The sequence below is a fragment of the Schistocerca piceifrons genome, chromosome 7 (assembly GCF_021461385.2).
Source record: "Schistocerca piceifrons isolate TAMUIC-IGC-003096 chromosome 7, iqSchPice1.1, whole genome shotgun sequence".
NCBI classification, from domain to species: Eukaryota; Metazoa; Arthropoda; class Insecta; order Orthoptera; family Acrididae; genus Schistocerca; species Schistocerca piceifrons.
The window spans coordinates 465,512,717-465,584,805 of NC_060144.1; the positions used below are offsets into that span (position 1 = coordinate 465,512,717).

The window sequence follows — 72,089 nt, forward strand, 5'->3', positions numbered from 1 at the left end:
CTGGAGCCACTCTGTAGCAATCCTGGACGTGTGGGGTGTCGCATTCTCCGACTGGAATTGCCCAAATCCATAAGAATGCACAATGGACATGAATGGATGCTGGTGATCGGACAGGATGCTTACGTACAGTCGTATCTATACGTAGCAGGGGTCCCATATCAATCCAACTGCACACGCCCCACACTATAACAGAGCCTCCACCAGCTTGAAAACTCCCCTGTTGAGATGCAGGGTCCATGGATTCATGAGGTTGTCTCCATACCCGTACACGTCCATCCGCTCGATACAATTTGAAACGAAACTCGACCGACCAGGCAACATGTTTCCAGACATGAACAGTCCCATGTCGGTGTTGAAGGGCCCATGCGAGGCGTAAAGCTCTGTGTCGTGCAGTCATCAAGGGTACACGAGTGGGCCTTCGGCTCCGAAAGCCCATATTTATGATGCTTCGTTGAATGGTTCGCACGCTGGCACTAGTTGATCGCCCAGCACTGAAATCTGCAACAATTTGCTTAAGGGTTGGACTTCTGTCACGTTGAACAATTATCTTCAGTAGTCGTTCGTCCCGTTCTTGTAGTACCTTTTCCCAGCCGCTGCGATGTCGGAGATTTGATGTTTCACCGGATTCCTGTCATTCACGGTACACTCTTGAAATCGTCGTACGGGAAAATCCCCACTTCATCGCTACCTCCGAGATCCAGTGGCCTATCGCTCGTGCGCGGACTAACACCACGTTCAAAATCACATAAATCTTGATAACCTGCCATTGTAGCAGCAGTAACCAATCTAACAACTGCGCCAGACAGTTGTTGTCTTATATAATCATTGCCGACCGCAGCGCCGTATTCTGTCTGTTTACATATCTCTGTATTTGAATACGCATGCCTATACCAGTTTCTTTGGCACTTCAGTGTAGGTCACTACTCTGAAACACTTACTAGGAAACATCATGTGTTTCTAGGTACACTGTCCTCCAGGTACAACATTCTCCATACTTACTGCATATTTAAATACAGTAAGCTATATGAGACACGATCACAAATGTCAACTAAATGTTCTCAATGTCTTTATTGTTCTACTCATTGCGTTGTATTACAACAGCCTTAAGTAATTCAATGTTCCTGGCTACTATTAAGTACCTCATCTGAAGCTGTCCATCTCTGTAAAGTGCATTCACGAATCCATGTTGTTTCCATCTCAAAATTTATACCATAACAGCTGATTGGCAAGAGTAGCGCACGCTTTTCAGTTGTCAGTACTGAAAGAGAAGTATTAAAACACTCGTTTTCTCACATCCTCCCTTCCCGCAGTGGTCACGCAACTTACCCAGCTGCCCCTGAGGTAAGCGGTCACCTTTACTTAGCTCACGGCCGGATACACCGACGTCAGTTAAAATTTTGCACAACTTTAAATACACTGTCACTGTAAGTATTTTTGTTTGTTTCCGGGCAGGGAAAGTACACTCTTCAGGAGGTCTTAACATTAGCAGATATTTTTCAAGCTGTTAGTATCCAGATGGATATTATTATACGAGGGTTGAATGAAAAGTAATGCCTCCACTTTCGTGAATTGGGGTTGAATGGGAATATTTTAATAAATCAAACGCAGAAATAATCCTTAGAATGTGATCTTTAAGTACCAATATTCGATTTTCAACATAATAACCAGTCAATTGGATACACTTCTGCTAACGATGAACAGGTTTTCTGAAGCCGTCATGGAAGAAGTCGACACTCTGTTTCCGCAACCACAGTCTCACAGTTCTCTCAACGCCGTAATGGTGTACCCATGTTTTGTCTCCTGGCACAATTGAATGGAGAAAGGCGTGACCTTCATTCTCGTAACGCGAGAGGAGTTCCTGGCAAATTTCAAGTCTGTGTGCTTTCATTTCAGGAGTCAGCATCCTGAGTACCCATCGTGCACAGATCTTCCGATAGCCTAGCAAAGCTATAATGTGACCCACACGTTCTAGTGAAATGCCGACTGTGTTGCAGTTTCTCTCTGAGTGATACGACGATCGTCCTGAATCAATCTGTCATTTTGCTTGTGAAACTTGGCGGTTGCTGTCACAGAACGTCCAACTCTTTGTTTGTCACGCAGGTCAGATGTTCCTGCCTCAACCTCTTTAAAATTAATCGCCCAACGACGCATAGTATTCACATCCACACAATCACCATAAACTGCTTTCATTCTCTGATGAATCTTCTTTGGGTGACACCTTCTGTTGTCAAGAAATCAATGACTGCATGTTGCTTAAATCGCATTGACCGGCCGTCTGCGCAGGGTACCATACTTTACACTGTAACAGAAGAACCTTTCGATGCTAAGGCTTCCCGCCAACTGGAGCTGTAGAGAAGGGGCTACGGAACAAGTCAGTATCTGCTGCATACCAATGCTGCCAACTGTTGAAGAGTTACGAAGGTGGAGGCATTACTTTTCAGTCAACCCTCTCACAATGCGCTGATAACAGCGGGCCGCACCAGTGGTTGACAGGGGCCGCTTTGTGACGACCACTGGCCTAGAGTAACACTGAGGTACTTCTAGGAATATAGTGCTTTGTAGCACTCACTTACAGCGTTCAAAGCAACAGTCGGCGTGGAAATTGTGCTACGTGATTGTAGGAGATTGCGACGTGCGGTTCTTTTTTGTAGAGGGGATCATTGACAGCAAAAATTAATTTAGCTGAAGTTACTGTAACGTAAATTAGAGTTTATACTACTGGTGTCATGAGTAGTTTCGGAATGATAGCAATGGGGCAATATCTAGTTTTGATATACAATTTATTAAATTTTAAGCATATTTTTGCTTGTTATTTAGAACTATTATTTGTTTTAGGCATTCAGAGTTCATGGAAGTTTCGATATGTGGGATTGTGTCAAGGAAAAACAGCAATTTGCTTTCAAATACACTGACGGAAGAAAAAATCGCAGAACCAGCAAGGAGTTGTGCGACATAAACGAAAGTTGGTAGTCGTGTTTCTACATCTGAAAGGTGACTGCTTATTCAAATTTCACACCAGTTTCGTAAGAGTGGCGCTAGTAGCGCCAGCATCGCGATGCAAAGATTTGCTTTAAATACATGCTGTAACAGTCGTGAGGGTTGGTTACTTTTGAGATCGGATGTTGTGAGTTGATGTTAGTCAAGAACGCCTTTAAGGCGAGAAAGACGCCATTACCAGTACCTCACTGAATTTGAACGAATTCGTGTAACAGGGTTACGAGAAGCTGGATGTCCCTTCCGCGATACTGCAGAAAGACTTGACGGGAATGTTTAGTGTTGTGAATTGGCCGGAGCCAATTCACGGAGTTTAGAGGAAGCCGAAAGGCACGCGTTTAAGCTCACGCAGGCTGGCGTGAGGTCTGGAAAATGACAAAGAATTATAGTAGCCAAAAATACTACATAGCTTCTGGAATACTTAACTTTAATCCATAATTGGAGAACATCGCTCTTGTTGATACATTAATAACAATCTCAATATAAACTGGTAATGGCGCCTTGCTAGGTCGTAGCAAATGACGTAGCTGAAGGCTATGCTAACTATCGTCTTGGCAAATGAGAGCGTATTTGTCAGTGTAGCATCGCTAGCAAACTCGTCTGTACAACTGGGGCGAGTGCTAGGAAGTCTCTTTAGACCTGCCGTGCGATAGCGCTCGGTCTGCAATCACTGACAGTGGCGACACGCGGGTCCGACGTATACTAACGGACCGCGGCCGATTTAAAGGCTACCACCTAGCAAGTGTGGTGTCTGGCGGTGACACCACATTTAGTGTATCTGGGATTGTAAAACAGTTAAGATTCTTAGACGCCAGAAAGACATCAGGCCCAGACGGTATCCCCGTAAGATTATATCTTGACTACGCTACAAATATAGCACCATTCTTATCCATCATCTATCAGAGATCATTGCAACAGCGGAAAGATCCACGGGACTCGAAGAAGGTCCAGGTCATAGCAATCTATAAAAAGGGTAAAAAACGGATTCACATAATTACCGGCCAATTTCACTGACATCGATTTGTTGTAGAATCATGGAACATATTTTGTGTTCAGATATAATGACCTTTCTAGACTCAGAGAAGCTCATCTGAAGAAACAAGCACGGTTTTAGGAAACAGCGGTCATGTGAGACACAACTGGCCCTCTTTGTGCATGATATACACACAGGCTCTAGATACTGGCTCCCAGGTTGATGCCATATTTCTCGACTTTCGAAAGGCGTTAGACTCAGTTCCGCACTGTCGCTTGCTCAGAAAAAGCGGGCGCTTACCGTCTATCCGATGACATATGCGGTTGGATAGAAAGTTCTCTAACAGAGAGCAGTATGTCTTCCTGAATGGGGTGACTTCAACAGAAACAAGCGTAACTTCAGGTGTGCTCCAGGGCAGCGTAATTGGTCTAGGGCTTTTTGCGATTTACATAAACGATCTGGTTGATGGTATTGACAGCGCCATTAGAGTATTTGCCGATGATGCTGTAGTCTATAGGAAAGTAGTATCACACGAATGTTATGAACAAATCAATGAGGATTTGCAGAAAATAATTGTGTGGTGTAATGACTGGCAGTTATATCTCAACATTAGTAAGTGTTCAAAAAAGTTCAAATGTGTGTTAAATCTTATGGGACTTAACTGCTAAGCTTACACACTACTTAATCTAAATTATCCTAGGGACAAACAGACACACTCCTGCCCGAGGGGAGACTCGAACCTCCGCCGGGACCAGCCGCACAGTCCATGACTGCAGCGCCCTAGACCGCTCGGCTAATCCCACGCAGCATTAGTTAAGCGTAACCTACTCCCTATAACAAGGCGAAAATCCCCATTAATGTACGGGTACAAAATAAATGTCCAGTGGTAACATCCGTCAAGTATCTGGGTGTGACTATTCGAAATGATCTCAAATGGAATGATCAGATTACACAAGTAACGGGCAAGGCGAACTCTAGATTGCGGTTTATTGGTGGAATCCTGAAGCTATGCAGTCCTTCAACAAAGAAATTGCTTATAATACGTTAGTTTGTCCTGTCTTAGACTACTGTTCGTCTGTATGGGACCCTTACCAGTGGGGTCTCATTCCAGAGATTGAAAAGGTGCAAAGAAGAGCGGCAATGTTCGTGACTGGTACATTTAGCCATCGCGAGAGCGTTACAAATCTCATAGAAAGTTTGAAGTGGGATACACATGCAGACAGACGACTCGCTAAACGGAAGGGGCTGCTCACTAAATTCCGAAATCCGATCTTCGCCGAGGATGTTGAGCATATATTATTACCACCAACCTTCAAATCGCGCTATGATCACCTTTCAAAGATAAGTGAAATTAGAGCTCGTACCCTCCGCCACACACCGTTTGGTGGCTAGCGGAGTATATATGTAGATGCAGAATATAGCTGTCAGCGGTGGTCACCAAATGTGCAGTCGCAGGAAGGCTGTGGGCTCCGGACGGCCACGTGGCACAACATAGAGGGAAGACCATTGTGTTCAGCCTATGGTTATGTCACATCGTATTGCATCTGCAGCAGCAGTCTGAGGAGCAGCTAGCACCACAACGACACAACAAACTGTTTGCAAATCATTTACTTCAAAGACAGCTCCGAATCAGGCGCGCTGTTACGTGCATTCCATTGACTCCAAACCACAGCCATTTGTGACTTCAATGGTGTCCAGCGAGAACTCGTTGGAGGCCAGGGTGGATCTCTGTTGTGTTTTCTGATGAAAGCTTGTTCTGCTTCGGTGCCAGTGATGGCTATGTGTTGGTTACAAGGACGCCGGTTGAGGGCCTGCAAGCAACCTGTCTGCTGCCTAGACATACGGGATCTACACCTGGGATTATGATCTGGAATGCGATTTCGTATCCCAAGCACCCTGGCTGCAAATTTGTTCGTCAGTCTGGTGATTCGACCTGTTGTGATGACATCTATGAACAGCATTCCAGGGAGTGTTTTCCAACTGGGTAGCGTTCGTCCACACGCCGCTATTGTAATTCAAACTACTCTACAGAGTCTCAACTCGTTGCCTTGGCCTGCTCAATCACCAGATTTATCTCCAATCGAGAAGATATGGGACGTTATCGGACGACAACACCAGCGTCATCCACAAACAGCATTAACCTCCCTGTATTGACCGACCATGTACAACAGGCAAGGAACTCCATCCCACACATTGACGTCCGGCACCCGTATAATACAATGCATGCACTTTTGCATGCTTGCGTTATCATGTGTTACCTAGACAGATGTATTCCCGAAATTTCATTGCTCTACATTAGTTATTTTTTGGTGTTGCGATTTTTCCTGTAAGTTTATAACAATGAAATGATGGGTGGCTGAAAGCTGTGTGTACTAGTGGTTCCAAAGTGGAGCCACCACCTCCTCAAAACAATTGATTGTTTACTTTTTGGCAATTTCCTCTTGTATTTGTTGCTTACTGTGACAGTAAAGGTTAACTGTATGAAAAATTCCGAAATAATGTTCCACAGTGAAACCACCCTCTTAAAACAATTTAGTGTTAACGTTTTGCCGGTTTCTTCTTATCTTATTTGCGTACTGTGATAATAAAGGTTAATTGTGTGTGTGTGTGTGTGTGTGTGTGTGTGTGTGTGAAACCTTTATGGGGCTTAACTGCTAAGGTCATCAGTCCCTAAGCTTACACGTTACTTAACCTAAATTATCCTAAGGACAAACACACACACCGATGCCCGATGGAGGACTCGAACCTCCGTCGGGACCAGCCGCACAGTCCATGACTGCAGCGCCTGAGACTGCTCGGCTAATCCCGCGCGGCTAAAGGTTAATTTTATGAAGAATTTTAAAATGTATTTCTTTCATATTGTTGGGACACAAAGAGTCAAAGGAATATTAGGGTTCAACGTCTCGTCGGTATCAAGGTCACTGGAGACAGAGTACCAGCTCGGATTACGAAAGAATGGTGAAGGAAATCGGTCTTGCCCTTTTCAAAGGAACCAGCCCAGCATTTTTCTGGAGCGATTTAGAGAAATCACAGGTAACCTAAATATGGATGGCAGAATCGGGATTCGAACCATAGTCCTCTCTAACACGTGTGCAGAGTGCTAACCACCTCGCTCGAATAATATTTAGAAGGCATATTGTACCTATTGTATCTTGTTTTCTTTCTAAGTGACATATAATATCGAAAATAACTTTTCTTTTTAAATGAATGTGACTTTTTCACTGATGTAACAGTTTTCATTGCATAAATGTTTGTGTATTTCCATACTGATTTAAGCATAGTGTAGGCTTTTTCCACGTCCAGGTTATGCAAAATGTGAATACCGTTTCGCTCTTGGATATTTTGTCTCTCTTGTGGGGGAACACTGGTAAGTAATACACCACGTTCTCCTGGAACCTTTACAGTGAGTCTCGAAAACAAAGTAAACAAGAAAATAAAAATTAAGAAGACACGAAATCCATCAGTGTAATGGGAGTGAGCGTGGTGGCTCTAGCAGACGACGGCACAATCTCCTATATCCGCGCATGCGCGGTCTGCAGCATCCACAAGATTTTAGAACCTCACACCCAGCACGGTCAGTTCATCATTGACGTCAGTGCCCCACTCGCAACATGGTTGGCCGTATTAATGGACGAACGACTGTTTCTACAACTGATTGTTCTTTCGTTTAGTCGGTTGTTTCGGTTCGGTGAAACAACCGAGCCGGCCGAAGTGGCCGCGCGGTTCTGGCGCTGCAGTCTGGAACCGCGAGACCGCTACGGTCGCAGGTTCGAATCCTGCCTCGGGCATGGATGTGTGTGCTGTCCTTAGGTTAGTTAGGTTTAACTAGTTCTAAGTTCTAGGGGACTAATGACCTCAGCAGTTGAGTCCCATAGTGCTCAGAGCCATTTGAACCATTAGCCAAACAACCGAATTAAATTAGTCTCTGCTGCCACGGCAGCTATATGAATCTTTTCGCCCAGTCCCTGAACTTGAGTGATTTCATTTACAAACTTTTCCAACCTTTTCGGTCATGCGTGAACCATGACTAGGGTTGCCAACCCTTTTAGAGATTAGTAACGTATCCTATTTCAAGGAGACATGAATAAAAGTATATTTCTAAAAATGCAGTTTTTCGAAATTCATCTATTTTTTTACGTAAATACGAATTTATCGCACGTCTGGCGTTGAATGTAGATTTATTGCTGGTTTTAAAAACTAAATAACTTTTGCGACATTGCCACTTTATCTTTAAATAAATGAACAGTTAGTTTTTAATTTAAATTCATTGAAGCTCTGTTTCTCTCTTTCTGCTGGTTTGTAACCATCACCAATAATTCTACAAGGTGCAGTTTAATCAAACGAGGCAGACAGAAAGTAGTAAGTAATCCGTTTATTATTTCAAAAGTAATCGCATTTATCTCACTGTGAGACAAGATGGGCAGTGCCTTCATGGAAAAATATTTGCGGGCTCCTATGAAACTATAATTGTACCCCGGCGTGCACTTCTTCGTCCAAAGCAACTCGACGACCACAAATGTCTTTCTTCAGGACTCCAGAAATATGGAAAGCTATGGTGAGATATTGGGACTGTATGGGAGATGTGTAAGGCGCAAATGTTACGAAGGTTGTTTCCTCTACGCTGCAGAAATTTCACGAGGAAGCCCTCATACACACCCTCCATATAGACCCGATCTCTCACCATAAGATTGGCGACCTGAAGGAAGACATTCGTGGCTACCGATTTGATTCGGACGAAGAGATGCACTCCTGGGTGCAATCACGGTTTCATAGGCACCCGCATATGTTTTTCCACGAAGGCATTGGCCGTCTTGTCTCGTGTCAAGTTCAGTTACAGCCATTATTTTCCTAATAATAAACAGTTGACTTACTTTTCACCATCTATCTCGATTTAGTTTGAGTGTCCCTTATATTTAGCTAAACACTGCTGTGTCGTGAATAGAAAGCATAAAAAATGGCTCTGAGCATTATGGGACTTAACATTTGAGGTCATCAGTCCCCTAGAACTTAGAACTACTTAAACCTAACTAACCTAAGGACATCACGCACATCCATGCCCGAGGCAGGATTCGAACCTGCGGCCGTAGCGGTCGCGCGGTCCCAGACTGAAGCGCCTAGAACCGCTCGGCCACACCGGCCGGCGAAAGCATAAAAGGTACATGATTTTTAGTTGTTTGGCGACTTAATAATTTCTTTTTAAGCATATGCTGTTAGTAATCGAAAAATATTTTGAGTTATATTATTCGTTAATTATAATTGAATTTAATTTTAATATAGTTTCATAATGTGAATCATCCTTACACATCCTGTACATCTCACTGAATTTACGTCGAGGATCAATTTTTCTCTACTCATATGCTGTCTTCCATTCCCATGTAATTGAGCGATTCGGAATTCTACCCGGAGTTAATTCACTATTTAGAAAACGCCTATTCATAAACATGAACGAAAAACTGAACTTAAAGATATTTATCGGCATTCAACAAAAATCAGATATCGTTTCGGCAATAATAGTGACTATAGGCGTTAACCGGGTACAGTCAACAATAATGATTTAACAGCGGCAAAAGGATAGAATGTTATTATGTTATTTATCAGGCAATCAGCCTATTGAAATTAATATTGGGAGTATCAGACGGCATAAGATGTATATTAACTTAAAGAAATTCGCATGTTGCATGAAGTCGGGGTTCAGGTGATATTTTCACGGAGTTTGGCTAGGGCGGACGAGCGGCATTGCTCAAAGGCAGGGCAGATGGGTGCGGAAGTTTACAACCGACCATTACGAGTCGGCATGCGAAAGCGTCCCACTGGGGGAGACGCGCCGCTGGTGCGGGCAGGCACCCACTGCATGGACAACAGAGGCAGGCCTTCGAGGGACAGTGCCTCGTTGGCGCTGGGCGTTACGCCGACACCACTATGTCGAGATGAGCTGGCGCCTAAGGGAGCCTTCCCACGAGTCTTAACGTTTTCTGGGGCGGTTAAGCTAGTGCAATGACCTTTTCCCGGGCGAGGGCGAACAGAGAGACACGATTGGTGGGTTCAATTTTGAACGGAGTTTCAGTTTGTTCCAGAACATTCTAGGCGCAGTAAGGCGCGGAATGTTTTGATAGGCTGGAAGAAGCCAGGAAATAATAGTGGGAGCGAACTGTGCTGGTCTAGAGCCACGGGATTGGCCAGCTCGAAAAATAGCGTGGAGGTGCTTATTTTTGCGGAGGGAAGCTTTTGGAACTGTTATGAAGGGTCTTAGCTCCTGTAGCGAGCGGACGTCGTGCTATCGGCTCTGCAGTAGGAGAGTAAATTCTTTTCAGTGTGCTGTGCAGGACTTTGAATAAGTCTGCCAGCTGCAAATGAAACTAGTATTCAGTTAGGGGAACTGTCGTGTTTTACTGTTAGAGATAGGCTGATTCCGCCAATTACGGTTGGGAATACTGTCTCACAGAAAGCAGACAGGAGCAGAGCAATTTCCTTGAGCCACACTTTATTAAAGACGTTACTGGATTCCGCCTTTGGGCTGGTGAGTCCCGTCTTAACGAGTGTGAGACGATTGGAAAGGAAGCAGAATTAGCCTCTGAATAGGAGTTTACGAACAGGAAGCCTGTTCGCGAAAATAAATTCATTTTTGTTACAATTGAGGCTTCTCCACGACGCAGACGCCATCGGCAGCTTACTGACCTGTCCACGACGCTGCATTTTGTAACGTGTTGCTCAGCTTCGGCATTTAATCCGATATTACGCACGCCTGTGATTACCAGAGCTCAGTTTTCCAGCCACGCTCTTATTGAGAATTTGGTAATTGTAGCAGGTTTGTCTGACGTATTTTATGCCGTCTGACAAGGGGAGAGAGTAGAAAATAATAAGTACAGATGCGTTATCCGACCTTAAGAGTTAGTTTTGGAATTTAAGGGCAATTGCCATTACTAGCTTGATTTTATCAATTATAAATGTATGTCATTGTTCATTTCGATGTTATGTAGATTATTGTTCAATAAATGTGTTCAATGCTGTCCTTGTTTGTTTAGTAGTGATCAGTTCCCTGAACACTATTTAATTATCTAATATTAATCAAAATTATTAAAGGGGCAGTTTTAATTAACAGGTTGAGTTTCATGACAGGCCCTCAGCCAGAGCCAACCACCCGACCCAGTAGGGCAAGAGACAAGTAAAAGCATTCTTGTTAAAACCACCCGACATTTGGCGGACCCGCCTAGCATGCCTCATCATCATTTATTGAAATAAACCCCTTCCAAAATGATGTGGTGCGGACGTCTGCTGGGGACGTGGTGCTGTTTCACGCCTCACTCATATTACAAGTGAAACAATTCACACAGAGGTGGCGTGGCGGAGACGCGTCGCTTCGTGGTCAGCGCCACATCCGTTTGTCCCAAGTGGCGCACCGAGGCGACACTGGCATACACGTTGACATGGCGTGCTGCTGTTCTCATTTATTTGTCGTCATCTGATGTGCCTTAAAAAACAGGTGTATGTAGATAAAGCAAAGCAACATCCATCTCTGTAGTCAGTTTGTCAGTGAAACATTTACTTTGCTCATAAAAAATTAAAAGCCATTGTTTTAGGCTTCGCCCGTCTTCTCTGCTATGTAGTATTTCTTGTTCGATTTTGAGAAAACTATTCGGCAAAAAATTAATTTTTCCGCATCTTATAGTCTGACATCACAGCTTGATAGTGAACTGGTTTCAGTTTCGTTATTACCCATAGCTATTGTGATACTTAGCAAATATATAAAGCACCAGGCATATTTCGAAAAGTTTGCGGTGAAGAATCGAGTTGCTGGTCAGTATACGTTGGTGTGTTTTAGGCCACAGCTTATATGTAAGAAATATAGCCAAGATATGGACATTTTTTGACAGTGGAAGGAGGTCGATAGTTCTTTCCAGAACCGAGTAAATAAATGATATATACTGAAGTGATAAAAGTCATGGGATAGCGATATGCACATATAAAGGTGATGGTAGTATCGTGTACACAAGGTATAAAAGGGCTGTGCTTTGGCAAAACTGTCATTTGTACGCAGGTGATTCATGAGAAAAGTTGTCCCTTGTGATTATGGCAGTATGATGCGAATTAACAGGCTCTGAGCGCGGAGTGGTAGCTGGAGCGAGACACATGTGACACTCAGTTTCGAAAATAGTTAATGAATTCAATATTACGAGGTGCACAGTGTCAAGAGGGTGCCGATAATAATTCCAGCATTACCTCTCGCCACGGACACCGCAGTGACCGACAGACTTCACTTAACGACCGAGAGCAGCGGCGTCTGCGCAGAGATGTCAGTGCTTACATACAAGCAACACTACGTGAAATAACCGCCGAAACCAATGGTACACGTATGACGAACGTATCCGTTAGGACAGTGAAGGAAATCTGGAGCTAATGGGCTATGGCAAGAGACGACCGATGCGAGTGCCTTTGCTAGCAGCACGACACCTCCTGCAGCGTCTTCCTGTACTCGTGACCATATCGGTTGGACGCTAAACAACTCGAAAACAGTGGCCTGGTCAGATGAGTCTCGATTTCGATTGGTAAGAGCTGATTGTAGGGTTCAATTGTGGCCCAGACCCCACGAAGCCATGTACCCAACTTACCAACAAGACGCAGTGCAAGTTGGTGATGGATGCTTAATGGTATGGGCTGTGTTTACATGGAATGTACTATGTCCTCTCACCCAAGTGTACCGATCATTGACAGGAAATGGTTATGTCTGGCTACTTGGAAACCTCCTGCAGGCATTCGAGGACTTCACGTTCCCAAAAAACAATGACATTTTTATAGATGACAATGTTCCATGTCGCTGGGGCACAACTGTGTGCGATAGGTTTGAAGAACATTCTGGACATTTCGAGCAAATTATTTGGCCACGTAGATAACTTGCATGAATCGCATATAACATTTATGAGACATTATCGAGAGGTCAGTTCGTGCACGAAATCCTGAACTGGCAACACTTTCGTAATTATGGACAGCTATAGAGGCAGCATGGAAATTTGGAAATTTGCTCTAAGGTCCCATGGGACCAAACTGCTGAGCCCATCGGTCCCTAGGCTTACACACTACGTACCCCAACTTAAACTAGCTTACGCTGACAACACACACACCCATGCCTGAGGGAGGACTCAGACTGTGTGGTTACCCGGTGGGGCAGGCAGCATGGCTCAATATTTCTGCAGAGGACTTCCGAAGGCTTGTTGAGTCCATGTTACGTCGGGTTTCTGTACTACTCCGGCAAAAGGATGTTCGACACGACATTAGGAAGTACCCCAGACTTTTGACACCTCATGATGTTTTGACGTTTGGCTGCGACGAGCTACGACGCGCCACACTCGACATTATGGCTCTGAGCACTATGGGACTCAACTTATGAGGTCATTAGTCCCCTAGAACTTAGAACTAGTGAAACCTAACTAACCTAAGGACATCACAAACATCCATTCCCGAGGCAGGATTCGAACCTGCGGCCGTAGCGGTCTTGCGGTTCCAGACTGCAGCGCCTTCGACATTATGGCCGCGCCCTGTGAGTATTTGTAACTTCGTCTCTCTTTCATGTGCGGTTTGTGAAGACAGTTACAATCACATTTTATGTTAACATTAAAACTAGAGACAGACAATCGCAAATCCAAGAGTATCTGTACACCTGGCTGAAAATGACGTACAAGTTCGTGGTGCCCTCCATCGGTAGTGCTGGAATTCAATATGGTGTTGGCCCATCCTTAGCCTTGATGGCAGCTTCCACTCTCGCAGGCATACGTTCAATCAGGTGCTGGAAGGTCTCTTGGGGAATGGCAGCCCATTCTTCACGGAGGGTTGCACTGAGAAGAGGTATCGATGTCGGTCGGTGAGGCCTGGTCGCGTGACCGCTATGGTCGCAGGTTCGAATCCTGCCTCGGGCATGGATGTGTGTGATGTCCTTAGGTTAGTTAGGTTTAAGTAGTTCTATGTTCTAGGGGACTGATCACCACAGATGTTAAGTCCCATAGTGCTCAGAGCCATTTGAACTATTTTGAGGCCTGGCACGAAGTCGGCGTTCCAAAACATCCCAAAGGTGTTCTATAGGATTCAGGTCAGGACCGTGTGCAGGCCACTCCATTAAAGTCGTGTAACAACCCCTCCACAGACCGTGCATTATGAACAGGTGCTCCATCGTGTTGAAAGATGCTATCGCCATCCCCGAATTGCTCTTCAACATTGGGAAGCAAGAAGGTACTTAAAACATCAGTGTAGGCCTGTGCTGTGATAGTGCCACGCGAAACAACAAGGGGTGCAGGATCTCTCCATGAAAAACACGACCACACCATAACACCACCACCTCCGAATTTTACTGTTGGCACTACACACGTTGGCAGATGACGTTCACAGGGCATTCGCCACACCCACGTCGTGCCATTGGATCACCACGTTGTGTACCGTGATTCGTCACTCCACACAACGTTATTCCACTCTTCAATCGTCCAATGTTTACGCTCCTTCCACCAAGCGAAGCGTCGTTTGGCATTTACCGGCGTGATGTGTGGCTTAAATCAGCATGACGGATGCGAGACAAGGCGATATATTACAGAATCGCATCAACCCTAGTCTGGGTGGTGAACACTCGCTAGAAGGTACGGCTTTTATGCCGTATGGCACTCCACCTCATACTGCTACACGTTTGGAAGACCTGCGCACATCGTTTGGTGTGGATCAGGTGCTGAGGCGCCACTGCCGTCATTCTTGGCCTCCTAGGTTCCCAGACCTCAATCCGTATGATTGAAGTCGCAAGTTAACCGCTCTTATCCGACCTCATTAGGGATGCTAAAAGACAACATTCGACGGCAGTTTCTCATCATTACCTATTGATACGCTGTACAGCGTGGTTCAGGTCATCGTCCATCGACTACAGATCTTGTTTTTGAATGACTGCCGATATATTCAACACCTGTAATGGGGAATATCGTTTTTGCCAAAATCTGTTGTTATGCTAATGGAAAAACTGGTAGAAGCCGACCTCGGGGAAGATCAGTTTGGATTCCGTAGAAATGTTGGAACACGTGAGGCAATACTGACCCTACGACTTATCTTAGAGAATAGATTAAGGAAAGGCAAGCCTACGTTTCTAGCATTTGTAGACTTAGAGAAAGCTTTTGACAATGTTGATTGGAATACTCTCTTTCAAATTCTGAAGGTGGCAGGGGTGAAATACAGGGAGCGAAAGGCTATTTACAATTTGTACAGAAATCAAACGGCAGTTATAAGAGTCGAGGGGCACGAAAGGGAAGCAGTGGTTGGGAAGGGAATAAGACAGGGTTGTAACCTATCTCCCACGTTATTTAATCTGTATATTGAGCAAGCAGTAAAGGAAGGAAAAGAAAAATTCGGAGTAGGAATTAAAATCCATAGAGAAGAAATTAAAACTTTGAGGTTCGCCGATGACATTGTAATTGTGTCAGAGACAGCAATGGACCTGGAAGAGCAGCTGAACGGAATGGACAGTGTCTTGAAAGGAGGATATAAGATAAACATCGACAAAAGCAAACCGAGGATAATGGAATGCAGACTAATTAAATCGGATGATACTGAGGGAATTAGATTAGGAAATGAGACACTTAAAGTAGTAAATGAGTTTTGCTATTTGGGGAGCAAAATAACTGACGATGGTCGAAGTAGAGAGGATATAAAATGTAGACTGGCAATGGCAAGGAAAGTGTTTCTGAAGAAGAGAAATTTGTTAACATCGAGTATAGATTTAAGTGTCAGGAAGTCGTTTCTGCAAGTATTTGTATGGAGTGTAGCCATGTATGGAAGTGAAACATGGACAATAAATAGTTTGGACAAGAAGGGAATAGAAGCTTTTGAAATTTGGTGCCACAGAAGAATGCTGACGATTAGATGGGTAGACCACGTAACTAATGAGGAGGTACTGAATAGAATTGGTGAGATGAGAAATTTGTGGCACAACTTGATTAGAAGAAGGGATCGGTTGGTAGGACATATTCTGAGGCATCAAGGGATCACCAGTTTAGTATTGGAAAGCAGCGTGGAGGGTAAAAATCGTAGGGAGACCAAGAGATGAATACACTAAACAGATTCAGAAGGATGTAGGTTGCAGTAGGTACTGGGAGATGAAGAAGCTTGCACAGGATAGGGTAGCATGGAGAGCTGCATCAAACCAGGCTCAGGACTGAAGACCACAACAACAACAACATGCTGATTATGGCTTTTGTATAATCTGAAGCGCCATTGTTTGGTCAGTTTGAGCACTTCTTTGGTTTCAGTAAAACTCTATGTTATTTCAGGCATGTGTGTCAAGTTTTATCTCTCTAGGTACGTTATTCAATGAAACATTGACTTTTCACATGTTAAAGGAGTTTCGGGTCACTCTGTGTATTGTATGTATTAATTTTAGTCTACAATAGTGAAATATTGATGGATGATTTTGGAAAAGTATCTTAATATTTTGAACATCTCTCACAAAATCGGGCTGCGCGGAGTGGTCGCGCGGTTTAGGACGCCATGCACGGGTTGCGCGGCCCGGACGTCCCTCGGGCATAGGTGTGTGTGTTGTTCTTAGCATAGGATAGTTTAAGTAGTGTGTAAGTCTAGGGACCGATGACCTCAGCCTTTTGGTCCCTTAGGAATTCATACACATTTGAACATTTTGAACAAAATCGGCAATATTGAGGCCTACGTTCAAATGAAAATCTTATGAAAAATGTTCAAGTTTCGTTGCTTTTCTCTGGATGTTGTCCTTCAGTGTGTCAAACGTAATATGTAAACACTTTTGAGCCATTCTGTGCAAATGCTGAAAACTTTCGGGATACATTTGCAATTCTTTCATTACGTCAGTTGCACCAAATTTCTTCCCTTTTCTCAAATGTAACAGATTTATCCAATATGTTCATCGATGCTCAATGTTTATGAGTTACAAAAAATAAAGTGCATCAATATCTTCGTCTGATGAAGGCAACATATGCTGATGCTCTGTATGTCCATATTTTTAGCGATGGGTGCGGGATTCGGCTGTTCGATAGCAAATGTCAAATTAAACACCTTTCAGCCGTCAATTTTCAACCTTATTTTAATAGGCAACCAGTTTCACTGTTTCACTACGCTATATTCAGGCCCCTGACAGACTTGTAGGTATAACCTACCTCGTTTGTGATCAAAACAGGGGTCAGCAGTAGTGATATTAGTAGATACCTGTTGACATGTCGGCAGGTGATGGCTGAAGTGGCTACTGTAACAAGTATCTACTAATACGAGTATTGCTGGCTGCTGTTTTGATCACAACTGGGGTAGGTTATTCCTACACATCTGTAGGGATGTAGCGGGAACCATGTAAAACTCGAGAGTTTGCTCTTTTCAACAGTACATTGTTCACGTACATATCACAAATAACTTAATAGTTACCATTTTTTATAAATCGGATGATTCTTTTTTATACACGCTGTTTATCGCAAAGATCCCACGTACCGCAGTAGAAAAAAACGCCGCTTCACCAATTACAAAAAGGTATACTGTAATTGCACGTATACTTCATGAGCTATAGAACACGCCAACTTGAACAATTTTGTTTTGAAAAAAACAAGCGTTTAACGTTTCAACTGGTGTTTTTTAATACTGAAATTGAAGAAAGCTTTAATCTGTAGTACCAGCACCATTCAGGTGGCCTTTTCTCGCCAGCATTGAAACACTTTCATTTCGCGGAAATTATATCGATTAACTGGCTTCCGCTTACCAATCGATGAGTTTCTTTGTACGATTGGGAATGAAATGTAGGTAAGATATCTAAATTGTATTTAAAACTGAGAGCAGAACGATATCTCAATTCGTTCTCGAGTTGTTCGGTTTTATATCCGAAGGAATGGCGTGCGCGACGCTCCCATTCCTTGGACATCGCGAATCACATGGTCATAACAACCGTCATATCTCGCAAACGACTCAAGATATCGAAACGAGGGTTTCGCGAATGGTAGCACGGAATGAGGCACGTATGTTGAATGATAACTACTCGATTTTTTTTATTTGCCTTGTTACGGAAGTGAGTCGTCCGCAGCAGTGAGATGTCGGCAGCTGAGTACGCATAAAGACGTCCGTAGCACTGCAGGAAAACCAAACTCCATCCAGAACGGTCACGGACGTGAGAAATCTCACAACAGTCCAAAGGAAGACATTACGCTACAGTAGAGCCGAGTATTCCGCGAAAAAACTGGTTGTCCCAAATCATGCTATCTAGACGTCAGACCACTACTATAATGCGCAACTGGCTGGATTCACAGTTGTTACCCTTCGCACTTTTATGGAACGAAAGCCCGGCCATCTCCATATGGCGGAGTCCATCCAACTGAGACTGCAGACCTCAACCATGTGATACTAGGGTGTTCACGCTATGACAGACATGGCCGCAAGTTTCTTAAGGCCTTGATCAGAGCAGTAATTCCCCAACCTACATCTGCTACGGACTTGTTCCTACAGCTGACCACAACGGTCTATACCAGTGTTGCCCAGTTTCTGCAAGAAGCGGGTATCCAGTTATAAGGCAGACACATAGGTTCCAGCGTAAGAAGTTGTGGCATATGGACTGTGTTGAGCGTGAGAATCTACAGAGTGCACCACGAAGTTTGCCCGGGATTAATGTAATTTCCTATGCCTATGCTGTATATGTGGTATTGTATACCAAATATGTAGTTACTCGCTTCTGTGAATAAATGGTTAATGCCAAAGGCCAATAATACATGAAAACCAACACAGAGCGCTTATACTAGGGCTATTGATAAAATATCGATATACCGATATTTTTTCCAGACAGCATCGTTATTTACCTGCGATAAGTTTACCCCGATACATCGATATCAAAATGGCAAAGTCGAGTATCGATACTTTTATTTTATATTATATTCTTTCATAATTTTCGGTAAATATATGAAGTTGTATATGAAGTTGTTCTTTTGAAATTGTACTAGAACATAATTTTACTTTCACTGTGTGAAGGAGTCTTACTACTTTTTGAGCCTTCATCCCGTCCAATCTTTCACTTCGACTGTGTGAAGCAAATACATGTGGCACAAAAGAAGAAGTCCGATTGCGCTGGGGGTTGGCAGTGTGAATGGAATAACAAGATTTCCAATGTGAAGAAATAGCACACTAGTGACGCTAGAAAACAATTTTTAACGCAATGAGAGTGCAATTTCTTCACATCAGCATTGTACAAAAACAGATACTGAAAATGATGAAAAAAATCTAAATGACAAGATTCATCTTTGCAGTGTCCGGAGACGGGTGACGGGAAATGCTGACGTAAGCAGAGCTCGGCGCTACCAACAGAAATTCCATCTTTTAGCTTCACCACGCAATTTTGACACAACGACTGCTACTTCACTGGCGTTTGAAAAAAATAATGAAGTCGACATGAAGTGTTCCGGAAAAATCGGATGTTTGACGAAATCGAACGACGGACCCATCGGACACCTTACATACGGTTACTATTGTTAATGAAGTGGTTATCGCCAAGTCTCAACGTGCATCGATTCCATTTCAGCTCTTGTTCTAAGGGGGATAGGCAGGCTGCTAGCCTGTTGATGTACAAAATATCTAATAATACAGTAAAACTTCGTTAACACGAATCCGAAGGGACCGAAAAATCAGGAGTTCGTGTTAAAAAAATTTGTGATAAGTGAAAAACACAGATTTTAATAAGTGTACATGTACAGCAGTACACTAGTGCGTGATACACTACACTATCAATCACGTTATTGTAGACTTATAACACTATAAAGCGATTGTAAAATTCAAGTACTCACAAATTATGTACGTTACTTTCTTGGAAAAAAATCGGTCATGGTTCACTGACTTTCATGGGAACGATAATATTTTGTAATTTCACAACCAATTGGGATGATAGCGTCCGTAAACCCAGCAGTGACGTCGGATCTTGAAGCGAACCGTTCTAAACAGTCCAAGGCTGTAAACATCTCCTGACGGGTAGGTGGAATGATATCTGTATTCTCTTCCTCTTCACGTTCTTCTGATGGCCCTTCTTGAACCTCGTTCACAGCTTTTGGCACATCCGATTCCACAGAAGCACATACGGCAACATCGTCATCTACACTAATGAATTCTTCGAAACTAATCCCAGGGTTCGCAACGTCCTGCAGATCTGTCCATTCATCAGGTGAAGTGGCATCTTCTAACTCGTGGGACATCTTCAGTTTTGCTATGTCTCCAAGCTCTGTTAAAGCACTTCCCCATATGATGTGGCGATACTGAGTTCCAAGCTGCTGCGATGGCTTTTATTGTGTCAAGGAGATTCCAGTTTGGCGTTGCACTATGCTTTCAGCAGCACGAATTGCAGTCGCTTACGATACGCTGTCTTTATGAGAGAGATTATGCCTTGGTCCAAAGACTGAAGGCGGCTTGTGGCGTTGGGTGGAAAAAACTGAACCTTTATGTTTGGTAGGTTCAGATCATGAACGTTATGCGCAGTACATCTGTCCAATGTAAGAAGAACATGTCTATTTTGAGCAACCATTCGGCTGTTGAAACGAAGAAGCCACTTGCGAAATGATGTGCCATCGATCCAAGCTTTCTTGTGGAGAGTAGATGCAAGTTAAAGTGTCCATACTTATGTTTTTAAAACAATGTGGTTTTCTCGGATTTACCGATAACCCAGGGACGAAACTTCTCACTGCCGTCAGCATTACAGCACAGTACAAAAGTCACACATTGTTTGCTTCGTGCTCCACTGTGACACTTATCACCTTTTATCCCCAGGGTGTGATTCGGAAAAAGATTGTAGAAAAATAGAGTTTCATCCATGTTAAACACATCACACGAGGCATACTTTTCCCCCACTCGTTTGAATTCATTCAACCAGCTGTTCGCACTTTCTTCATCAACTTAATTTGCTTCACCACAAATTTGTACAGACGAAATTGAATGTCTCTTTTGGAACCGATACAACCAACCAGCAGAACAACGGAAGTCTTCGATACCCATATGTTTAGCAATATCATTTGCATTTGCTTGAATCACAGGGCCATTTAAAGGTATGTTAGATGCACGCGTATGATTGAACCACTCTAGCAGTAACGTCTCGATGTCTTCGTACTTGGCGGTACGAAGTTGTTTAGATTTGTTTCCAGAACCTGATGCCGCAGCATAAACAATTTTTTCTCGACTCTTACTAATAGTAGATAAAGTAGATTTAGGTATTCCAAACTGCTCTGCAATTGCTGTTTTATTGGTACCACGGTCCACTTCATCTAGAATCTTAATCTTTAACTGTACATTTAGAGCTGTCTGTTTCCTCTTTGCCATTTTCGCACGCTACGATACCGGTTGTAACCGTAGTTTTTATTCATTATTCCAACTCGATACGGCTACGACTTACGGAACACCTGTCAAATCTGGCACTGAGTACATTCCTAAATGCTGCTGCACACATTATTAAATGTCTTACAATGTACAGCATACGCTGATTGTTGAGGTGATAATCGCGGCTACCGGTCTACAATACGTTAAAAACGAGTAAACAATAAGTATAATTAGCTTTGTAGCTACATTTTCTACATTCATTCCGAAAAAAAATTACGCTTTAGAATACTCGAGGTTTGTGTTACAGTGAAATTTAATTACGCCAGGAACTTAAACAAAGTTCGTAATTCGCCTTAACCGAAATTCGTGTTAACCGATAAAACATACCATAAGAACTAATGTATTCCTGGCAAGAGGAATATTTTTTTTCGCGTTAACCGCGAGTTTGTCTTATGCGAGTTCGCACTAACGAGGTTTTACTGTAAATCAATACGTTAACACACATCTCTAAAAGTGGCAATATATTTTGAACGTGCAGCCGATATTTTTATAGGCAGGTACGTATACGTTATACCCATCAATATATCGATACCTATTTTCGATCTATCGAGGTGCGGTAGTGTATTTTAAAATATCGATATATTGGATTCCCGAAATTTTTAAAAATATCAACAGTCGTAGCTTATACACAACTCCAGCAGTTGGGGAACGGTGTATCAGGAGGTATATTAGGCCAAACACTAGTCTTGACTAATCTTTACTACTGTGATGTAGTTCAACACGGCACAAATAGTGAAAATTCGAGATGCCTCGAGCTAGTGATGAATGCTTGCATTAGATACGTGTGCAATATACGGTTGTATGATCATATCAGTCTTTCATACTCCCAGCTAGGTTGGATACGCCCACATAAGGTACGCGATCTCCACACGATGTGCTTACTTCATCGATTTCTTAGTCACTGGTGCCCCAAGTACGTATCTTCTCAATTTAACACCTATCATCATTCAACACCCGTAATAGCAGATCGGTTACGTACCTTTACATGAAACAAAATCTTTCTCCGTGTCATTCTCCATCTCAGCCACACGACTATGGAACGCGCTCCCCTGTGATGTTCGTCTTATCCAGAACCACTCAACATTCAAGAGGGAACTCAAAACTTTAGGAGCGGTATAGCCACCAATGTTGTGCCCCTCTCATCTCTTTCTTTCTCCTCTCCATCATAGCTTCGAATTTTTCCTTTCTATTTCTCTGCCTATAACCTAGCTTCCTCTTGTATATCTCTTTCACCCCTTTCTATCGTCTAATGTCTCTGCTCGATGTGAATAACTCACAAGCTGCAAGAACAAAACGAGAAAATTACCAAATAGCAATAGGACTGACATTCATAAAAGAAAAATATGTTTAGTTTCATATACATAGTCATTACTATTATTATTATTCTTGATTGTTGTAGTGATTTTTTTGATTGCTATATCCTTGTATTACTGTTATAATATCTATTTTTTCTTTAACATTAATACTGTATAACGTGGTATGTCCATAACGATCTGTACAAACTGAAATTCGTTCAATCTGACTATGCCTGGTTAGGTGTAAGAGAGGGCCTGAAGGATCTTGCCAGGTAAAATAAACGCATAAAAAATATAGACTGCTACAGCAGCGAAAGGTTTGAGACGACCCCTACAGCACGAAGCCTCCTCTACTCGCCGGTGACATCGCGACTACGCCGCCGCCAGCCACAGCCGGCGCAGCCGCAGCCGCGCGCTCCTCGCCCCACGGCGGCCGCGTCCCGTGTGCGGCTCGCGGCGCGCCCGCCGCCGCCGCCGCTGCCGCCGCGTATTGATTGCGCCTGCGCGGCCAGGGCCCGCCTCGCTCGCGCCGCGCCGCCCGCCGCCTGGTCCGGCGTGCCGGCGCAGGTAGGCGGCCGGCCGGCGCTCCGGCAGTAGCCGCCCGGCGCTACCCGCGCGCGCGCCGCCTCCTCCTCTTCCCATGTCGGCGTCCCGCCGCCGCTGCCGCCCCCAGCGCCGCTGCCGCCCCCGGCGCCGCAGCCACCCCCAGCACCGACCCGCCCCCGGCCACTTTTAGCGCTGGCGTGCAGCGGCGCGACGCCCGCCGCGGCGGCCTCGGCGCCGCCCCCCGCCGCCTCCTCCGCCGCCGCCGCCCCCGCCGCCCCGGCTTCCAGGTGAGTACCCTCGAGGCGGCGCGCTCTCTTTCTCAGCCGGCGGGCCGCGCGCCTCCCCCTCTGTGACCCGGCGCTATATATACCCGTCGCTTAATTAGCAGTGTTGCGCGGCCGCGCCGGTCACCGCTGACACGACAGTCGCCGGCCCCGCGACCCTGGCCTGCCCTACTGTAGCGCCGGCTGCCGGCCGATACCGCGTGCTGACCCGCTGACACGCACGTGCGTTCCGTCCCCGGTTCGGCGGGGCGCCGAATGCCGATGGCGTCGCGACCCGAGACCGCCCACCATTCATTCTGCCACACGAGGGAAGCGAGCGTTCACCACAGCGTGTATCCCAGCCTGGCTTTAATTACCCCCTCAGGTGTAAAATAAAATTTATTGAGGAATAGAAACCCAAAATATTTGATTGTGTATGTCATGAAACTGAATTATTTTGCCGGCAGTTGTAGCCGAGCGGTTCTAGGCGCTTCAGTCCGGAACCGCGCTGCTGCTACGGTCGCAGGTTCGAATCCTGCCTCGGGCATGGATGTGTGTGATTTTCTTAGGTTAGTTAGGTTTCGTTCAAATGGTTCAAATGGCTCTGAGCACTATGGGACTTAACATCTGTGGTCATCAGTCCCCTAGAACTTAGAACTACTTAAACCTAACTAACCTAAGGACATCACACACATCCATGCCCGAGGCAGGATTCGAACCTGCGACCGTAGCAGCAGCGCGGTTCCTGACTGAGCGCCTAGAACCGCTAGACCACCGCGGCCGGCATTTAGGTTTAAGTAGTTCTAAGTTGTAGGGGACTGATGACCTCAGATGTTAAGTCCGATAGTGCACAGAGCCATTTGAACCATTTTTTGAAATATTTTTTGGAGAATGTTTGTAAAACGCTACTTGTGAATATTCGTCATTCCAGTTGCTGCTATTCCATTTACTGTGTTTGCACAAAAAAAAAAAAAAAAGGCTCTGAGCACTATGGGACTTAACATCTGAGGTCATCAATCGCCTAGGACCTAGAACTACTTAAACCTAACTAACCTAAGAACATCACACACATCCATTACCGAGGCAGGATTCGAACCTGCGACCGTAGCGGTCGCGCGGTTCCAGACTGAAGCGCCTAGAACCGCTCCGCCACTCCGGCTGGCACTGTGTTTCCAGTTCAAATTATTGGATGTAATGTCTTGCTTGTTACGGGAAATACTGGTTTCTGGGATCCACACCGCAGTCTCTAACAACGGAACCCTTATAAGATGGCTTTGTTATCCGTCCGTTTATCTACCTGTCTGTCCGACTGTTAAAACCCCGTTTTCTCAGGAACATATAGACGTCGTTGTTGTTGTTGTTGTGGTCTTCAGCCCAGAGACTGGTTTGATGCAGCTCTCCATGCTACTCCAACCTGTGCAAGCTTCTTTATCTCCCAGTACTTACTGCTACCTACATCCTTCTGAATCTGTTTACTGTATTCATCTCTTGGTCTCCCTCAACAATTTTTACCCTCCGTGCTGCCGCCTGAATTACTAAATTGCTGATCCCTTGATGACTCAGAATGTGTCCTACCAAGCGATCCCTTCTTCTAGGCGCTGCAGTCTGGAATCGTGTGAACGCTACGGTCGCAGGTTCGAATCCTGCCTCGGGCATGGATGTGTGTGATGTCCTTAAGTTAGTTAGGTTTAAGTAGTTCTAAGTTCTAGGGGACTGATGACCACAGATGTTAAGTCCCATAGTGCTCAGAGCCATTTGAACCATTTGAACCTTCTTCTAGTCAACTTGTGCCACAAACTCCTCTTCTCCCCAATTCTATTCAGTACCTCCTCATCAGTTATGTGATCTACCCATCTAATCTTCAGCATCCTTCTGTAGCACCACATTTCGAAAACTTCTATTCTCTTCTTGTCTAAACTATTTATCATCCACGTTTCACTTCCATACATGGCTACACTCCATACAAATACTTTCAGAAAAGACTTCCTGACGCTTAAATCTATACTCGATGTTAACAAATTTCTCTTCTTCAGAAACGCTTTCCTTGCCATTGCCAGTTTACATTTTATATCCTCTCTACTTCGACCATCATCAGTTATTTTGCACCCAAAATAGCAAAACTCATTTATTACGTATCGAGTTGAAACTTATGCCACCTACTAAGGTCTACAGTCCCCTGCTGGTCTAAAAAAGAGTAGCTTCTAAGTCACTCCAATCAAAAGATACGACCATTTATGTCGCAAGTTTTGATAATCGCAAAGTAGCTCATTAAAAACTACAGTGTATTTTCCATTGGCCTAGATTCATGTAACTTGGCAAGAAGCAAGATTTCACAGTACAACCAAAGGGAAAAAAGTCCGAAAATTGTTAATCTGTAATTTATCACGCGCAAAATATTCCTTTTGCCATTCGTTGTGCCACATCAAGCTTAAAACATTCTTGAATGTCTTAGAATTCCAGAATTCCCGGGTCCGATATCTTTGCAGTACCGATGTCGATAATAGGCAAAAACCGTCGAGATTCTCGGTTCCCGCGCTGCATGAACTGTCAGTATACATTTTTGTGACCCCAACATGTTTCAGCACCTCTGTGCTATCGTCAGTGGGTTTTATTTATTAAAATCTGTGAAATGGGAACATCTTTTGAGTGATAACTAATCTACGAATATTACGCCTAAAGAACAGTTTTGGTTTGTTTTTTGCTATCTGAATTTTACAGTATAGGCTTCTGCACGACTATTTGTGCATCGTGAAGCGGCCAGCCGCTGTGGTCGAGCGGTTTTAGGCGCTTCAATCCGGAGCCAGGCGCTCGCGTGGTTCCAGACTGAAGTGGCTAGAACCACTCGGCCACAATGGCCGGCTGCGTGCAGCCAGAATCTGCTTTCATCGTTGAAAACCATGGCGCGACATTGCGTCTCCCAACTGTAATGTTAAGTCATTTCATTGTATTGTTTTCAAGTACAATCAGCTTCCTTCAAAAATGGCTCTGAGCACTATGCGACTTAACTTCTGAGGTCATCAGTGGCCTAGAACTTAGAACTAATTAAACCTAAATGACCTAAGGACATCACACACATCCATGGCCGAGGCAGGATTGGAACCTGCGACCGTAGCGGTCGCTCGGCTCCAGAGTGTAGCGCCTAGAACCGCACCATCACTCCGGCCGGCAATCTGCTTCCTTGAGTACTTTCCATGTCTCTGAAACCTCCATGGCGTCAGCGGTGTATCACTAACGTGATGTACTGTAATTCAGTAAACGTACGATATACCGTCGCCGGATACATCGCGGATTCGAATACACCTAATGAGATGTAAAAATGATTAATACAGTTGTGTTTCCGTAGTATCATTTACCCCTGCAACCTTGAAGCCTGCAGAACAGTAACCAAAAGGGACATAGGTGCCAGCCGCTGTGCACGAGCGGTTCCAAGCGCTTCAGCCCGGAGCCACGCTGCTGCTACGGTCACAAGTTCGAATCCTACCACGGGCATGGATGTGTGTGATGTCCTTAGGTTATTTAGGTTTAAGTAGCTCTAAGTCTAGGGGACTGATGACCTCAGATGTTAAGTCGCATAGTGCTTAGAGCCGTTTGAACGACCATCAAGCGTTGGTAACGCTAGTATTGTGTCATAATTCACATATGGTCTTGCAGAAGCATATAATCTAAAATTCAGGTAATGACAAAACAAACAAAAACTATTCTTTTGGCCTAATATTCGTAGATTAGTTATCAGTCAAACTATTAACTTTCATGGTCGGAGTTCACACTCATCTAGAATTTTTTGAAGGACATAAAATTCACCGTTGACTGCAAACGTTGTTTATTTTACAATTGCAATTTCAACCTTTGGGCCATTTTCAAGTGGAGTTGCACCACATATTAGGCTTTAAAATCCTCCGGCATGGATATATGTCATCGTCAAAAATTAGCCTTTTCTCTGTAGTAACACCATAACATTAAACGAAGCATAAGCCGAAGCTACATCTATTGCAGTACCTCTTGAAAATGGCCCAGAGACCGAAACTGCAATTGTGAAATAAATAACTTCTACAGTCAACGACAAAAATGACGTTCTTGAAAAGAAATTCAACATTTATTTCCCATTTTTCAGATTTTAATAAATAAAGTCCACTGATGATGACACAGAGGTGCTGAAACATGTTAGGGACTTATGAAAAAAAAAAAAACAGTGTTTCGCACAACAGGCGGACCTTACAGCCAATAATTCGCTACTATTGATAATGTAAGCTATCGATAATTACTTTTTTTTCAACTGCTATCATTGAGCAGTGGAGGTTACAATTTCCTCAGACAGTCCATCCACCACATACAAACTTTGTGCTCTCTACCACACTTTGAAGACAGAAAATGTGGGACATATACTTACCAAATAAAAAACATGTTCTTCATTAAGACATGCATGACATTAATGTTGACATATATTGTATCCACTAACGGGTTTCAGTCCAAGCGATGCTCACAGTACTTTGCGAAATACAAAATAAAAATGAAATAAAATGCAGTAACAAACAAGACCTGCAAGATCAAAAATTGGGATGTAATATTCGTAAGAAGATACATATGTGAAAGCGCTATTACAAATGCAACACTACATGCCGTACATCTTACGAAAATACAAGACACGCAATTAAATTCAAACAGTACAAATCCAGTATTCACGATGTTAGTGAACATATATGCTTATATTGTTGACTGTCCTGAAACGTTTTATTTTCTTTGGTCGAAATGATCAGCGCCTGCTTCTCACACAGTCGGTGTGTATTGGATTTGTATTGTTTTAATTTAATGTATACCCTTTATTTTTATAAGATCTATGACATGTAGTGTAGACTTTGTAAAAGCATTTTGACGTAAATGTCTCCTTGTGAACGTCATATCTTAATTTTTGACCTTGCAGGACATGTTTGTCATTGCGTTTTATTTCATTTTTGTTTTGTATTTCGTACGGTACCGTGAACAAGGTCTTGGACTGAAACGGGTTGATGTACGAAATATAATACATGTCAGCATTACTGTTATGCATTTCTTAAAATGCATACATGCTAATATCCGCATGGGAAGTACGTTTACAAAATGTCTTATGGATGTCTTCTCCAAGTTGTAGATGGCTCCTGCAATAGACCAGAAATTACTTCATTACAGATAAATGAGCTTACTGACAGCGCAGCACAGGAGTAAATACATAGGAGCTACTATAGTGCTGTACACAGTATTATTATTAGAGTCCTCAGACACAAAGCATTGGCATCCTGAAGGTTCCCAGTTTCTGCCAGTTGGGGTGTCCAGCAGTTAACCTGTTTACAGACAATAAGTATAGTGCACACGTTTTAACGTGGTTGATTTAAAGTGGGGGTGCAGGGCGCAGATGAAGCAGGTGCCACTAGAGAGAGGACTAGTGCATGGGAAGCATATTGTGTAACAAGTATCTACACTCACTGTGGATAGTTAGCTTTCTTATTTGAGAAGGACTTGTGAGTGGCGCTCACGATGCACCCGGAAAATGCTTCATTATTTACACACACACACACACACACACACACACACACACACACACTACCCCAACACAACATATGGAAAAGAAATGTGGCATTCAAGATTTACCGGACGTGGAAGTAGAGTTTTGACTACGGTAGCAGTAAAGAGAAGGAACTGAATAGACTTGGATCATGGTAAATGTTCAAAGAATCTTTCTTTTCGTTCTGAAGTTGGTGATTGTGAGAGCGAGCATCAATGTGGGGAGGGGGGGGGGGGGGGACGGAGGTCTCCGCGGTTACTAGTTACTCTCATTGCCTTCAGGGGCTCAATAGTAATGCTCTAAAGAAGGTTGGGAACGACTGAGTGCAACGAAGAGGTATAGTCAAACTTTCAGGGATGATTCATCACACAGGGAACAAGAAAATATGTTATTTGGACATGGTTCCGGAAACGCTTTATTTCCATGACAGTACTCATTTCCTGCTTCTCTCCGTAATCATGTTAATCATGGGAAACACACAGCGACAGAGCGTACCAGCATTCCATGAACGTTTTCTTACACGAAATGCTCAAAATACCTTCTTGGTTACGTTTGGTTAGAACGAGGTGTAAGTTGTACCGCTTAGGTTCACGGCCAGTGTTTGTTGTTCTAATTGAACGATGATAATGTTTACGTGTGACTCATGTTATTGCTAGTTCTTCAGAACAGACACTATGTCTTTTGTTACAATAAATAAACACTGTGTGGATCACAACCTTTTATTTACAGACAGTCGGTTTTAATCTGCGCTGCAGATCGTCTTGAGGTCTAGGTTTGAAGAAAAGGGCAATAACAATAATGATTTTATAGAAGAGTGATGCAACGAGCAGTTCTCTCATGGATACTAGTAATAACAACAAAAATGATGAACTCACACAGATATGCTGCCGCAAAGTGCAGTTTGCCAACGTTGTGTGGGGCTAACATGAAAAACAAGTATTTGGTGACGGGAAAAAAAATTTCGTATTGTCATGTGGCATATGTGTAGGTCTTAGATGAAAACATTAAAACATTGTAAACCATTTATCCATTTATAATTAAATACCAGTTTTTATATATGTAGCTTTAAAAACAATTTTGTAGTTCTTTAATAATGATTTATTTTCAAAAGGACTATCAACCACTATTTCACCCCCCCCCCCCCTAGGGGTTAAATTTCCACAAATGCCAACACATGCATTTCTTTATTTTTTATCGAGAAACCAAATAGCAATTTTCATACAACTAGCTTCAAAGTTGCCTCAGTAACGACATACTGAAAAAAATTCATCCCCTATATCACTCCGTTAGGAGGTGGAATTTCGAAAAATCCTTTATTAAACGACGCCTACAGTATAAGATCAACACCCTCGCCAAATATAAAGTTTGCGTCCTTAGCGATTTGGGCTGGGCGATGACGAGTCAGTGAGTGAGTGAGTCAGTCAGTCGGGACATTGCCTTTTTTATACAGTGAGTTTATTTCGCTTCCAGTTTCGGTACCTCATTGCCACCATCGTCAGGCACCTGTACACAAAAGCAGGCAACTAATGTAACTCATTTAGTAGTTTGTGGTATTGTAGTGACCACTTGTCCAACTGGATTCCGTAGGCCTCCAAAAACTTTCTGTCGACGTAGACCCTTCGCACCTATAACTTCTACAGAATCCAGTTGGATATAGTGGCTCCTATAATAGCACAAACGAAAAGATGAGTTACCAAGTTTCGTGTATAGCTAAATAAAATTATTAAATAAAGTTACGGCTGTTGGTATCTATTTTCTTCTAGTCTTCGACCAGCCGCCGTACCATTCCTTTTACACAAAACATAATTGCAGAAGCCGTTTTAGTATACAGTGAACGTTGCCTGTATATAATTTGTTGTGTGTATACTTATTACTACTGTCTCATCAGACAGTGCATTCTTGAGTCTCTGTTGTACGTCGTTCAACACATAAACTGATACCGTATTAGAATCCACCGTGAAGAAGTTTTGTAGTGAAAGAAATTGTTTTGCATAACGAGAGAGACAACGTAAAATCAAATGAAACTATTCTTACCATACCAACAACTAAAGAAAGAAAACTAAGCCCCCATTTCTATTGTAGATACTCTCAAACTGTCGCAAAAAGACTTTGAGCCTTGTGGATCCGTGCCTTGCATCCTGACATAACTGACTAGTATTCCGTATTCTCCGGATGGCACACATCTCGGCACTACTCCAGTTTCCTCAAGTCCTTATGGACTACCGTTACACTTAATCTAAAACTAAATTCTACACACTATTTACACTAGCACAGAAATACACATGGGTAACATTTAAATGTAAACTACAGTTCAGAGTATTCCAGTTACGTCCATATATGCCACTTATTTAGGACTTTCTGCCATTCTGTAGTTCCGTTCATGTCAGACGCCTCCTCCAAATTCGGCGTAAGACTAACAGATGCGTGTTCTTGGGTCAACTAAGCATATGCAGCCTCCTCTTACCGTTACTCTGTCTTCAGGTACAGTATCCACACTACTTGTAGAATGTAGTTATGTCCACTGACGAACAAAGTTCTCGATCCCTTCGAAAATCGTACACGTCTCCTGAAAGAAGACACTCCTTGACATCTGTCATCAGTCGACAAATTAACTCTGTGTGCTCCACAGTCTCAACACTTCTACAGTCATGTACGTGAAGGGTTGAGCAACTCGCAATTCAACAGGATAATTTTTATTTTCGTGTTTTGCATTTCCTAAGCCATGCTTCCTTATGCGTGGCCAACAGATCGAATGGTTGTCGTATTCTCTTTTTTGGTCGATGCGTTTTCATCCCATACTTTCAGAGTGCACTATTCTTGATCTACAACGTGATGTTGCTATTTTGTGCCAAGACTGTATGGTATTAGGTTAAGCAGCAATACGGCCGGAGTGGCCGAGCGGTTCTAGGCGCTACAGTCTGGAACCGCGCGACCGCTACGGCCGCAGGTTCGAATCCTGCCTCGGGCATGGATGTGTGTGATGTCCTTAGGTTAGTTAGGTTTAAGTAGTTCTAAGTTCTAGGGGACTGATGACCACAGCAGTCAAGTCCCATAACGTTCAGAGCCATTTGAACCATTGTAAGCAGCAATATAAATCGTATTTATTTATCTATAATACGAGGAGCGATCAAAAAGGTTCCGTTCGAAAGCCGTAATGTCCAGAATCGGTGTTCCAATCAGGCGAAATCGCCGTGAGCACTGAGGCAATCATCACACCGACGCACCAGGTTGAAGATAATCGTTTCGGAAACACCGTGTCCTGCTGCATGAAGAAGTACGTAACTGATTCCTGCACATCCTTGTCCGACAGAAATCGTCGACCCTTCAAAGGTTTTTTTAAGGGACTGGAGACGTGACAACTGCATGGTGAAAGACAAGGGCTATAGGGCTGGTACGCGAGTGTCTCCCACTAGATTTGACGAAACTTCTGCATTACGACATTTGTGATATGGCGAGGTGCGTTACCATTGAGTAACAGGTCCACTTCTCGCAGTTTTCCACAACGGGGATTTTTCGACAGTCATGCTGCCGCACGCCCATTCTTCACTCTCCGGTGGATGTCTGCCGGTGTTTGTCCTTCGGCTGCCAAGAAAAGAATAACAGCCCGTTAATCCTGTTTGGACGCATTTGGTAATAACGTCACTACAGTTCACGTTTCGGCATTCATCGCACACATGTTGGAAGGACACGGATGGCACACTAATAGCTTGCCTCCATATAGGTGCTTAACTATCGGCTTCGGAGTCGTGCTACATTGCATATACGATCCAGCAACTCCATTAAACGATAACTATCTGATCGCCCCTTATAGTTTAATTTCTACGACAATCTGTTGACGTGGTAAATTTTGAAGACATATTTAGTTTTCGGTACCATTATCTGCGACATCATGGGTCTAACACCACTCAAACTGTTTCAGGCTTCTCTCAGTATCCACAGAATTATATTATGCCTCACATTATATGGTTTGGAGCATACTACACATCAATACTGACGGTAGTTCTCAAAGAAAATATTAATTGGGTGAAACAATTTTTTAATGCTTCAGACATTGGAAAAGATCTTGACTGATTTATTTCAAATTATTATAGGATATTCCAAAAAACGTTCAGGCGGACGTGGACATGGGCTACATTGTTATTTTAAGAAAATTCGTCGTTTAACGTTGTTACCAAAAATCTCCAAATGTTATTCACTTATTTATTTCAAATTTTCGCACGATATTCAAATAAAACTTTCGATGGACATAGGGTACATACTTTTTGACTATACAAGGTGTTACAAAAAGGTACGGCCAAACTTTCAGGAAATATTCCTCACACACACAGAAAGAAAGTATGTTATGTGGACATGTGTCCGGAAGCGCTTACTTTCCATGTTAGAGCTCATTTTATTACTTCTCTTCAAATCACGTTAATCATGGAAAGGAAACACACAGCAACAGAACTTCAAACACTTTGTTACAGGAAATGTTCAAAATGTCCTCCGTTAGCGAGGATACATGCATCCACCCTCCGTCGCATGGAATCCCTGATGCGTTGATGCAGCCCTGGAGAATGGTGTATAGTATCACAGCCGTCCACAACACGAGCACGAAGAGTCTCTACATTTGGTACCGGAGTTGCGTAGACAAGAGCTTTCAAATGCCCCCATAAATGAAAGTCAAGAGGGTTGAGGTCAGGAGAGCGTGGAGACCTCTACCAATCTATCGGTCACCGAATCTGTTGTTGAGAAGCGTTCGAAAACTTCGACTGAAATGTGCAGGAGCTCCATCGTGCATGAACCACATGTTGTGTCGTACTTGTTAGCAACACAGGTAGAGTATCCCGTATGAAATCATGATAACGTTCTCCATTGACCGTAGGTGGAAGAACATGGGGCCCAATCAAGACATCACCAACAATGCCTGCCCAAACGTTCACAGAAAATCTGTGTTGATGACGTGATTGCACAATTGCGTGCGGATTCTCGTCAGCCCACACATGTTGATTGTGAAAAATTACAATTTGATCACGTTGGAATGAAGCCTCATCCGTAAAGAGAACATTTGCACTGGAACGAGGATTGACACATTGTTGGATGAACCATTTGCAGAAGTGTACCTGTGGAGGCCAATCAGCTGCTGATAGTGCCTGGACACGCTGTACACGGTACGGAAACAACTGGTTCTCCCCTAGCACTCTCCATACAGTGACGTGGTCAACTTTACCTTGTACAGCAGCAACTTCTCTGACGTTGACATTAGGGTTATCGTCAACTGCACGAAGAATTGCCCCGTCCATTGCAGGTGTCCTCGTCGTTCTAGGTCTTCCCCAGTCGCGAGTCATAGGCTGGAATGTTCCGTGCTCCCTAAGACGCCGATAAATTGCTTCGAACGTCTTCCTGTCGGGAAACCTTCGTTCTGGAAATCTGTCGCGATACAAACGTACCGCGCCACGGCTATTGCCCCGCGCTAATCCATACATCAAATGGGCATCTGCCAACTCCGCATTTGTAAACATTGCACTGACTGCAAAACCACGTTCGTGATGAACACTAACCTGTTGCTGCTACGTACTGACGTGCTTGATGCTAGTATTGTAGAGCAATGAGTCGCATGTCATCACAAGCACCGAAGTCAACATTACCTTCCTTCAATTGGGCCAACTGGCGGTGAATCGAGGAAGTACAGTACATACTGACGAAACTAAATTGAGCTCTAACATATAAATTAAGCGTTTCCGGACACATGTCCACATAACATCTTTTCTTTATTTGTGTGTGAGGAATGTTTCCTGAAAATTTGGCCGTACCTTTTTGTAACACCCTGTATATTGTATATAAATATCTATGTACTGTATAAGGGGTAAGCAAAAGTCTCGAAAATTTCTTGGTCGATTTGCATCAGAATTGTACACCATTCTCTGGTAAACATTTGGACAGCAATTTTTTTTCTAATACCCACATCAAACAACGTTTTGCATCACCCCGGTTCCCAGAACTCCTGAAGACACACTTTGACTGTGGATATTGTATCACAGGCACTGGCCAAAGATGTAAACAACCATGCATGAGCAGCTTCTATTGAACGGAGGGGGTCAGACAGCCGATCAGTTCCAGTCATTCCACCAGGAAGGAGGTACAAGGCTCGTGTTGTCTATAGTTCAACCTAGCCTAGACCGTCAGTACCGCGGTTCGATCGCGCCCGCATTGTTACTTTGTGTCAGGAAGGCTTCTCAACAAGGGAAGTGTCCAGGTGTCTCGGAGTGAACCAAAGCGATGTTGTTCGGACATGGAGGAGATACAGAGAGATCGGAGCTGTCAATGTCATGCCTCGCTCAGGCCTCCCAAGGGCTAAGACTCCAGTGGATGACCGCTACCTACGGATTGTCACTTGAAGAACCCTGACTGCGACGCCACCATGTTGAATAATGCTTTTCGTGCAGGCACAAGACGTCGTGTTACGACTCAAACTGTGCACAATAGGCTGCATGATGCGCAACGTCACTCCCGACGTCCTTGGTGAGGCCCATCGTTGCAACCACGACACCATGCCGCGCGGTACAGGTGGGCCCAACAAAATGCCGAATGAACCGCTCAGGATTGGCGTCATGTTCTCTTCACCGATGAGTGCCGCCATGCCTTCAACCAGACAATCGTCGGAGACGTGTTTGGAGGCTACCCGGTCAGGCGAACGTCTTAGACACACTATCCAGCGAGTGTAGCGAGGTAGAGGTTCCCTGCTGTTTTGGGGTGGCTTTATGTGGGGTCGACGTACGCCGCTGGTGGTCATGGAAGGCGCCGTAAAGGCTGTACAATACGTGAATACCATCCTCCGACCGATAGTGCAAACATATCGGCAGCATATTGGCGAGGCATTCGTCTTCACGGACGATAATTCGCGCCCCCATCGTGCACACCTTGTCAATGACTTCCTTCAGGATAACGACATAGCTCGACTAGAGTGGCCAACATGTTCTCCAGACATGAATCCTATCGAACATGCCTGGGCTGTTTATCGACGACGTAACCCACCAACTACTCTGAGGGATCTACGCCGGTTCTCCGTTGAGGAGTGCAACAATCTGGACCAATAGTGCCTTGATGAACTTGTGGGTAGTATGTCACGACGAATACAGTCATGCACCAATGCAAGATTACGTGTTACCTGGTATTAGAGGTACCGGTGTGTACAGCAATCTGGACCACCACCTCTGAAGATATCGCTGTGTGGTGGTACAACTTGCAATGTGTGGTTTTCATGAGCAATAAAAAGGGCGGAGTGTTGATCTCTATTCCAATTTTCTGTACAGGTTCTGGAACCCTCGCAACCGAGGTGATGCAAAACTATTTTGGATGTGTGTATGTAGGGAAATTTTGTTACCAACGATATCGAAAATTTGTTGAGCAATTTACTTTAAATGTTTATTATTACTTCAAATATTTACACGATGCTGTAAAGGACATTCAGATGGACACAAGCTATAAACTTTTTGACGAAAATATGTTGAATATTTCTTGACCTAACTATTTTAAGCCGGCCAGAGTGGCCGAGCGGTTCTAGGTGCTACAGTCTGGAGCCGCGCGACCGCTACGGTCGCAGGTTCGAATCCTGCCTCGGGCATTGATGTGTGTGCTGTCCTTAGGTTAGTTAGGTTTAAGTAGTTCTAAGTTCTAGGGGACTGATGACCTTAGAAGTTAAGTTCCATAGTGCTCAGAGCCATTTGAACCATTTTAACTATTTTAAATTTTTACACCGTTACTCTAATAAATAGGCTAAATAGTTTTTTCGACAGCAATGCTCAGGTTTTCTGTTAAAACTGGCTGCCAGAAAGAAAATGCTATGATATGCTATGACATGAAAATGTACCGTTTCGTTTTCTTTCTTGTAGTCAGTTTTAACTACAATAGTATGGCATTTAAACTGCTAGCCAAATTGTTTCTTCTATGTATATTATTAATCGTTACGTCAATTTTAAAGAAAAATTGTATACACAACTATGTGCTCTCCTGTTTTCTTCTTCACAGTTGACTTTAACAGAAAACAAGAGAGTTATATTTGTGATTTATGGGCCTATGATTAGAATACTGCTAAGGAAGCTGACTTTAAAGTGACAATAAACAAATTGCAATATCAGAGAGAGGGGGAGGAGTAGACGGCTAGAGAAAGGGGGGAGGGAGGAAATGGTCATAGAGAGTGGGAAGAAAAAGATGGACAGAGAGACGGGCAGGAGCAGATGAATAGAGAGGGAGGAGGAGGAAAAGATCGAATTCCCCTACATATTTAGCAATTGCGAAGCATTGACGGGTTCGCTAATGATAGAGTAAGGACGAAATTCCGGCCCACTGTGTTTTCAAGCACTATTGGACTTAACATCTGAGGTCATTAGTTCCCTAGACTACTTAAACCTAACTAACGTAAGGACATCATACACGTCCATTCCCGAGGCAGGATTCGAACCTGCAGTCGTAGCACTTTGTTTATTTAGGTATTTATTTCAAAATTATCAATCATGTGTCCAGTATTTTAATAACTATTCTCCATCCGAACCTTTCGACAAAACGTATTTCAAAACAGAAAGTAAAGAAGGATAACTTCATGTAACTGAAATGTTGTACATTCTTCGTATATTCTTTAAATTCTGTGTGTATTAGCTTCGATGTTTGTGACTACGTCTGAAGAAAATTATAGTCGATGGAATTCGAACTTTATGCGGTGAAATGTCACAATATAGTTTTAGTTTTAAACAATCTTTTCATTTATTTGATGTCCGTTCGTTAAGATTTCCTCTCACTGTTCCAAAACCAAACTTTACATAGCTTTGCTGACATGCCTTGCTCTACTGCGTGATCAGCTAGTTGCATTCTTGGCAACATATCAATTCTTATTGGCAAGCAGCTGAAGTAAATCTTAAGGCCCACAGTGTGAAGTAATTTCTTTCGGGAACAGAGAGATCAGCGATTTATTTCAGTCATTAAAGCAGAGCAGAGCAGCGTTCCCCTATGCGCAGGTAAGAATCAGCTGTAGGGCCAAATAAACTTTGAGAGGAAGAATTAGGGAACGGTGATCATTTGTATGTTTTTCATGTAATCCGGAAGGTGCATTACTTTTACAGCATGCAGAGTCAGTTGGCGACAGTTGACCTCTATAATTTTTGATTGCTGTTGAGGAAGTGTCAGTGTATTATAGACAGCTACTCTTTACATTCAAGTATTAATCAGTTGTAGTTTGCCAAGCTCAGTTTAGAGTAATTAAATATCACATATTTGGTGATATTTACATAGTTAACGTTTATATTCAAAAGTAGTATAGTTATGGCACTTCTAGGCCACAGGATACTGGAAACATTGTAATCAGAATATAGAACACTTACTTCTTCCTTCTAAATCGTACATTAAGATATAGTTGAGTGCAAGGTTCCCAAACTTTTCCTCTGCCGAAACACTTCGGGAATCCTTACACTTCGCTGAAACAAGTTCTTTATTTAGAAAGTTGATAATATTTTAAAAAAAATGAGACAAACTTGTTTAAATTCAGTGATTTCTACAGTTTTAAATCATAGCTAGTAACTTAGAAATGACAACAAAATTAAAAAAAAATTACTATCGTCAAAAAGTCGAAAAAAGCTATGTTATTAATAGTTTTTTGAAGAGCACTTACTCATTTGCCTCAGAATGTTGTTTGGAAAACCCTGGTTTTGTGTACTGGGGAACAATAATACGTATAAGCACTGTAAACACATTGCTTTATATACAGAAACGGAAAAAAATGCCAACACCGAAAACTAGTTAAAGTATAATAATGAAATTTCACGACGTTTGTGTAGGTAACATATTTAAGTGGTTGCAAGTCCACAGGTTAATGCAAGCGAGAGGTGGGCCACTACAAATGTTGGTACATTAATAACAGTGTTGAATGCAAGCACGGAAACGCGCGTGTATTGTGTTGTACGGGTACTTGATGTCATTTTGTGGGTTTGAGTTCCATTCCCTTTGCACTAGGTCGAGCAATACAGGGACGATTGATTCTGGTTGTTAATAGTGCTGTACTTGCCGTCCGATGTCCCATACATGCTCGATTAGAGACCGATATGGTGGTTGAGCAACATGTTGAGACTCTATAGAGCATGTCGGGTTACAACAGCAGTATGTGGACGAGCGTTATCCAGTTGGAAAAGACCTACAGGAATGCTGTTCATGAGTGGCAGCACGACAGGTCGAATCACCAGACTAACGTGCAGATTTGCAGCCAGGGTGCACGGGATAACCACAAGAGCGCTCCTGCTGTTATACGAAATCGCACACCAGACCATCCAGGTGTAGGCCCAGTGTGTCAAGGCCGCAGCCAGGATGGCTCAGGTGCTACCTGGCCTCCTTCCAACCAACACGTAGTCATCACTGGCACCGAGTCAGAGCCGGCTTTCATCAGAAAACGTAACAGACCTCGACTCCGCCTTCCAATGAGCTCTCGTTTAAGGGGACATTGTACGTGAAATTCGCTGAAATTTGACTTTTCTGTTTCCTACTCCATAATGTACTTTGGGCTTTCCTGAACATTTTGGTATATAATACATTAAAATCAGACAATTGTAAGACCCTCAAATAATATTTTGAATGTTGACGTATGACTGTCAAATTTCGCGGCTACGCATATACTGCCGTAGTTGAGCAGTCATATCTTGGGAACTACACAGTCTAGAAGGCTGGGAACTGCTTTGTTTTGTACCTACTGTTACGTCTCAGAAGTTGATATTACGAATAAACCAAAAAACGAAGCTGGGTAACACAAAACTGTCTGATGGCAAGACAATAAAATGTGCTGGAAGACTAATGGACAAAGTAATTGATGAATTACAGGAATATTATGGGAAGGCCTTTAGAGATAACTGTGACAATTTAGAGAAGATGAAAATAGCCGTGTCGAGCACTTTCTTTCATTGAATATCAACCGATGAAAAGCCATGTCATGCTTTGTGTCCACCTCCACCAAACACTTGGTGTAAACATAAGCAAGCTGAATTTTCTTGCATCCTGCATGAATTCACACATAAACATTCTCTTCCTTTGGCAGTAAGGAAGCCAATCAAACCTATTTACAGAGATTTGGCAAATCCTGCGCTACTAAAGAAGTGTTCACAAGGGAAGACCCACAATGTGAATGAGTCCTTCAATAATGTTGTGCCGTGTGCCTAAAAATGTATTTGTTGGAATTATGACTCTAAAGTTAGCAGTGTCTGATGCTGTAATAACTTTTAATGGTGGGAACTATGTAATACTTTAGGTTCTGAAGAAGTTAGGGGTAAGATTTGGACAGAACGCAGCTAAAGGACTGTGGGAACTGGATAAGCTTCGTGTAGATGACGCAGAGTTAGCTGCTCGGCAAATGAGAAAAGCAGCAAGAAAGAAAAGGAAAGAAAAAGACACAGACTATGGGCCAGTGCAAATCTAATGCATAAAAGACGCAGAAACGTAAGTCTGTATAAGAATTTGTAATAAAAATGTTTTAAACCTCAATATCTGCGAACTACATTTCTTGCAAGAAATGACCCGTTTTCTAAAAAAGTACTGATGGTAGAGACATGAAATTTTCACAGCATGCCAAGTGTGAGATCAACACATATGGAACAGAAATAACTGAGATTTCCTGAGTTGTTTTGTTTTTATGTGCATTTATGTACAAAATTCTGTCAAAAAATTGAGTGTTTGAAAAAAAAAATATATTAACATGCCCCACAATACAATTTTAGTAATAATTCTAGTTCAGTGTACCTAGAAAGGTGCATTCAACAATTATGGAAAATTGTAAGTTGGAGTCTTAATAAGTTTCCAAGATAAAGGGTCACAAAAGTCGATAATTTAACATTCTCTGCATAGGTCATATAATGTCCCCTTAACAGCACTGAAGTCGCAAATGGCCGTATTTGGTGTTAGTGGAAAGCACGCTACAGGGCATCTCCCTCGGATCTGTCCTTCAGGTAACCGATTTGTAACAGTTCATTGTATCAGTGCGTTGTGCCAACTGCTGCTCAGATTGCTGCTGCAGACGCAGTACGATGCCCCAGAGCCATACATCGAACACGATGGTCTTCCCTCTCGGTAGTGCCAAGTGGCCGTCTAGAGCCAAGTGTCCCTGCGACTGTACTTTCCCGTGACCACCGCTGCCGGAAATCCCGTGCAGTGGCCGCATTGCTGCCAAGTCTTTCTGCAGTTTCGTGGAAGCAACATCCAGCTTCTGGTAGCCCTATTACACTACCTCTTTCAAACGCAGTGAGCTATTGATAATGGCGCCTTCGTCGTCTTAAAGGTATTTTTGAGTTGTATCAACTCACTACGTCCAGTCTCAAAGGTAACTAACGCTCACGAGCGTTACAGCGCGTATTTGAAGTAAACATAATTTGCGTACTCATGATGACACTACTGGCGTCCACTCTTATGCGACTGTCACTAAACCTGAATACACGTCATCTTTCAGACGTAGAACAACGCCTGCCAACTTTCATTTATCTCCTTCTTGGCGTTGGTATTCTTTTTTTCGCCAATGTAGTTACAACTAATGGTGACTCGCAGCCGCCCAAGAGCATAAAGTTTCCCCTCGTAGATAGTTACACATAGATAGGTAAAGTTTACACTAGAAAGCTTACATTGTTGAAGATATTAAATTTATTGACGACGATAAGCAGGAAGGAATGGCAGTGCTTACGGAAAAGATGATAGAACGCGCAAGCAAAATGCTAAAGTTTAATAAATCGATGGTGTACAAATTACGGGAGGAGTACGACGATGTCGAGCGGAGAGGGACTCAAAGTTATCTGCCCCAAAGAAGAACAAGCGAAATACACAGTATATATGTCTCATTGATGGCACAGGTTAATGTTTCACTGGCTAGCAGTTCGTGCGATGCTATGAACAATACAACCGTTCGCTCGATGAAACATCCGTACCCAAAGACTGGAAAGTTGCACAGGTCGCACCATTATTCAAGAAAGGTAATAGGAGTAATCCACTAAACTACAGGCCCATATCGTTAACGTCGATATGCAGCAGAATTTTAGAACATATATTCTGTTCGAACATTATGAATTACCTCGAAGGAAACAGTCTATTGACACACAGTCAACATGGGTTTAGAAAACATCGTTCCTGTGAAACACAACTAGCTCTTTATTCACATGAAGTGCTCAGTGCTATTGACAAGGGATTTCAGATCGATTCCGTATTCCTGGATTTACGGAAGGCTTTTGACACTGTATCACACAAGCGGCTCGTAGTGAAATTACGTGCTTATAGAATATCATATCAGTTATTTGACTGTATTTGTGATTTCCTGTCAGAGAGGTCACATTTCGTAGTAATTGACGGAAAGTAGTCGAGTAAAACAGAAATGATTTCTGGCGTTCCGCAAAGTAGTGTTATAGGCTCTTTGCTGTTCCTTATCTATATAAACGATTTTGAAAGACAATCTGAGCAGCTGTCTTCGGTTGTTTGCAGATGACGCTGTCGTTTATCGACTAATGAAGGCATCAGAAGATCAAAAGAAATTGCAAAACGATTCAGAAAAAATATCCGAATGGCGCGAAAATTGGCAGTTGACGCTAAATAACGAAAAGTATGATGTCATCCACGTGAGTGCTAAAAGGAGCTCGTAAAACTTCGGTTACACGACAAATCAGTCTAATCAAAAAGCCGTAAATTCAACTAAATACCTAGCTATTACAATTACGAACAACTTAAATTGAAAGAGACACATAGAAAATGTTGTGGGGAAGGCTAACTAAAGACTGCTTTTTATTGGCAAGACACTTAGAAAATGTAACAGACTGCCTACACTACGCTATCCGTCCTCTTATAGAATACTGCTGCGCGGTGTGGGATCCTTACCAGAGAGGACTGACGGAGTACATCGAAAAAGTTCAAAGAAAGGCAGCACGTTTTGTATTATCGCGAAATATGGGAGAGAGTGGCACAGAAATGGTACAGGATTTGGGCTGGAAATCATTAAAAGAAAGGCTTTTTCGTTGCGACGGAATCTTCTCACGAAATTCCAATCACCAACTTTCTCCTCCGAATGCGAAAATATTTTGTTAACATCGACCTACATAGGGAGGAACGATCACCACGATAAAATAAGAGGAATCAGAGCTCGTACGAAAAGATATATATGTTTATTCTTTCCGCGCGCTATACGAGATTGGAATAATAGAGAATTGTGTAGGTGGTTCGATGAACCCTCTGCCACAGGCACTTAAATGTGATTTGCAGAGTATCCATGTAGCTGTAGATGTAGATGTAGAAGAAACACTAACTGCCCCTGTTTTGTAGCACAGAACTGGACTTAAAGGCTAACAAAAAACTATCGGAAAAATTGTTCTTTACATGGGATTTGGTGTTAAAAAGGGCAAGAGTAAGATAGTCCCAATGTTCGTACAACAATACTACATTAGATATTGACGAAAAATAAGGTATGAGAATGAAAGCTGTCAGCGCTTCATTCAGACAAACTGTGGTTTCACTCTCTTAACACTTTGAATGAATGTGCTCACAGCAATAGCATGCCAGTAGTATTGTCAATCAAAACCGCCGTTAGACGTTTTATTGCCGTGCTATGCAGGGCGTCGCCGTATAGACATGTAGCGCGTGACAGCGGTGCACTCGCGAGAATAGCAGGGTGTACACTGTTTCTTACCTACAGTCTCTGTCTCTCTGGCATAAAAACGTTGGAGCTGCCACGCTGTCTAAGTCTTCACTTCGTTTTGCTGGGGTAATAGTAATACAGTGCTTTGTGGTAGTTTAGACGACGTATTTTAACGAACTGCAAAAAATAATACACACGCTTTAACGTAGGCTCTTTATTTATGGGTTCCGTTTCCCAAATTATTTGTAATGTTTTCTTTTTACTTTGTACGATGATGCTTCAAAATGTCTTGCGATCGTGATAACTATGGAGTTGCCTGCGCTACGTAGCATCTTAGTGTCTTTCAGTCTAAGCAGTTTGTCTGTTCCGCTTAGTCGGGGCATCAGTGACTGTAGTCGCATATCTTCCAGTGACATGGAGAGCAGCTTGATTCGGAGTCGCCGTAGTAGATGAAGCTCATGGAGAAACTTGACCGCTATATGCATTAATGCCGAAATAAGAAACTTAATTTACAAGTAGCTATAAAAGAGGTTTGATATGTCAAATATGATCGCCATGTACGTGACTGTTGGGCGTGTGTAGATACTCGTGCAACGCGGGGTGTACAAAAACGGGGGCAACAAGAATTACACAAACGCAATAGAAGTAATGAGAGAAAGTAGATAAACAAAATAAAATAAAAGGGACGGAAGGCGGGGGGGGGGGGGGGGAGGGGGAGAGAGAGAGGGGAGTTTTTAATGTCTCGTAAACATCGAGGCCATTACGGCGGAAACATAAGCTATGGTGGAACAAGATCAGCGGAGGGAACGGGCTGAGTCCTTTTTAATGGAGCCATCCTAGCAACGGTGTCAGTTAAGCGATTTAGTGACACCACGGAAACGCTAAATCTGGATTCACGGATGGGGATCAAAACCTTTCTCCTCCTGAGTAACGAGTCTAGTGCCTTATTCATTGTGTCACCTGCCTCAGTCCAAATGAAACATTCGTGGTACAGATTCTATTGCCAAACCCCCCCCCCCCCCAAAAAAAAAATCGTATATAGCCGCACGGAGTGGCCTCGCGGTTAGAGGCGTCACGTAACGGACTGCGCGGCCCCTCCCCGCCGGAGGTTCGAGTCCTCCGTCGGGCATGGGTGTGTGTCTTGTTGTCAGTGTAAGTTGGATTAAGTTAGTTTAAGTAGTGTCTAAGTCTAAGGACCGATGACATCAGCAGTCTGGTCCCTTAGAAATTCACACACATTTCAACATATCGTATATAGCGTACAGATTATATTACCAAACCCCATGAAAAGTTGAACTGTTGTGTATGGCATCTTTGCATTATTTACACCAACTTGTATTAATATAAGGGCGTTTACATTGTGTATCAGACAAAAGGCACAAAGATGTTATTAACAATGACAACTAAATGCAGAGTGGTTCAAAAAGAAGAAACGGTTTGCAGTTGTTTATTACAGACAAACTATGAAACAGAGAAACACATTGCGTATGTCACTGGACAGAGGAAGGCTCAGAGCTCTGAGTTCGTACAGACACCACACCATATACTCAACATGAGCAACTTCTAGAGAAACTGGAGACGGTAGTCCATTTCATCCCACACACGAATCATGAGGGCCGTGTTTACAAATCGATTTCTCAACTCTTGAAGAGCAGCTGTCATAGGTGGGACAAAGATTCTGTGTTCTACATACCCCCACAGGAAAGAACCGCAATAAGTGAGGTCTGGTGACATGGGAGGTCAAAAGCAAAGAACAAGATATTCTTGTCAACCTCTTCCAATCCAACCCTGTGGACGATGTTGTTAAGATAATGCCTCACGTCTAGGTTGAAGTGAGACGGGGTGCCGTCATGCATAAAAATGAAATCATTGGAATCTTTGTGAAGTTGAGCAAACAACCAATTTAGCAGGTTGTCCAGTTATGACACTCCTGTCACAGTTTCCTCCACAAAAAAGATGGGTCTATAATCTTTGTGAACAGAAACGGCACAAAACACACTCAGCTCAGGTGAATCTCTTTCATGTTCGATGACGACGCCAAGAGTTTGTGACTCCCGAATTCTTCCATTATGGCAATTTACTTTACCCGATAGATGGAACGCCGATTCGTCCGAAATCATGAGTCGTTTGGAGAAAGTGTCATCTGCCATACCCTGGAGAACTGAAATTCGTACTTTCTTTTATGGTCGCCGGCACGCAGTTGCTGCAGTAACTGCAACTTGTAAAGCTCCATATGCAAGCGTCATTTCAGAACACGCCACACCGTTGTCTGAGGAAGCTGAAGTTCTTGGTCTGTCCATTTTGTGTACTTTCGATGGCTCCGTGTGAACGCATTTCGGAGACGCTCGACACTTTCATCAGACGTGCGTGGCCGGCCAGCGTTCTTCCCTTTGCATATGCAACCAACTTCCAAGAGTTTTGTGTGCCAGTCATAAATCTCCTTTTGCGAGGCGGCTCCTTGCTGAATCGACGGCGGAAAGCACGTTGCACTTGAAAAATGGACTGACTTCACGCAAATTCCAACACGCAAAAGATTTATCTTGTGTTGTAGTCGCCATGTTGCTACAAAAAAACAACACTGCAGCCTTGTCAAAACTGTGAACCTTCCTCTATCCAGTGACAAGCGCAATGTGTTTCTATCTTTTATAGTTTGTGTGTAATTAACAGCTGAGATCTGTTCTTTCTTTTTGAATCATTCGTTATAGTTGAAGTCGATCCAATGGTTCAGGAGGAGATGTGGAACATCTGTACATAAATACAATAATTTTAAGACGGATGAAGTTATATAGATATAGATGTGTGTCTGTAATTAAAATGTTAAAACCGTAATATAGTAGTCATACTGATAAAGAATGTCTTAGGCTTCTCTGAGAGCAATGGTATGTTGGCACGCGGAGTATGACGGGAGTTCGACGCGCCGACACTTAATAAGATACGGCGACGATCATTCTGTTCGGAATGAGAATACGGAGCAACCTCAGAGTTGTAGTGAAGTATCTTTATAAAGTCTCAACTGTGACGTCTGGTACCTGTAAACCTCCTCGTTCCCCCCCCATCACTCCTATTTATTAAATTAAAACGTTCACTCAAATTTATGGTGATCTGGAGAGTGAATGCGTACGACATTTTGAACACAGCTGCACTTCAGCAACGGTTACACAACAGCAAGTGAATAAGACTGCCAGCCATTTGCAGTAAATGGTGGTATTCAATTAACGTTAACCTTGCTTTCAACGGATTTCAACCAGTCTTCTTCAGGACGACGAGAAACAAAATTCACGTTAGCAAATAGTTAGTTAGCAATCTAATATCTCCACATGGGAAGTCGCCAACGATCTGTACATCCATTTGTAAAAGTTAAGTCTGCTAAAATCATGGGCTTGTCACTTCTGGCATTTTATGTGACTGATTTTGCTGGTGTGGAAAGCCCTTGAGTTTAGAGGCCTTAACTTTTACAAATGGATGTGGGCCTACGTATCGTTGCCGATATTTTGCATGTGGCAATGTTAGATCACTTTGCTAACTGACTGTTTGCCAATGCAAAGTTTGTTTCTTGTCCTTCTCAGGAATACGGGTTTAATCCGTTGAAATCATGGTTAAGATTAACTGAAAACCACCATTTATTGAAACTGGTTGGGCGTCTTATCCATCTGATACTGAACGCATTCGGTTACATTAGACACACAAACTACTGTTAAATTGAGCCGAAATTGCTCTCTACTTCCTGAATACAAAGGGAAAAGATTTACTTATTGATCTGAAATGATAAAAGTCACTCAAAATAATCATCGTTTATTCTTTAACTTATAGCAAATAAACTATATGTCCCAGAGTTGACTAAGGGCTCTCTCAACTATTGAAGTTTGTTATAGAGGGTCAGTGCCCAGGATGTATCTTTGAAAACTATTATAATAGCGAATAATGAGACTAATTTTTCTGTAAGAACGTGGTAAAAAACTATGAATTCGGATTAGCTGTTCTATCATGTATTCGAAGATTGGGTGATTGATTAATTGAATGTCGTACGTAGTCTGACTTCTGCGTCAGCGATACTGCTGAAGTGACTCGAACAAAAAAATATAAATTTTCTGGTTGCAAGGAGTCCACTTGGGTGCCAGAGTATTTCTCTCAGTGGACAACAGCTTCGTCGTGTTAAAAGTTAAAATTCCGACAAAACGAATGCTCCTCAAACACAGTTGTTATGAGATTGCAGGTTCCGTCTACGCGTTAAACCTACTCCGATCCGTCCGATCCAGAAGTAGCCGATAATATATATATATATATATATATATATATATATATATATATATAATATATGAACTTTGGTACTAAATACATAAAATGGAACGCATACTTTGAAATTAACAGAATATATTTTTCAGATTACGACAATGAAAAGCTTTAGACAAAAAAATGCAGCGAAATAGTCTAGACAAGAATAGAATAAATCATTACTTCTTTCCAGAATTCTCCTTACAAGGAGTAAAAGTGTACATTATTCCAAAGAGTGCCTCGCGCTCTTAGTCGTAGCCTGTAACGTTTAAATGTTATCGTTGGAGCGACTCGCGCACTAGAGCCTAACAATTCTATAACTTTCTCAAATAATTAAAAGGTATAATAAATAAGAGGGATAGGATAATAGTCCCTCAGCAGTTTTCCTCAAATCATCCCTCAATCTGCTTCGCCCATGGTCAATTTCTTTCAACTATTTCACTGAACAAATATTTAAATTATTTAGTTTCTTCACCTGTAATTATTCGATATTCCTTTGGATATTCAACTTTTGCACTCGGTCGCCTAATAAATTAGTTTTCAATGTGTTATTAATGACTGCCATTCACTCTACACTCTTCAGACTGCTCAAAACTACGTATTTTTTTGGTTTCCAAATTATCTCCCACGAATTTTCACTCTTGAACACGACTCAGATACTTCTCATTGTCACTTTCAGACTCATTACAATTCAAATTGTCAGCGCTTCTAGGCTGCAGCCCGACTGAGTCACTCCAGCGACCCGAAAGCACGCATAGAGTATCTGGGTATCACCGACTCATGGCGCATAACTGTAGCTTCCAGAACCTTCTAGAACAACAGCGACATCACAACCGCCGGAAATGAGCTACTAATAGCAGTATTTAGTAACGGTATCGATAAGGGCATCCTTACACTGTGAGTCCCACCCTAGGACAATTTCTCCCCTAGCGTTCAGAATATTTTTCAATGAGCGTTTCCTACAACTTAATGGCCAGCTCAGATTCCTTTCTCCAAACTTTCATTGTTTTTGTGCACCACAACCTCTTTTACCTGCTTTAACCCTAGGATGCATGGTACCGAAAACACACATGAATGCATATGCAGGGTCTCCAAGGCCCTGCCCTAATTTAAAATTTTCCTCTCTCATATAATCTTTCTTTGGAGTTAAATTTATTTCTGTCAAATTTATTGTCATATTGAAAGATTTCTAAGATACAGTAACAGGATCTGGTGGGCCTGATTAATATTTCATTAATTTAAAAAAACTCTAAGAGTGAATTTTTATTAATTACGTCCATTTACATACAACATATACAAATAATTTTATTAATTCACATATAAGTTGCAGTTTACATTTTATAACATTTATTACAACCAATTTCTTCAATTAAAAGATACTCATTATTCAGAATATTATGTATATAGGCAATATTTTGACAAAAAGCTTTTATTCATTGTTCCACATAAAATCGCATTTTTCTTTAGTTTCAACATGTAACCAAACAAGAAGCACAAAGATCGCCACTATGTTCCTTACAAATGTTGGGTTTACACTTAATGCATGTCATAGCACTTTTCCTCCTGTGTTTATTATATGGACAATAATTGCATCTTCTTCTGTTTCCTGAAACAGGTAGTTGGTTCGGCAATATGACATCTTTTTGAACACCACATCTTTGCATGGCATCAACGATTTTCTTTGGAAGATTAGGGATTTGAATACGAAGTTCCATTAGTGGTCTTACCATTTCCTCTGCTAAATCTCTTATGGTATGTCAGATGCTGGGACGTCCATCATATTCATCCATAATGGAAATGGCTATCTTCTTGTTTATCTCTTGCAAGTTTAATAACGAATTTTCTGGTCCATTTGATCTACTCCACCCTTTGTAGAGTTATAGAACTTTATTATATTTGGTTTCTTTTTTGCATGAGTTTCATCAATGTTTCTGTCGTGATGCATTGTGCTAATGATAACTACAGACTTTTTCTTTTTGGTAACATAGCTCATCATTGTAATGTCACCCCTAAATGCAAACAAAGAGGAATGAATAGCTCTTGAGGCTGATGGTTTCATCTCATTAGGAATTTCTGGTTTATTTTGTTTGATAGTTCCCACCACTGTAATTTGCTTCTGAAGCATCTCTTCCGCCAGCTGCACACTAGTAAAGAAGTTGTCAACATTAATATTTTTTGATGATCCTTCAATGCTTTTAGCAAGATATTTCACCACATTCAATCCAAGATTTTTCTGAATAGGTTCATGGGGCTTCCTTCCCGTGTAAACAAATCCGTCTAAAGCATATGCAGATTTAGCATCACATAACCAAAATATTTTTATGCCATACTTGGCTGGTTTGGAGGGCACATACTGGGTGAAGCTGCATCTTCCACGGAATGGGACTAGCTTTTCGTCAACTGTGAGCGAATCATTGGGAATCGTTCTATTTCTACACTTGTCAAGAAATAGTTCGCATACATAGCGAACAGCTGCAAGTTTGTCATCTGCATATCGAGCTTCATGGGTACGCCTGTCATCAAATCTAGTTATTCTCCTTATATCCTCGAATCTATTTACTGACATGGTGGCCTTATATGTAGGATTTCCCTTTTCATCCAAGAATAATTCTCTTAATAGGGACATCCCAACTCTTTTCAAACCAGAAAGCAGTAAAAGACCAAGAAAACCCTCCATTTCAGCAAGCGAAACGTTTTCCACGTTTTACCACGTAAAGCAGCCACTCTTCTGCGTTCAATATTTGTGCAGTTGATGATTTCCTCTAGTAGTTCCTTGGAGATGAAATAATCCCACGGGCCGGACCAGGTGCCATTTTTACGATATTATGGACAGGCGTACGAAAAGTTGCAGGAGGATCTAATTTCCAAATCGTTCCATTCCGACTAATGTATGTGTGATCTTCTATACCTTTTTGTGGTGGTTCTTCGTTTTCAGACTCTGATGAAGTAATATTATCGGAAGGACTGTCATTTGCCTCAATATTCACATCTGCAGGTTCATTGGCTGATTCTTCACTTCTTGCATCTTCAAAAATATTTCCTTCCTCCCAAGAATCATCTTCTTCAAACCACTGAGCCACAACACTTTCAAAATTAGCTGCATTTGCACGTACTGACTCTCTTGCTTTGCGTGTCGAAGCCATAGCAAAGGGCGTGTCTCTCGAATAGCAGCTTGTGCTGCACTAAACGGGTCATACTTGTAACAATATGGGCCTTGCAGCAACAAACAAACTACAGTGACAATGAAGCTGACAAGAGCAGCACAGGATAACAATACTATGCAATAATAAAACATTTGATAGCGAAAAGATCAATAATACACCGTCATCACCAATATGTGAAAGTAGTGCGTATTATTTTTTAGTTATACCATTACTACTACAGCTACTGCTGCTGTTGGCACTCCTGTTGCTGGAAATACCACTACAGTTATTGTTAAATTAATAACTGATCCCAAACAAATGTTGAAAACAATATAGGCTAAAGGACATACATAAATGTGTGAGGACTTCTGAAGCCCTGCTTATGCATTCACGGTGTATGGGTAAACGTATTGAATTGTACAAAAAAACTTAAGAAGGTACCTCGTTCAGACTTGATAGGAGGAATGTCACAGTGTTAGTCAAAGAGTACTGGAAAGCAGTTTGAAATCAAACAAAAAATTAGACGATTTTTTTAAAAATGAACACATACAAGGGCCTCCGGGGCCCTGTATATGCATCCTAGGGTTAAAATGACCACAAGCACTCGCCAATAACAGTTTTCTGAGAAAGTATTCCCTCATTATGGCAAGTCATACTTCTTCGATACCTGCAAATGTTTCGTGCTCAGTGGACGTGTCCTTTCAGGTCGATTCACACTTGACGGCACCGAAAGGAACGTCAAAACATTCACAACGCATTTGAAATGGCAGCGTCAGCCGAACAGGACGCGGCGAAACGGAACGTCAATGTCAAGTTTTGACGAGAAGATAAGTTTTGACGTTGACTTATACGGGAAAGGGGGGGGGGGGGGGAGGGGGAGGAGTGATGGTGTGATTTGCTAACATCGAAAGTTAATCTTTTTTCGCCGCGCTCGCTGATGTTGTACTAGCCGTTCTGTATTGTTTTCGTGACGCATGAAAAATGTCACACGAGGCCTTGGATACTTTTTTAACATTGAGTGCTCTCTCCACGCAAGAGACGAGAAAAGCGAAAGCGAGAAATCATTTTTGTTTTACCGTACCTGGAAAAAGAAGTATCCTACGCTGTGATTAAATAACAACATAAATTAGTGAAAAAATTTTGACTAATAACCTCTTTTGAAATTCACCTCTGTTGATGTAGAAAAATACAGTGGTTTTTGGAGTTGAATACACAATGGATGAGGTAAAAGAGCTCTGTTTGGCCTCTAAATTTTGTTCGTAAGTATATATTTTCTGTATCAAATAAATGTCGATGCTTTTAAACGTATGTACGACACATTTCGTATCGTTTTACTTCTCAGCAGTTAACCATGCACAGTTTGTCAAGAGCTTCCATTGCGAATTTTGCTTTGATCATTTATAAACCACCCCATGAACCACGGACCTTGCCGTTGGTGGGGAGGCTTGCGTGCCTCAACGATACAGATAGCCGTACCGTAAGTGCAACCACAACGGAGGGGTATCTGTTGAGAGGCCAGACAAACGTGTGGTTCCTGAAGAGCTGCAGCAGCCTTTTCAGTAGTTGCAGGGGCAACAGCCTGGATGATTGACTGATCTGGCCTTGTAACACTAACCAAAACGGCCTTGCTGTTGTGGTGCTGCGAACGGCTGAAAGCAAGGGAAACTACAGCCGTAATTTTTCCCGACGGCATGCAGCTTCACTGTATGGTTAAATGATGATGGCGTCCTCTTGGGTAAAATATTCCGGAGGTAAAATAGTCCCCCATTCGTATCTCTGGGCGGGGACTACTCAAGAGGACGTCGATATCAGGAGAAAGAAAACTGGCATTCTACGGATCGGAGCGTGGAATGTCAGATCCCTTAATCGGGCAGGTAGGTAGAAAATTTAAAAAGGGAAATGGATAGGTTAAAGTTAGATATAGTGGGAATTAGTGAATTCGGTGGCAGGAGGAACAAGACTTCTGGTCAGGTGAATACAGGGTTATAAATACAAAATCAAATAGGGGTAATGCAGGAGTAGGTTTAATAATGAATAAAAAAATAGGAGTGCGGGCAAGCTACTACAAACAGCATAGTGAAGGTATTATAGTGGCCAAGATAGACACAAAGCCCATGCCTACTACAGTAGTACAAGTTTATATGCCATCTAGCTCTGCAGATGACGAAGAAATTGAAGAAATGTATGATGAGATAAAAGAAATTATTCAGGTAGTGAAGGGAGACGAAAATTTAATAGTCATGGGTGACTGGAATTCGGCAGTAGGAAAAGGGAGAGAAGGAAACATAGTAGGTGAATATGGATTGGGGCGAAGAAATGAAAGTGGAAGTCGTCTGGTAGAATTTTGCACAGAGCGTAACTTAATCATAGCTAACACTTGGTTCAAGAATCATAAAAGAAGGTTGTATACAAGGAAGAATCCTGGAGATACTAAAAGGATCAGATAGATTATATAATGGTAAGACAGAGATTTAGGAACCAGGTTTTAAATTGTAGGACATTTCCGGGGGCAGATGTGGACTCTGACCACAATCTATTGATTATGAACTGTAGATTAAAACTGAAGAAATTGCAAAAAGGTGGGAATTTAAGGAGATGGGACCTGGATAAATTGACTAAACCAGAGGTTGTACAGAGTTTCAGGGACAGCATAAGGGAACAATTGACAGGAATGGGAGAAAGAAATACAGTAGAAAACGAATGGGTAGCTCTGAGGGTTGAAGTAGTGAAGGCAGTAGAGGATCAAGTAGGTAAAAAGACGAGGGCTAGTAGAAATCCTTGGGTAACAGAAGAAATATTGAATTTAATTGATGAAAGGCGGAAAATATAAAAAATGCAGTAAATGAAGCAGGCAAAAAGGAATACAGAAGTCTCAAAAATGAGATCGAAAGGAAGTGCAAAATGGCTAACCAGGCATGGCTAGAGGACAAATGTAAGGATGTAAAGTTCTTATCTCACTAGGGGTAAGATAGATACAGCCTACAGGAAAATTAAAGAGACCTTTGGAGAAAAAGAGAGCCACTTGTACGAATATCAAGAGCTCAGATGGAAACCCAGTTCTAAGCAAAGAGGGGAAAGCAGAAAGGCGGAAGGAGTATATAGAGGGTCTATACAAGGGCGATGTACTTGAGGACAATGTTATGGAAATGGAAGAGGATGTAGATGAAGATGAAATGGCAGATACGATACTGCGTGAAGAGTTTGACAGAACACTGAAAGACCTGAGTCGAAACAAGGCCCCGGTAGTAGACAACATTCCATTAGAACTACTGACGGCCTTTGGGAGAGCCGGTCCTGACAATAACTCTACCATCTGGTGAGCAAGATGTACGAGACAGGCGGAATACCCTCAGACTTCAAGAAGAATATAATAATTCCAATCCCAAAGAAAAGCAGGTGTTGACAGATGAATGGAAAAACTGGTAGAAGCCGACCCTCGGGGAAGATCAGTTTGGGTTTCCGTAGAAATGTTGGAACACGTGAGGCCAATACTGACCTTACGACCTATCTTAGAAGAAAGATTAAGGAAAGGAAAACCTACGTTTCTAGCATCTTTAACAGAACGAAGTACTTGTCCTATTTTATCTGGTAGGTTTGAATACCGGTTTCACTTTATGTTTCAGCAAAATTTTGCCGATTCGATGGGTAACCTTATTAAGGCCACCATTATCATCTAGCGATGTGTATCAAATTCCATGTACTTGTGGCAAGATCTATATTGGTACTCGCGAAAAGAAGTGTGAATACGAGGGTAAAGGAGCATAAAAGTCTTTGCCGACTGGGAAAATAGATAAATCGGCCGTTGCGGAACATGCACTTCAGTCAGGTGACCATGTAGTTAAGTTTTCTGAAACTAAGTCTTAAGTGCTACCACGGACTATTATCCACGACTGTATAGGGAGGCTATTGATATTTGTAAACATGAAGATAATTTTAATAGAAAAGAAGAGGCCTTGAAATTAATCGAGATATGGACAGTGGCGTTACAGAATAGATGAGTGATTTTTATCTATGACGGACTATTATCGATAGTTACATTTTATCTTTGACTAGTTTTCTCTCTGTTACTATGTGCAAGCTAGACCACGCCCAGTTTCCTCGGTATTTAGGCCGCTCTCCGACGCCCGACTCGTCAGTCGGCAGGACTCAGCAGGACCAGCCATACCTCTGAGGATGTCCAACGTAGTATTGGACGAAACGTTAGGAATAGAAGAATTCCACGGACCACGGCCTTACAACCCGGAAGAATTATCAACAACAGTACCATCCGGTCGTGAAAGCCTTCATTGTATGACAACAAAGTATAGCCTACAGTGTAGTGTCACGAACTGCGGCCGAGAGGGCGACCCCCAGTAGTTTTGTGAACTCGGGTCTTCGCGCACTCTACGCTTCCTCCGAGAGCAAAAGGTGACTGCTGGCAACATGAGCGGTGACGGGAATACCGACCGTCACATAGACTCTCAGCCGAGGAGCTGTTCGGCCTGCCGACGCACAGGCTGGCGTTAATGGGATGTCGCTAGGCGTCTGGCCTTCGGGGAAGCCGGTGCCCCTCCAAGCAGACGTCACCTCGACGGCCACTTTGAAGAATTTATGAATTAACTGGTAGGTGAAGCCAGAAATTTTTACGTCCCCAAGAAGTGATAGTCCTGTATGATTACAGATGGCTTGAGGAAGTTACTTTTAATGCATATCCAAGCGAATTAAATTTATCATCTTCTTAACAAAGGGATGTGCAGCTCTGTAACTTATATTATTGAACTCGTGAATGTCAGAGTGAGAACTTAATCTCACTTTCACCGTTCAGAATTGGGCTAAGAGTGCTGACTTTCTGTCTACTAATTGGCGACTCCATGTAGTGTTGTGTGCCCAACGACCATACATGTTAAATTAAAAGGAAGGTCAGCGTTGGCCGTAATATTGATGTTTTATTGATAGCAGAATCGATTTTCGATCACTATCAATAAAACATCAATATTACGGCCAACGCTGACCTTCCTCTTAATTTCTGTCTACTGTAAACACGCCTTCATATGACCGTGACTATGTTTTCCGTTCCATTCGGTTGGCTACCTACGTGAATCGACCTTCGTTCTGATCAGTCTTCGAGAGACTTTTTTTATTGTGCGAATTTCTGTGTTCCTTTAATCTACATTATCGAGTCCTGCCCACTCGTCGCTCATAAGGTGCCTAAAGGATGCTGCTTCTCGGATAGCTATGCAACAAACAATTCACATTAATGGTTTTTATTACAATAAAGTACACTACTGGCAATTAAAATTTCTACACCAAGAAGAAATGCAGATGGTAAACGGGTATTCATTGGACAAATATATTATACTAGAACTGACATGTGATTACATTTTCACGCAATTTGGTTGCATAGATCCTGAGAAATCAATACCCAGAACATCCACCTCTGGCCGTAATAACGGCCCTGATACGCCTGGGCATTGAGTGAAACAGAGCTTGGATGGCGTATACAGGTACAACTGCACATGCGGCTTCAACACGATATCACCGTTCATCAAGAGTAGTGACTGGCGTATTGTGACGAGCCAGTTGCTCGGCCACCATTGACCAAACGTCTTCAATTGGTGAGAGATATGGAGAATGTGCTGGCCAGGGCAGCAGTCGAACATTTTCTGTATCCAGAAAGGCCCGTACAGGACCTGCAACATGCGGTAGTGCATTATCCTGCTGAAATGTAGGGTTTCGCAGGGATCGAATGAAGGGTAGAGCCACGGGTCGTAACACATCTGCAATGTAACGTCCACTGTTTAAAGTGCCGTCAATGCGAACAAGAGGTGACCGAGAAGTGTAACCAATGGCACCCCATATCATCACGCCGGGTGATACCCCAGTATGGCGATGACGAATACACGCCTCCAATGTGCGTTCACCGCGATGTCACCAAACACGGATGCGTCCATCATGATGCTGTAAACAAAACCTGGATTCATAATAAGAAATGACGTTTTGCCATTCGTGTACCCAGGTTCGTCGTTGAGTACACCATCGAAGGCGCTCCTGTCTGTGATGCAGCGTCAAGGGTAACCGCAGCTATGGTCTCCGAACTAATAGTCCACGCCGATGCAAACGTCGTCGAACTGTTAGTGCAGATGGTTGTTGTCTTGCAAACATCCCCATCTGTTGACTCAGGGATCGAGACGTGGCTGCACGATCCGTTGCGGATAAGATGCCTGTCATCTCGACTACTAGTGATACGAGGCCGTTGGGATCCAGCACGGCGTTCCGTATTACCTTCCTGAACCCACCGATTCCATATTCTGCTAACAGTCTTTGGATCTTTGCCAACGCGTGCAGCAATGTCGCGGTACGATAAACCGCAATCGCGATCTTTATCAAAGTCGGAAACGTGATGGTACGCATTTCTCCTCCTTACACAAGGAATCACAACAACGTTTCACCAGGCAACGCTGGTCAACTGCTGTTTGTGCATGAGAAATCGGTTGGAAACTTTCCTCATGTCAGCTCGTTGTAGGTATGAATGCTCTGAAAAGCTAATCGTTTGCATATCACAGTATCTTCTTCCCGTCGGTTAAATTTCGCGTCTGTAGCACGTCATCTTCGTGGTGTAGCAATTTTAATGGCCAGTAGTGTAGATGGCCAATAATTAACTTTGGTTTACAAGAAAGTGTCACAAGCGACTGGCGACATGCAAACAATGAATGTCTTTCGCTATAGACAATGTCCATACGAGCAATTAATATCAGGCACAGTTCTCAGTATAACAGTCAGGACGGCTCTTCTAATGCCAGGTCTACAACTGACCGGCCGAGGCTGGCAGGAGCGGCGCTTATATTCTCTTCCTGTAGAGGCCGCTCCTGTCGTGGTTACGTCCCAGTCAGCGTCCTGTTGGCTGACGTCGTGTCACAGCCCCCTCTGCTCTTGCGTTCTTCATCTTCGTGCCGGCGCCTGTCGTTACGCTGGAACATACTTAAAGACGGGCTACACGCATAACCGTCATTTCCTGTCTATCCACATCTACACATACAGTATACTCCACAAGCCGCCTTTCAGTGGCAGGAAGTAATATGTTGTCCGAATCTTCCCAGAAAGTTTCCACTCGAAATTTCCGTGGTGCAGAATACCGCTCTTGTAACGTCTGCCACTGGTGCTTGTCGAGCATCCCGTTGATCCATTGATCGTGACCGGGCCAGATATCTGACGAAATAAGCGTCAAACGAAAAAACTACAAAAACGAAACTTGTCTAGCTTGAAGGGGGAAACCAGATGGCGCTATGGCTGGTCCGCTAGATGGCGCTGACACAGGTCAAAAGGGTATCAACTGCGTTTTTTAACATAGGAACCGCCATTTTTTATTACATGTTCGTGTAGTACGTAAAGAAATATGAATGTTTTAGTTGGACCACTTTTTTCGCTCTGTGATAGATGGCGCTGTAATAGTCACAAACATATGGCTCAGATTTTAGACGAACAGTTGGTAACAGGTAGATTTTTTAAATTAAAATACAGAACTTAGGTACGTTTGAACATTTTATTTCGGTTGTTCCCATGTGATACATGTACCTTTGTGAACTTATCATTTCTGAGAACCCCTTCTGTTACAGCGTGATTACCTGTAAATAACACATTAATGCAATAAATGCTCAAAATGATGTCCGTGAACCTCAATGCATTTGGCAATACGCGTAACGACATTCCTCTCAACAGCGAGTAGTTCGCCTTCCGTAATGTTCGCACATGCATTGACAATGCGCTGACGCATGTTGTCAGGCGTTTTCGGTGAATTACGATGGTAAATATCCTTCAACTTTCCCCACAGAAAGAAATCCGGGGTCGTCAGATCCGGTGAACGTGCGGGCCATGGTATAGTGCTTCGACGATCAATCCACCTGTCATGAAATATGCTATTCAGTACCGCTTCAACCGCAAGCGAGCTATGTGCCGGACATCCATCATGTTGGAAGCACATCGCCATTCTGTCATGCAGTGAAACATCTTGTACTAACATCGGTAGAACAGCACGAGCGAAATCAGCACACATTGCATCATTTAGATTGCCATCGATCAAATGGCGGCCAATTATCCTTCCTCTCATAATGCCGCACCCTACATTAATCCGGCAAGGTCGCTGATGTTCCACTTGTCGCAGCCATCGAGGAATTTCCGTTGCCCAATAGTGCATATTATGCCGGTTTACGTTATCGCTGTAAGTGAATGGCGCTTCGTCGCTAAATAGAACGCGTGCAAAAAATCTGTCATCGTCCCGTAATTTCTCTTGTTCCCAGTGGCAGAACTGTACACGATGTTCAAAATCGTCGCCATGCAATTCCTGGTGCATAGAAATATGGTATGGGTGCAGTCGATGTCGATGTAGCTTTCTCAACACCAACGTTTTTGAGATTCCCGATTCTCGCGCAATTTGTCTGCTACTGATGTGCAGATTAGCCGCGACAGCAGCTAAAACACCTACTTGGGCTTCATCATTTGTTGCAGGTTGTGGTTGACGTTTCACATGTTTCTGAACACTTCCTGTTTCCTTAAGTAACGTAACTATCCGGCGAACGGTCCGGACACTTGGATGATGTCGTCCAGGATACCGAGCAGCATACATAGCACACGCCCTACCTGTTACAAACTGTTCGTCTAAAATTGTGAGCCATATGTTTGCGACTATTACAGCGCCATGTATCACAAAGCGAAAAAAGTGGTCCAACTAAAACATTCATATTTCTTTACGTACTACAAGAATATGTAATAATAAATGGGGGTTCCTATTAAAAAAAAAAACCGCAGTTGATGTCGATTTGACCTATGGCAGCGCCATCTAGCGGGGCAACCATAGCGCCATCTGGTTTCCCCCTTCAAGCTAGACAAGTTTCGTTCTTTGTAGTGTTTTCGTTTGACGCTTATTTCGTGAGATATTTGGCCCGGTCACTATCTGTGGACCACCCTGTATAACGTTCTCGCACCGAATAAACGATCCCGTGACGAAAAGCGCCGCTCTTTTTTGGGTCTTCTCTACCTCTTGTATCAGCCCTTACTGGTAAGGGCCTCAAATTGATGAACAGTGATCAAGAATCGGTAAAGAAAGCGCCTTGGAAGCCATTTCCTTCGTAGATGAGTTACAGTTCCTTAAGATTCTTCCTAAGAGTTCAGTCTGGCACCTACTATTCCTGCTGTTTGTTGTATGTGATCATTACACTTTTTAAGGTCGCCTTGGATAGTTACTCCTAGACATTTAACGACAGTAATGTTTCCAGAAATTTGTCATCAGTAGTGTAGTTGTACAGTAGTGGATTTCTTTTACTGTGTTCGCGTAATATGTCACATTTATTTTCATTCGGCGTCAACTGCCAGAGCCTGCGCCATTTATCAATCCTCCGCAAATCGTTCTGCAAATCTATACTATCTTCTAGTGTTTCCACTTTCTTATAGACAAACCACATCATCTGCGAACGGTCTTAAACGTTTTCCTATCCTTTCTACTAGATCATTTATATACTTTGCAGACGGTAACGATCCTATCACACTTCCTTGAGGAACTCCGGATATTCCCTTCACATCTGTCGATTTTATTCCGTTTGGAGCGACTTTTCGAGTGCTACCCGCAAGGAAGTCTTGAATACAGTCGCAAATCTGGTCCGATACTTAGTAAGCTTGTATTTTTTTTTTTCACTACACGGCAGTGCGGGACGGTGTCAAATGCCTTCCGGAAGTCAAGGAACACGGTATTAACCTAAGCGCCGTCGTCTACACCGCTATGGATCTCATGAAGCAGTGAGTTGAGTTTCGCTAGTAATCCGGTTGCAGAATCCATTTTGATTTTTATAGAGAATTTCGTTCTCCATACACTTGATAATACTTGAGCACAAAAGTTGTTCCATAATTGTACAAAAGATTGACGCCAACGATATGGATCCATAACTATGAACATCTGTTCTACGATCCTTTGTTGAAAACCGAAATGACGTCCGCTTTTTTTCTAGTCTCTAGGTGCCGTTCGTTGCTCCAGCTATCTGCAACAAAGTGCTGCTGGAAGGGGAGCAAGTTATTTGGCACAATCTTTGTAAATTCTGATGGGTATCGCATCTGGTCCTGATGTCTTTCTAGTATCTACATGTACATCTACATCCATACTTCGCAAGCCACCTGACGGTGTGTGGCGGAGGGTACCTTGAGTACCTTTATCGGTTCTCCCTTCTATTCCAGTCTCGTATTGTTCGCGGAAAGAAAGTTTGCCGGTATGCCTCTGTGTGGGCTCTAATCTCTATGATTTTATCCTCATGGTCTCTTCGCGAGATATACGTACCGAGCTACTGAGCGTCTCTCTTGCAGAGTCTTCCACTGGAGTTTATCATCTCCGTAAGGCTTTCGCTATTACTAAATGATCCTGTAACGAAGCGCGCTGCTCTCCGTTGGATCTCCTCTATCTCTTCTATCAACCCTATCTGGTGCGGATCCCACACCGGTGAGCAGTATTCAAGCAGTGGGAGAACAAGTGTACTGTAACCTACATCCTTTGTTTTCGGACTGCATTTCCTTAGGATTCTTCCTACTAGAATTCTTCCTACTAAGCGATTCTAGTTGTTTTTCTGTTCAGCGATGTGTTATCTCAGTATCTGCCAATCCGACGTTCGTACGGTGGTTGAAAGGAGGGACCGTGTTCCGAAACAGAATTTAGAATTTAGGCTTTCTCTCTGTCATCTTCTGTTTAGATGCCAATATGGTCACTCAGTGCATGAGTAGAGGATTTCTCGAGCTCTACTTATGCTCGTTTTCGCTTCTGTTTGTCAGCTAGGTTTTGACTTCAATCTTTGATGTAGCTCTCTTTGTTTACGTGGCATTTTTGTAACACGGTCGGTCTTTCCCATTCCTTAAAATCTTTCTCGGAATATATTTGTCTAAGGCATATGGAACGATACTTTCATTTTTTTTCTTTTTTTTCCATTTGTTCTCTACACTGTGGCCTGCCACTCATGCCAAGGAAAAATATTTTCCAACCTTAGAATTTAGAACCTTCCTTGTACAATCTATAGTCATAGTTGGTATCACAACCTTATGATCACTGATGCCTTCGCCGGCCGCGGTGGTATCGCGGTTAAGGCGCTCAGTCCGGAACCGCGTGACTGCTACGGTCGCAGATTCGAATCCTGCCTCGGGCATGGATGTGTATGACGTCCTTAGGTTAGTTAGGTTTAAGTAGTTCTAAGTTCTAGGGGACTGATGACCACAGAAGTTAAGTCCCATAGTGCTCAGAGCCATTTGAACCACTGATGCCTTCCTCCGCACTAACAGGATTGTTCCTTCGAAATGGCACAGCCACTTTCCTTCTCCGACCTTCCCTAATTCAAGCTTTTTCTCCGTCTCTAGTGACCACTTGTCGACCGGACTTTAATTACTTATCTCCTCCTCTTCTCCGCTAACTGATCCGGCAAATTCAGCTCTGCTTGTTGTTAGGAGGTCTAATACGTTACCTTCACGAGTTAGTTCTCTAATTAGGTGCTCGAAGTAATTTTCGGACAAGACATTCAGAATAATGTCCACACGAATCCTGCCCTATAAAATCCGTCACTAACAATGCCTATCCTGCGCCTGCGCTGGACAAAAGCGCAAGAAAAGTAAGAAGAAAAAGGAGAAGAAGTCATTCTATTCAATGTCGCTCCGGATGGTTTCTCGTAGGCTGCAGGCGCCCGTCTCCCTTGTATCTTGAGGCGGCGGAAGTCTCGTCCATCTCATTCAACGGCCCCTGGAGCCTACTTCCCTGGGATGGGAAGGCAGGCGGCCTGTCCGGCTCATTCGGCTAGGAGTCTCGTGTGGCCGATATATTGCACTGAAACGGTCCCTTAGTCCGTGCCTCGGAGTTCCACTTACGTGTCACCAACAGTGTAATCGCACAGTAGCCTGTGTTTTCACTGAACAGCCACCGGTCGTCTGGCACTTTCTCGGCCTCTGCGGGTGGGTCTTTCAGTGTCCGGTTGCAGACTCGCGGCTGCAAGCGTCCGTCTCCCTTGTATCTTGACGCGGCTGACGTCTCGTCCATCTTATTCCACGCACCCTGGAGCCTACCTGACCGTGATGGGGAGGAAGGCGTCCTGTCCGACTCATTCGTTGTCTGGGGTCGGCTGGGACTCTCACGTGGCCAATATATTACACTGAAACGTTCCCTTAGTCCGTTCCTCGGAGTTCCCGTGGCGTTCCGCAAGAACACATTCTCGGCCGCGCCCGGAACTTACACGTTATTAGCGATGTGTGTCGCACGAGACAGACCACGCGACTTACTGACCCTGGGTTAGTCGGAAACGTACATTACCGGACCTGGATTAATTATCCATTCATCTACATTATCAGTTATTCTAAATAAGGTTCACCAGCCACACTTTGACCCTTGAGATAGGGGACCTCCTTGGACGATTTCCAAAGTCTGCTACTGGCAGTAGATAGATTATTGTTTGCACTAATTATCTGACACGCTATGCCATTACAAAAGCCGAGGTAGCCAAATTCATCGTGGTAGACTTTGTATTAAAACACGGTGCCCCAAGGTCTTAATTACGGATCGAGGGAAAGATTTTCAATCGAATCTTGTGACAGGGATAAACCGTCGGTGCAACATTACTCATCACATGACGACTGCCTACCATCCGCAGACTAACGGGCTTACTGGACGCTGTAATAAGACCTTGGCTGACATGCTATCAGTGTTCGTCAATGGTGAGCAGAGCAACTGGGATGAGGTGCTACCTTTCGTGACGTTTTCCTACAACACCGCCAAACAAGACACCACAGGATTTACGCCATTTTCCCTGGTGTATGGGCGTGAGGTGACTACGACGATGGACACTGTGTTTCCGTTACATCCTGATGACGTGGACGACGGCTACATCGGCCAGGTGTTAACCAGAGCTGAGGAAGCTCGGCAGTTAGCTCGACTCCGCACACCGCAGACTCAAGAAAACGATCGACGAAGGTATGACGCGAGCCACCACCCTGTTGTCTACGAGCCTGATGACCTCGTCTGGATCTTCACTCCTGTTCGGAAGGTTGGTCTCTCTGAGAAGCTCCTCAGGCGCTAATTTGGACCTTATAAGGTTGTAACGCAGTTGTCTGATGTTGCTTATGAAGTTGAAGATTTCGACCCCGACACAAGACGACGAAAGATTAGAGACACGGTCCACGTCCTTCGAATGAAGCCCTTTAGGGACCCTGCAACCCAGGGTAAATTCAAAGCTCCAGTGGCAGGTAACAAGCGGAAAGGTGACGAAGAGCGTAGTGGCAAAAGAAGTTCTAAGAAGATCACCGCAAGGACGAGAATCAGTCATCAGGAATCGGAGTATGCAGGACCGATGACTCGTTTCCGGACCAGGACGACGTAACACCGAGACACTGTTCTGTTAAGGAGGGAGCAATGTCGCAGAAGAAGCTGAATAGCACAGTCGCCGTGATATAATGGTTATGATACTAAACTGTTGCATGGGGGGTCGTGAGTTTAAAACTCACCTGGACTGCGCAATTTTAATTTCTATATTCGGTTCGAGTACATTCTAGAAGTATCCACAAATGTTAAGAGTTATTGTACAGGAATGTTCTGTAGCCGTATACATTCCGTAGGTGTTCCCGCCGGAGGCAGTTCGCTCCGTGCTCTTGTATGTGAATAAACCTTCGTTAAGTGAAGTTAGTGTTCGTCATTCATCTGATTACACCTTCTTCTACGTGAGAATATGGTATACCCCAAACCACGGCAGCACGCGTACAGCATACAGACATTTCGGAAATGCTTCCATTCATGGCCCAAAAGCCAATGATCATGCCCTTTTGGGCCTCAGGTAAATGAGCTAATAGTAATTCCTTTTTGGGCGTCAGATAAATCACTCCATCACTCCATTTCCGAATTACGACAACGATTGAATTGTTCCCCCCCCCCCCCCCCCCCCCCCCCGACACACTTTATGTACCCTCTATTGATAGTGCTGCCACCTGCCAAGACGGTGATCGTAGTAATGAGTATCCAACTATTTTCAAGAAAGATATCGAGATCTGACCAATGAACTAGAATTTGTTGGCCGCTAACGGTTCAGTACACCGCCACTAACTGGTAATGGCGACTGCCTCTGATAAGGGCCACAACAAACTTACAGGAGTAGTCCCACGAGAGCTGATGGCCGAGTCATCGATTTGACGAGCTCCAAAACGCTACACGAAATTATTTCACGTTTTAGCCTTTCATGTATGCATTTTGGTCAGCCACTTCTAGCTCCCGATTAAAGCACTTGTGTACGTGATACTTCCCGGTAACAGTTCTAGCAATTTCTCTGTTACAATGCTGCAAACAGTGGCCGTCATGGGGAAAATAGTCGCTCTTAAAGTCCACCTAGTCGGCTCCGACCACCACCATTTAGGAGGATCAGGGAAAATGCGGCTCATCATTTCGGGCGAATAAAAGCCTCCTCTCTCTCTCTTTCTTGGAAGCGGAAACTGGCCTTGGCGATTACAATAGCGAAACAGGTCTGGCACACGTAAGTGTCTAGGAAACGATTTCTACATTAATAATGAGTCACTTGAGCGGTGTTACTTCACAAAATTTTAGTTATTTCTGTAAATCTTGGAACTGCTCAACTATGTCTTGAATAAACAGGCGCGCATAGCAGCATTCAAGATCAGCTGCAGACCCCACGATGTGTTTCGACCGTGAAACGTCGGTTTCAAGTGAATTCGACAGCGGGAATTTTTCTCACACACAATCTGTTACGCTGCGTTCCCACGAGGCGTGCACACGAGGTTGATGCCGTGTTCCTCGACTTCAGGAAAGCATTTGGCACTACCGCGCACTGCCGTTTTGTGAAAAAAAAATACTAGCGTACTGAGTAACGGATCAGATTTGCGACTGGATATAAGACTTACGAGCGGAATAAAATTGACAGATGTCATAGCAATTTCCGGAGGATCAAAAGGAAATGTGATAAGCCCGTTACCGTTTACAGTCTATATGAATCATCCAGTAGAGAATGACCTGCAGAGCACTGATTAATGGTGCAGGCTCTGGCAGTTGACCTGAACGTAAATAAGTGTAACGTATAGCGCGTACATAAAAAAAGAAATCCACTAATGTTCAACTACGCTATTTATAAGAATCTGCTGAAAACGGTATTTACTGTAAAATAACAAGGAGTAACTATCCAGGGCGACCTTAAGTAGAAAGTCCACGAAAAAGAAATAGTAGAGATAGCAGATGCCAGACTGAGATTCATAGGACGAAACTGAAGGAACTGTAACTCATCCACGAAGGAACTGCCTAACAATGTGCTTGTTCGACGGATGCTTGAGTACTGTTCGTCAATCTGGGATCCTTACCAGACAGGATTAATAGGAGAGATAGAGAAGAGCCAATGAAGAGCGCCGCGTTTCGTTATGGGATCGTCTGATACACCCGGGAGCGTTACAAAGAATCTCAACAAACTTCTGTGACAGACGCTACAGGAGAGGCGTTGTGAATCGCGGGGAAGTTTACTACTGACCTTTTCGAGAGAGCACTTCCTGGGAGGAGTCAGACAACGTATTGATTCGTCCAACATTTACCTCGCGAAATGACTCCGAGAAGAAAATTAGAGAAAGTAGGGGTAATACAGAGGCTTACCGACAGTAGTTATTGCCACGCACTATTAGCCAGTGGATAGGGAAGGGGGATCAGTTAGTGCTACCAGATGTTCCCTCCGCCACATACTGTTGGGTAGCTTGCCGAGTATGATGCTGATGTAGAAAGTGTGTCACGGTCTCGTAGTAATTTCCGTGCATTTCCGGGCGTTACTCTACCAGTCGTGGACGTAGTTAGTTCACAGGAACTGAAGTATCTATGAAGACGTGACTCACTTGATCTTGAAAAGCCGATCATGAACGAGATCCACATAGAAAGTATTTATCTACTCAATTCAATTTTTGCTGCAATTTCAGGTAATGAATAGAGTGGTCGAATGGAAATAAAAAGGAAAAATAATAGTGTATTAGAAAGTGGATTCTACACAGAATACCATGACCATAACTTCCAAATTCTGAAGGTGGCAGGGGTAAAATACAGAGAGCGAAAGGCTATTTACAATTTGTGCACAAACCAGATGGCAGTTGTAAGAGTCGAGGGGCATGAAAGGGAAGCAGTGGTTGGGAAGGGAGTGAGACAGGATTCTAGCCTCTCCCCGATGTTATTCAATCTGTATATTGAGTAAGCAGTAAAGGAAACAACAGAAAAATTCGGAGTAGGTATTAAAATCCATGGAGAAGAAAATAAAAACTTTTAGGTTACCCAATGACACTGTAATTCTGTCAGAGACAGTAAAGGACTTGGAAGAGCAGTTGAAAGGAATGGACAGCGTCTTGAAAGGAGCATATAAGATGAACATCAACAAAAGCAAAATGAGGATAATGGAATATAGTCGAATTACGTCGGGTGATGCAGAGGGAATTAGATTAGGAAATGAGACACTTATAGTATTAGATGATTTTGCTATTTGGGGAGCAAAATAACTGATGATGGACGAAGTAGAGAGGATATAAAATGTAAACTGGCAATGGCAAGGAAAGCGTTTCTGAAGAAGAGAAATTTATTAACATCGAGTATTGATTTAAGTGTCAGGAGGTCGTTTCTGAAGTATTTGTATGTAGTGTAGCCATGTATGGAAGTGAAACATGGACGATAAATAGTTTAGACAAGAAGAGAATAGAAGCTTTCGAAATGAGGAGCTACAGAAGAATGCTGAAGATTAGATGGGTAGATCACATAACTGATGAGGAGGTATTGAACAGAACTGGGGAGAAGAGGAGTTTGTGGCATAACTTGACTAGAAGAAGGGATCGGTTGGTAGGACATGTTCTGAGGCATCAAGGGATCACCAATTTAGTATTCGAGGGCAGCGTGGAGGGTAAAAATCGTAGAGGGAGAAAATGGTTCAAATGGCTCTGAGCACTATGGAAATTAACATCCATGGTCATCAGTCCCCTAGAACTTAGAACTACTTAAACCTAACTAACCTAAGGACATCACACAACATCCAGTCATCACGAGGCAGAGAAAATTCCTGACCCCGCCGGGAGTCGAACCCGGGAACCCGGGCACGGGAAGCAAGAACGCTACCGCACGACCACGAGCTGCGTAGAGGGAGACCAACAGATGAATACATTAAGCAGAGTCAGAAGGATGTAGGTTGCAGTGGGTACTGGGAGATGAAGAAGCTTGCACAGCATAGAGTAGCATGGACAGCTGCATCAAACCAGTCTCAGGACTGAATACCACAACAACAACAACAACAACAACATCTTTGTTTGAAACTAAACTCAGAAAAATGTATCGAGATGATTTAAAAAACTTACTAAGGGTAAAATCAACTTGATTACCCTTTGAACGCGTTCCAAACTGATTGTCGTTTCAGATACTGATATGAAACAAGCCGTAAATAAAACAAAACGTCAGGTGACTTTACGCTCTTTAGCCTCAGAAAACTTTTTGAAGAGTCGGGAACTTTTATTTCGTTTTCAAAAGAATACATACCACAATTGTTCACCTGCGTACGACTTCACAAACCATAGAGTTTCATTGCCTTATAATTTTATCACCCAACCCATGGTTGCCATTGAGAAGGCAAACTCACGACCAGAAATCAAAGAGATTATATGTGGGGCGTGAACCATCAAGCTTGCCTGTGACATAGGATTTATCACGACACTTCGCTCACCAGGATCGTTGTCAACGGAACGAACCTTTAAAATCACACTTACTTTACTTTTTTGTGCCAGAAGGTCAAAATTTTTCATCCCAAAACTGGGCTATGTCCAATTCTTCGTTCCTTCCCTGTCATAGTTCATCTTGGGTAAATTTAGTGGGACAGCCACAATAACATCTGTCGCCATGGTCATTCATAAGGCCCCGCTTGATCAAGTTTGCATCCAATGGCGGTACTCCCTTTCTGGTGCGGCTCATGCTTCTCCAAATCTTCAGTCTGAAGTTCTCGCCACCGGGTGTCTTCCGTAATGGAGAGTAGTGTGAGTTCTTTGTTCTGGAATAACTTATGGGATTTAAGTCTTCCAGATCCACAGGAAGGTCCAAATAAGGAGTGCCGCTCATAGTAAGTGTCCTTAAGCTTCACATTGTTTTATCGATCGACTCTTCGGTAGTTGGGGTCATAAATCCGGCTGGTTTGTATTGTTTACGAGCGGCGTGGGTCCAATACAACCGGCTGTTAGTCGGCATGTTTCGTTCAAGCTGACCTTCTTGGCATGTACAGGTCTGAACTAGACCGCCAAGCACGTACTACTGTGGAGAAGTACAGCGTCTGTGGTTCTCAGTACCTTAGGTCTAGCCCTCAGTATGTTATATCTTGCTGCGACTTTACGATGGGTCTTTTCGCAGTGACGTTGTATGTCAGTGGTCGGTCCAGTACGACACCCAAGTATGTCTGTTTATCTGTGTGTTCCAGAGTGATGCCATTATAAGGTACATTCAGCTTTATGTCTGGTTGCTTTGGTTGGAGATGGAGGAAGCTGATTAGTGTCTGAGGGATTTGATTTAAGGGCATTTTCTTAACGGTGCTCTAGTCTTTTGACAAGCTTCTTAGAGAGAGTTCCTTTTTTGTTGTACTTCCTCAGAACACTTTCCGTAAATTATCATGTCCAGGTCGTAGGCGTACAAGGAGTGAACAGTGTAATTTGGTGTCGGTCCTTGTTATACAGGTTGAATGGAACGGGGTCGAGACACTACCCGGGCTAGGTCATTTTCCTGTGGTTGCCTTCGGCTCCTTCTGCCCTCCATTGTGACACAGGACATCCTGTTATGGAGCGTTTTTACAAGCTGGTAACCTTTAAGCGTGTTATAAAATTTTTTCATCAGCAACCTGTGTCGTGTGCAGGTCATCCAACGATGATAATATTATTGTCTCGGCATTGCCTAGGCATGAAATAGTACTGTGTTGTACGATGTACTATGTAGTGTCCTTTAGACATGCAAGACATGCTTGCGGGTCTGAAGAACACTGCGTTGTGCATCGTATAACACAGACACTGCAAATACTGTTTCATGCCTTGACAAGGCCGCGACAATAATAATGAAGGTCTTTCCATGTGCGAAAATCACAGCAATTGTGAGAAGGCAGGATGTAGACACACAATGACATTTTGAATTTGGATCGGTCCTGGAGATGCGCTCTGGTAGACTAAGTGGTTAAGGCGACCTCTCGCGATCGTGGGAAATCTGTGTTCCAGTCCCGGTTCAAATGGTTCACATGGCTCTAAGCACTGTGGGCCTTAACATCTGAGGTCATCAGTCTCCTAGTCTTAGAACTACTTAAACCTAACTAACTTAAGGACATCACACACATCCATGCCCGAGGTCGGATTCGAAACTGCGACCGTAGCAGCAGCGTGGTTCCGGACTGAAGCGCGTAGAACTGCTCGGCCACAGGGACCGGCTCCAGTCCTGGGCCGGCACAAATTTCCATTGTCACTAATCCATTGTGCATCTGAAGTCTAATCGTATTCGTAATTGCGAATAAATTTAATTCATCCATTCATAATACTGTTGTTTGTTTATTTTCATGTTCTTCCTCTATATGTTTCAGTAAGGGGTAAGATTTGACTCGAAAAAAATTTTCCGGGCCTGAAACGGATCTTTTGGGGCATGCTGCCTGTTATGCGATTCATTACCAGTCGTTCACTCAGTTTGCATAGATCACGTAAGAGTGCCATCGGGGAGTACTTCTTCAGGGAATGTTGGTCTTTCCCAAGCCCTAACAGTGCTACGACCTTTGCTTTTGTCCACATATTTGGGATCCTGCATGTCTTGAGACAGTGGCTGATAAGGTCGAGGATCCATTTCTTGCTCCAGTGCCAAAATATTTGATTTGTTGCACACAAATATCTCCACCCCAGTTGCGGCTGCTTTTCCGTTTTTCATTGATTGTAGTTCTAGAATGAGTTCTTTTAAGGCGGGACATCGAAGCCCTGCGTGTCAGAGAGATGAAGAAGTTGTATCGTGATAGGGTGATGTAATTTTTTTCTGTTGCTTTCCCAGTTCAATGTTTACTTATGAAGCTGACGAAAATGCCACTTTCAAATGATATTTTGTGCTTCAATGTCGTTACCTCCTTTTGAAAATGATTTTGACGAAAAATATGACGAAAACTACTTGTTGTGGACCTAAAACACTAGTTTATGAGCTGCTTCAGAAATCCATCAAGTGACACAAACTCCGAAATATAAAGTAAAAATTGTACAATTATTGAAGTATTATGTAATATCGGATTGTGAACTTCTTTAACAGTCTATATTTTTTCGTCTTTCCTTTCTAACATCCATAGAATTTGCTTATCGTAAACCGTAAAATACCATTCTCACACATACATTTTAAAGAAACACGTATCTTTGGATAAGCAAATAATGCCCACCAGGAAAAAAGTAGCGCCTAAACTACCATTGTAACGGATTATGTAACAGTGTAATCATATAAAATGAAACTCATTGCTCTCAACACAAATGAGAAGTGAAATTGTGAAAGAGCTGTGACAGTTTTCACTTGATTGTATTTACGAACTGTAATCATTTAAACCCAGTCACGTCAAGTACTGAACAGTTATTTATACTTTCAGTTATAAAGTCAGATGTGCACGTTCGAAAACGTTATTGTACAAGTCACTACTGTCATAGCTGCCGGTACACTAGCATTAATTTTCTGAAGGATCCAGTCCTAAACCAAAAGGATAACGGTGTATGTTTATAAGTGCTTTGACGTAGGTACGCTCTCAAGTCCTTCATAGCAATGGCAGTAACGAAGGCAAGCCACCTAATTCGTGAGACAATGAGAAAATGTGATTCACAGTTCCGTTAAATTAAATGAAGCTCTACAACACTCATTTTAGCTACGTCGTCTGTGACCTTATGTTTACGTTTTGCATTTTCTAGTTAAGGTAGTTCAGCATGAGACTATAATTAGTCTTTGGGATCTTAAAACATTGACTGACTAATATTTTCCCCATAATCGATCCTATATTTACTATCTAAATCTGAAAAACAACCATATTTTAACGCTATTTCGTCGAGAGTCGACATGTTGAGAAACGTGGCTGTTGTAC

The 72,089-nt window shown here is 43.1% G+C and overlaps 1 protein-coding gene across 1 annotated transcript; it reads right to left on the bottom strand.

Moving 5' to 3' along the window:
* Window positions 1-22,976: 22,976 nt before the first annotated feature.
* On the bottom strand, window positions 22,977-50,997 carry LOC124709016 (merozoite surface antigen 2-like). The gene is made up of 3 exons (XM_047240664.1): window positions 50,763-50,997; window positions 49,956-50,131; window positions 22,977-23,519 (listed from the first exon to the last, which is right to left on the bottom strand). Exons 1-3 carry the CDS (start codon window positions 50,995-50,997, stop codon window positions 22,977-22,979), a joined length of 954 nt encoding a protein of 317 aa, XP_047096620.1.
* Between the last annotated feature and the right edge of the window lie 21,092 nt (window positions 50,998-72,089).

Excerpts from the sequence above, each read along its gene's own strand:
- LOC124709016 (XM_047240664.1), bottom strand. The coding sequence starts at position 50,997 with ATGGCTTCGACACGCAAAGCAAGAGAGTCAGTACGTGCAAATGCAGCT. Across the intron at positions 50,132-50,762 it reads CGAAGAACCACCACAAAAAG|ACGGATTTGTTTACACGGGA; the intron begins GTATAGAAGATC and ends CATATGCTTTAG. Across the intron at positions 23,520-49,955 it reads TTCAGAAGCAAATTACAGTG|AGGGGGAGGCGCGCGGCCCG; the intron begins GTGGGAACTATC and ends GCCGGGTCACAG.